Raw genomic sequence first — 72,089 nt, forward strand, 5'->3', positions numbered from 1 at the left:
CCGAGCACTCCGGCGGGAGGCCACCACCGGGGAGGAGGCCGACCGACTACGACGGGAGTAGGCGGCAGACCGGGGAGGGGGGGCTGGGCCGCTAGAGGCGTGATGATCCGGGCCGCCCCCGCCCCAGGAGACGACGGAGGGGAGGGCAGCAGTCCCGACCCAGCACAGCCGAGGAAGATCTGGGCCGGGGGTGATGGTGCGGCCAGAGGGGGAGGAGGCGCACTGGGGGCCGGAGAGCAGGCCTCCGAGGGAGCCCGTGGAGACGACGGGGCCGGAGGAGCGTCAGGCTGCGGGGAGGAGACGGCGACGGGGGGAGGCGAAGCCGGAGTTGGGGGGACAACCACAGGAGGCGTCCCCCCACCCGCGGGCGCCGCCGAAGAGTCGGAGAGCAGGTCGCCGAGCAGGCCGACCGGGGCCAGCACAGGTGGCGGGGACGAGGTGGGGGAGCGCGGGGAGGAGGCCGGGCAGACCACCAGGCCCACACTGGAGATGTTGCTCCCCTCGGATGGCGACACGTCAGAGATCGGCGGGCCATCCACCGGGGGGCGAGAGGCGGCCTGGCGGCCTTGCCCCCCGCAGACGGAGGGGGGGCGAGGGGGATGGGGAGCGGGAGTCCTCGGACGCCCCCTCCTCATCCGAGCGGTGAGAACGAGAGCAGTGGTGGCTGTGGTAGTCTCCGCCGCCCCCCGGGTTGTCACAGGGGGGCCGACGTCGAGGGAGCGGGGACGCCCAACGTGGTTGGGAGGCTCGGGGGCGATCCTGAGGTCGAAGCCCTGGTCGTTGAAGAAGACTCGAACCAAAGTGCGCAGCTTGGAGGAGTCGAGGCACTTGACCTTGACCCGCACCTCCTCCTCCTTGCGCAATGAGAGCTCGTCGACCACCACCACCTTGCCCAAGAGGCGAGACATCTGGCGGATGACGAGCTCGGACCGCGCAATATCGAGGAGACCGGAGATGAGGATCCAGGCGGTGTCGAGGACAGCCACGGCCTGAGCGTCGAGTACTGGCTTGGATATCTCGACAACCAGCTGGTTGAGCGCGAGAGTGATTCACAGCGCATTACAGGTAATGAAGCTTCTGGGAGGTTGGCAGGGCTCGAAACCAGTTAGGCTAGTCAAGCTAAGCTGCCGGGCAGCACACTGAGATATATACAAGATGGATCGACGTCATGCGATCGGATGACGTCTGCTGCTCGCTCTGCATGTCCTTCAAAGCCCAGATTAGTATGCACCGTTAACAATTAAGCGGGCGGCGAACTTGCAAGACCGGGCTATAATTAAGATGCGTGAAGGAGCAACACAGGAAGAGCTGGAAACTTTGAGAGAACAAGTGACGAAACTGTAGTAGGAAGGGAACCTGGCCCGGCTAGGGAATGAGAGCAACGTAGTAGTAACAGTCAGAAATTCAGTGTGTTCGATCTGGATCGTATACATCCAATGCCTCAACAGTCGGCCGGGCAACGCACCAGTTGAGCCCCTTGCAAGTTGTAGACTGCACAGTTGAGTTTCCACCTGAAAAGGTCCCTTTCGATGTACTCCCTCCGTTCCAAAATAGATGACCCAACTTTATATTAAAGTTAGTACAAAGTTGAGTCATTTATTTTGGAACGGAGGGAGTAGTTGCCACTTGTTTGCTGTGTAGTGTAGGTCTTCATCACTAAAAGTAAAAGGTCAGCTCCTTTGCCAGGCATGGGTATTATTTTTCCATGGAGACGTACGTAGCTGGTTTTCTGCTGTATAGCATAGGAGCAGTACAACGAAAAACACGTGCGTGCGTGAGGGTGAGGCCTTGAGCGATGGTGGAAAGAAAGTGGTTGTATAAATTCGGCAACACGGTTTGGCTTGGCTTTGCTTCGTCCTCATTGTTGACCTGTGCCATCCATGGATGCATGGGTCGGTTGCGTCGCCAGCCCAGCACAACGTCCCGAGAGAACTTCATCGCTACAGTGCACAACAGCGCTAAACAGTGACATTTTATCTACTCCCTCCGTACTGAAATACTTGTCGGAGAAATGCATAAAAATGGATGTATCTAAAACTAAAATACGTCTAGATACATCCATTCCTCCGACAAATATTTTCCGCCGGAGGGAGTACAAGTCAACAAAGAAACTTGTTGCCACGCCCCGGGCCACGCGCTGAACCTGTGGCGGCGGGCAAACTAGCCAATGAAGTGGTAGCCAGCCACCGTTGTTTCCAAAATGCTGTCTTCGGCACATGGGCACTTTCTCTGGAAGATCCAACAACAAGATGAGCACTTGACACCGTGGACTTCAGCCAGGCAGGCAAGATCTAGTTACAGCAACAAAAGATCGTTCAACATAGTGCCACCATTTCATTTGATGAAACCAGCTCCAAAACATATGCCCAGCATCCTGTGATGCCTCTGATAAGTCATCACCCTGAGTCGCTATTGTCTTCAGATGCTAAGCTTTCTAACAAGTCACTTCCTTTGTAGTGGCTGTTAATTTGCAACAGACGAGCATGCTGATGCTGTTTTGCTATGCCCAGCATCCTCCCATATAACAAAATCAGTGTTTTCAAGGAGACCTTGAGAGGCAATCCTTGCTCAGAAAATGGTGCATTAGACACTTCTCCTTTGAAAACTCAATGCAAGCCTCCTTTGCTGATTCAAGACAAAAACCATTTCTCGTTCTTCGCGTTGTTCTCTTTCTTGATAGCCGTTGTTGCGCCGCCAAACAAACCTTTCCACCAGGGGGGGCCCAGCACTTTCGTGTTGTGGTGATTGAACACCCAGACCGTGCACCTGCAGCCTGCAAAATGATGAACCAATCAGCTGTTCACTCCATTTGCAGGAAAAGATCCATTGTTCACATTTAGAGTACGGTATGCGATTTAGGAATAATGATGAACGCAAGCCAAATGGGCTGAGTCACTGAGACCACTGGAGGTCTTTAGGAAGCAAAGCTGTAGGGCGTTGGCAATGGGCCAGCAATAACAAACTGCTTGCAAAACGGTCTTACATTATGGAACGGAGAGAGTACTAGCTAGCAATGTGTCACAATGGGATGCCTCTGTCCCCAATTTGCCTCCCTCCAAACATGTTCCCTCCTATATCGAGGCATCGCGCAGACCGCAGAAAAACAGTAAATTAGCTCTAGCCTTCAGGCCATGATTAATTAACTAATGTACATTGATCAGAGGACCTGCTGGTTTACCCACTCTTTGGAACCTTGTACTAATGCTGAAGTGCTCTCTGGTAAAGATTTACTACTAGTACTATATCTTTGTTTAAGTCCAAAAGTCCAACAACACTAGAACTTAACTAGTTGATCCATGCATGTGTAGGAGATGGCAATTGGGACCTTAGCTGGGAAGATCTGCTCCATCCTCCTCTTGTCTCCAACCAATCAACACGCCAATTAAAGAAAGATGACTCTGTTTTACCACTACTGGAGTTTGAAGGCTGATCTTAGGAAGATTTGCCTTAAGATATCAGTCTACGTCTTTCTTACCTTTTCTCATACTACTATTAATTGGTAGCAGTAAGTACTGCCAAATGGCCCTTGTTATGTCTGAACAAGTTGATTACTATTACATGAGAATGGCCACCGCACTTCAGACATACAAGCCAGCTAAGAAACATCTGTTTTACTGGAGTTTTTTTACTACTACTGGAGTCCATCATGTCGCGTTATGTCTTGGCATCAGGGACTTCGTCAATAGCCCTTCCATTTTGTAAAACTACTGGCCCAAACATATGTATTTCATAAATACACAGAACTGCATGCCATTATGTCTGCAAATTCTTCAGTTTGCATCAACTGATGGATGCAAATTGAAGATAGTCTCCAAGCAGCTAGCCACATTTGTCCGTCAGTTAAAGCTTACTGCACACACATAAAGTGCAGACTACATAATACTTGTCTTTGCCTAATAGATACATGACCAAACTTAAGAAAACATTCAACTTCAATTCCAGTTGCAGCACCAAGTTAGTCTGTTGCTCCATTCCAGGGCTTCTCTGGATTCATGCATTCTAAAGCTCCAACCAGCAGGACCGATGTCAACTTCCCTTTCACCTGGCCAAACCAAGGTTTTAATCTATATCAGATGTACGGCCAATCACCAGGGTTTAATATATCAAGAATTTTATTTCCGCGCATAGTATAGCAGCTATAAGTTTATTTTTATCTGAATCATAATGCTATTAAACAAACTACACAAGAGTTTCAGCTACTAGATGATAGTGTTCTGCTTAACACGTTGCCAGTAGTTTGATATTGCTGGAACTGAGGGAGGGAATACCAAGACTCTAAGCACAGCGCGTGCCTAGAATGAAGCAGGAAAATGTACCAAGCAGTAGTACCTAAAATCAAGTAGGAAAATGTACCTAACATTGCCTCTCTTCCTCTGCTGCCGTTGTCTCTGCTTCTTGTTCCTTGTTTTCATCCCCTAAGCCTGTTGCAGCCACTTCATCGTCCTCCTCTACATCCACCAAGCCGACTAAAAAAACATATAAAGGATGGAAACAGCAGGAGGAAATGATTATGAAATATTAGTGGACCTGGCAACCAAATGAACAAATTAAGATGTAGGAGAAGTTGTGTTAGTTCACCTCCTGATTTGGATGACATGGTGGTCGAGAAGTATTGCGCCAGCATATCCCTTGCTCTGCCGGCATCCTCATTTGCTAACTGGCGCACTTCCCCACTGTAATCCGGCTTCTTAACACTCGGCATGGCTGCATCATCTTCCATATCAATGATTATATTATGCAAGTAGCAGCAGGCATGGATTGTGGCAACTATAGTTTTCTGATTGACAGGGCACGACGTCTCTCCCTGCAGGTACGTCCATGTGTCTCTGAACCTTGCCAGCGCCTTCTGAGCGCAGGTTGTGGCTGCGTTGTGTCTACTATTGAACTCTGCTTTGGAATATGAGAGGTCTTCTTCCTGGTAAGGTGTGAGTAGCCATGGGAGAAGCGGGTATCCTGCATCACCAATTATGTATTCCCCGACTTCTGGTCCATCTAATCCAACCTTCAACTTGCTGCCATTCAGCCGAGCACCCTTCTCACACTCCTTGAAAAAATAAGATTCATGCAAAATGCTTGACTGGTCCATGCTGCTTATCCGTCCCCACCAAATGGTCCTGAACCTCATCGCTGGATCAATGACGAGTTGTACTAGGATGGTTTCATTCTTCTCACGGTCCCAGCATTGTCCAAATGGGATGTGAGTTGTACATATAACACCGCAGCAGTTATGCATATTGTGGATCTTTTCAAACATGGATTTGACCTTATCCATTTCGCTGGAGTCTGGCCAGCGCGAATGGTGCCCTGCTCTCTTGTCCACAGCCACAATGAAGCTCTCGGTTACCAACAAGAGAGTTGACTCGCTCACACCAAGGGAGGACCCTATGGACTCCGGTAGCTCACTAGATTGCAACCTTCTCAGAGCAACGGCCACTCGATCTTCTAAAGAAAGTACCCTCCCGTCAACAAATGTGTAGTTGTTCATATCTTCCATTGACGGCTTCATAACCAAGCTGCAGATGTAGCTAAATGTTTTTCTTGTCATTTTGAAGACATACCCAAATTGTTGTGTGTCCTCAAAGGAGGTTAAGGTTCCTGCATGAGAAAAAAATGATAAAAGTGGATGACGGACTAAAGCTTGCAAGTCAAGAACTCAACTGTGACAAGAGTTAAAACAGTGAGATGAAATAACATATGAGCAGTAAGGAACAAGTGAGAACAATAGTAACTAAGCAAATGACGGACTCGCCAAATCAGAAAATAGCATTGGTCAACAAATAGCCATTACAAAATGATAAAAAGCCAGTCATCTATTTCTAAAGAGAAAAGGCATTACTAGCATGTTATTGTTGTCCTACTTTAGAATAGTTGGCAACATATTCAAACTCCAACATACTGACAAAATGTACAAAACAAACAGAATAGTTCAAATAACCAGAATAAATAGACAAACTAAGATGAGCGAGCAATGTGAAATTACCTCTGGACATGAAAGAACGGCTGACATTTGTCTCCAAATTGTAGGGATCAGCTGCGTACAAGACATACCATTTCCTTGAATTACCTCCTTCGCGTGCATATGCCTTGACATGCTCAACATGGCTGAACTTGTCCCACTCAGGGCTAGATTGTCCCGCAGCTACGGAAACGAGCAGTGCTAGGCTGCAGTATAGCTCCAAATGCCTTGGGTTTATACCTCCCATGTATTTTGGGATTGTTTCCATGTCGTTATACGCAAGAACGAGCCTATGGAGTGCAGGAACGCCCTCCAACACCTTCAGCTTTGGGCAGTTTTCAATGGTAAGCTTCTGCAGTCTTGGAAGATTAGTGATCATCTCCAGGTCAAGGTTTTCATCTAGTTCCAGGTCAACCAGAGATGGAAAGTTCTCTAGAGAGATGAGACTGTGGACACGGTATATGGATAATTTATTCAAAGCCCTTGCCTGGGAGGCAAGTACAGGAGGAAGACACTTCAATTTGCAGCGCTGTAGCATAAGTTTCTGCAAGACAGGAAAGGCTTGCATTTGCTCCTCCCACTCCCACTCCTCCCATTCCACCATTCCTATAAAATACAACTCATGCAATTTCGGAAATGCAGCCACCATCTGGAAAGGACGGGGACTGTGGTGATTGTAGGATTGTATGAATTCAGTTCCAACACGCTTGATGGCTGGAGCACGATTGATCTGAATGAACTCCAAATAAGGGAGCTGACAAAGGCCATCAGGAAGTTGTGTGCAGCAAGCCAGGTCAGTAATGAACATAATCCTCAAGCTCTTGAGGGGCATAACTGATGATGACATCATCCACCTTGGGAGCCATCGGCCAAAATATCCTTTGATCTCAAGATCTTCTAACCTGGGTGGAGGGCAGAGCTCATCGAACACCTTCTCGATCTGTTGTTGCTCTTTATCGGAGACACCATCTTCCTCTTTAATCAGCCCATCATCTCCCAATATACTACCACAATTTAAGTATAGAATAGTAAGATGCACCTTGTCGGCAAGCTTTGCCTTTGCTGCAGATGAGGAAGCAGTTATATTATCCAATCTGTCCAATTCAAGATGATTGAGCTGAGAAAGAGAACCCAACTCTTCCAAACTACACCAATCACCATCCACATGGGCTGGAAACCCAACTAATACCCTCAAGTTCGTTAGAGCATGAAACCCCCTAGGTATGCCTTCTATGCTTGTTGCAATGAAGTTAAGGTACCTTAGCGGCCCTAACTTTACAAAGCTATGCGGAAGTTTCACAAATTGTTTGCATTCTTGAAGGCTAATGTACTGCAAGAATTTCATCTTTCCAATGCTATCAGGCAGACTAGATATATTAGTGTTCTTTAAGGACAAGTACCTCAGGTGCTTGAGTTCATGCAAAGATTCAAGCAAAGCTACAACATTTGCAGAATCGATATGTAAAGTTCGTAGACATGGAAAATGAACCAACGAATCACCAGGCTTGATATCTATATACCCAACTGACATTAGTACCCTCAATGCCTTTTGTGCTTGCAGGGAACTCCAGTTTAACCTATCTGATTCCAATGCTTTGCTTTCTAGAGATAACCGAAGAAAATCATGTGCACTAAGTTTACCAACAATACTAGTTTCTCCACTGTGAGCTGCTAGTGCCTCATCTCTAGCAACAAATTGAGCAAATGAGCGAACAACATCATGCATGTTGCAAACAACTTGATCAACATAATTTGTATTTGGCTCTATAAGATTCCTCAGTATCAGCTCCTTATAGTACTTGCTTCCTAGTTCTTCCAAGTCATCGGAAGTTCCGTGAAGAAATCCTTCACTAAGCCACATGCCAGTGATTTCATTGCAACGGAACACTGTGGTTTTAGGGAGAAGGGAGTAGTGTAGAAAGCATTGTTTGGCACAAGAAGGTAAATCTTCATAGCTTAAATATACTGCATGGTTCAGCTCTTCGGGCAGTCCAGATATTGACCATATAGAATCATTCAGAACCATCTCCCACTCACGGTGTTTTCTGTCCTTCTGACACAAGACTCCTCCCATTACTTTGACAGCAAGAGGCAAACCATCACATTTTGCTACAATTTGCACTCCAATATCCTTGAGCATATCAATGTCACGGTCATCAATCTCACTTGATAATATCTGGAAGCAGTTGAACTGATAGAGTCAATAAGGAGTGATTTCCTTGAGAAAAAAAATAGCCGCTTATTAACTGGTAGTGTCAATTAAATATTAGTCAATAATAGGCTAGTGGAGAAAAGAGAGCCACGAAATATCAGTTAATGTACACTATCAAGTGAATGAACTGCTAAGCAGGGATGTTGCTGCCAACTGGGTGCCTAGCATGTGAGTGACTATAACCATAACATGCTCAACCAGACAAGATGTTAAGTTTCTCACTCTTGTAGCACAAGATGCTTAGTTCAATCTCTCGTCTCAGAAACTACACAGATTCATTCTCCGGAAAACAGAGTCATTAAGTGTCGCACCTTAGTTCAAAGTTGCGACGCTTATTATGAATCGGAGGGAGTATATTATTGTATGTATGCAATTTTATATTCTGGACATCCATATAGGTAGAAGAATGTCAAGTACCAGCTCTTATTTGCATTCGTGTTGGCAGATCATGGGACGGGTTGGCTAAACCTATTCATGGGCAGGGCACGCTTTAGTGTCATTCTACCGAATACAACTTTTTCATATTGTGGATTTGTGGTATAGTACTGTACCACGTATGCCAAACACGACCGAGTTTTAACCCAAGGATGGACTGTGTATTTGTGAATATGATGGAAATGGAAGAATAATACCACAGTTTTTCACCTTTTATAAATCAAAGAACATTTATACGATCATAATTATTGATTTTGTTTGGACTTACGTTTTAGGTGGCAGTTACCTATATTCCAAAATTTTAGCTTTCTAAGGGGGGAAACAGAGGCAACATAGCAAAAAATTCTTTGAGTCACAGTTGCAAAAAAAGAAAAGAATTAATTACTCCTAATTACAACTATAATCAGAAAACGATACATGAGGCCTAGTGTTGTTGTGGGAGCATGGCTGTCCAATTTTCATCAACCTAAATTTGATACAGGGTCAAAATATTGTGCCTTCTGTACAGACAGTACACATGCGGCAGGTGCATGTGCTGTGGCATAAGTATATGTAGTGTCCGTGTTGTATGAGTCCATGTTTTAATCTCAAAGAAAAATACTACATAAAAGAGTGTACCCAATTATTATTATCTCTATCCCAAATTAAGAATGGAGCTAGTAATACTAAAAATACATGGAGTTTAGTTACACACCTGTTTCTTCAGCAATAACCAGCCATCCTCCTCCTCTAATTTGTCCACGTGGTGGTAGGGAAGCACAGCTTTCATCCTTCGAGCTACTGTTTCATCTCTAGTAGTGACGAGGACTCGGCTACCACGAGCCACAACATTAGCCAATGATGTTTTAAGCACATCATCCCATGCTCTATGGTTCCAAACATCATCTAGCACCAGGAATAGCTTCTTCCCTTTCAAGGTAGTGGCAAGGATTGGCTGAAGCACAGCCAACGCCTTTTCACCCCCATGTACTACTCCCCCGGCTTGCGTGATGATTGTCCTAAGCAACTCAACCTTGTCAAAGTCCTTGTTGATGCTCAACCATATCGGCTTCTCGAACTCAGCATTCAAGGCTTCATCATTGAAGACCTTTTGCGCAAGAGTGGTCTTGCCAATTCCGCCGACACCAACAATGGCGACCACCATGATGTTGGTGTTGCCCTCCTTTTCAGTTAGCATGGTCTCAACCAGCTTTTTTGTATCTTGTTCGATCTTCTCTCCGACTACACCCGACTGATCAAACTCCCCTGACGTCTCACGCCTGGTATCACCGGAATGAGAGCCATGGATCTTGCTGCTATGATCTTCAGAGGAACCAAGTGGTATGAAGCTCAAAGCAGAGCTTCGCTCCTTGATGGCATCAAGATTCTGGTTGAGCGCCTTGATGCGGGTGCCGATGTCATGGGCATGGGAGGGATTCCGCATGCAGAAGAGCAAGGGATTGAAGCACCCCACATCTGCAGGGGATGGACCGCGCTCCATGGCCTTGAGCTGACAGAGGTCAAGGATATCTGTTGCTTCATACATGGCACGCTTGAGCTGGGCCACCCACTCTTGCACACTCTCGTCGGTGATGTTTCTCCGGTCAGCGTCGGCGAGGAAGTTCTTGAGGTCCTTAAGCTTGACGTCCATCTTCTTGATCTCATTTGTGACTCCAAGCAGCATGTGCACCTCTTCACTCACCATCTCCGTGAGCATGTTTTGCAAGTAGGATGCGAAGGCATCCAGGACCATCGTCATTTCCGCTTCCTTTTGCTGTAACAAAGATGAACCAACACATCATCTCCATTACTCGTTGTAGCTAATTAAGATTATCAGCAAAAAGGAAAGGGAAGGGGCGTACCAGAATGCTAACATGAGTACATGATGAACGAGTTATAAGCATGAGAAACAACAGAAATAGGCAAACTTAAGGCACCTAGATTGATAGATGCAAGCAAAGGCAGCTAAACAGAGGAAATATGATATTACCTTCAAGATTGATGGATGTTGGGTCCTGCTGCTCGTACCAGTACAAGTAAAGGTCTAAAACGTACAGAGCACTGTGTGTATACAAACGAAAGGTAAATCACCTCTCCAAAGGCAAAAATGTAGGCAGATAATCCATAGCCTGGTAAGAGATTTACCTGGATCTGGGAGCATGAACTCAGAGTAGATCGAGAAGCCCTTGCTTGCGGTGATTGCTCTAAACAAAAGCGCACCACTCACCGCATGCAACATGTGACCATGGCGCAATAGCTGCTCCTTATGGAAGTCCGCTTGAGCAAGCGCGACCCTCTCTCACCCTAGACCAGAACGATGGGCAGAAAAATATCAAATGACAATTTCCCGACAGATGATGCAGAATATGGCTTGTTAGTAGAGCTGGGCATGTGTTCCCTTCATAAGAAGAGATGGACCTGTATTAGTATTAGGAGGGGGTGTGTAGTATGCAGAGTTCATTGAGAGGAATAAGATGGCTTTACAACTTTTACCTTTGTTTAATTTCAGTTGGGTGCATCATCATACAGATTGGCGCTAAAGCCGACAACAACAGGTCATGATTTGATATTTAACATGCTTGGATAGTTGATTAACTTTAGACTTTGTGCATGTGGTGGTTGTTCTTTTTGCTAATGAACTTTAAAGTAAATCATCTAGACCCACGCCTGCAGCAACCTGGAATCCTTGCTCGGCCCATGCGTGCAATGCAAGATTAATGGAGTAGGTAGGGGACTTGTTAGAATCGATTTCACACACGTCGATGCGATCCAACAATAAATAAATAAAGAAACAAATAAAAAACAACGCCGGAGCGGAAAATGCGGGTCAGTGCTCACCAGCTCACCTTGCTGCCGTCGAGGCAGCCCGTTGCTTCTCCCGGCGGCGGCTGCATCCTCCTTCTGCTGCGCGTGAGATCCGCCCCCAGGAACCGGTCGGCCGTCCGGAGGAGGCGACGGAAGAGGAGGAAGCGGCGAGCGGAAGGAAGGAATTGGGCTGTGAGAGAGGAGGTGGTCGGTGGGTAGAAGCCATTGGAGGAGGAGTGCGCCGGCGACGGCACGGCAGATGGGGATGCGGCGGCGATTTCGTTTCGTTTCCGTCGAAAAGAGAAGAAGGTTTCCCCCACCCATAAAAAAAAGGAAAACCAAAGGAGCAGGGCGTTTCGGTGGCCCGGCTCATCTGCATCCGGTTGGAAAAAAAATTCATAAAAAATACAAAACAAATTTAAAAAATTTTGTGTGGTAGAAATTTTGATGCGTGAGACCTGCTTCAAATTTCAAGTCATTTGGACATCTGAGCAGATCTCGGAAAAAAGACAAATCGAATCAAAACAGTACATGAACACTAAACATTTTTAAAGACCCCAATTTGTCTTTTTTGCTGAGAGTTGCTCATATATCCAAATGACTTGAAATTTGGAGCGGGTCTCACGCAACAAATTATCTACCCCACAAAAAAGTTAGAATTTTTAAATTTTTCTAGTATTTGTTTTGATTTTTTTTTGTCAGCGCGGTGCAGATGAACTCAGATGCAGAGATGGATTTTCGAAAACAAAGTTGATAAATAGTACTCCCTCCTCCTCCTCATATTAGTTGTCATTAAAATGGATGCACCTAGACATATTTTAGTGTTATATACATATATCTATTTGAGCGAGGACTAATACTATGAGACAAAGGGCAATACTATTTCCATCACAAAAAAAATGTCGTTGATTTTATACAACTTTATACTAAAGTTATATTAAATCAGCGCCACTTATTTTAAGACGAAGGGGGTGCGTATTTCTATTTCGTGCCTCAACTTTCATTTTTGTCCTTATAAATTATAGAACGAATTGAATTAGGGCATCTTCAAAGCAAACTCTCAAACTGTCTGCAACCGTCCGGACGCACTTTGCAATCCAACATTGTTCTGCATCTGTTCATGTGCCAGTTTGGTTGGCCGTTTTCCTGCAAACTGAAAGCAAACTAGGGGGGCTTTACGGGGGTTCCACACCTTCACCACGTAGTATTTCGACACCCTTGTCCCAAACAGAACCACACTCGAACGCCGTGTCGCTATCCCTTTCCCCTTGCTCTATATCTGCTTCCTCCCTCACACCATCGTTGTATCACCCGGGCTAACCGACAAGCCCTTGACGGGCCTCTGCCATTCCATCCAGCCGCCATGCGCATTGCCTACGTCGTCATTCCACACTTCTCGACCATCCACCGGAAGGTACAATCCACCTATGGTTTTCCTTCCTTCTTCGGAGCAATGGATTCAGACATGGAGTACATCTATGAGCACTACATTGAGTCCTCCTTCGACTTGTCCAACAAGGAGGATTATGCAGATGAAATGATGATGATGCAGGCGGTCCTTGCCGATCTATTGACCCAATCAATAGTATAAAGATTGCTAAAAATAGGGGAAAATACACTGAAATCCTTAGGGCCAACCCTCTTCTTCCTCTTGAACAGGTTGATGGCATGCCACCTCAAGCTGCTCCAACACCAGAGTCAGCCCCACATTGTTGATCACGGACAGGAAGTCATTAACGTCACAAAGCTTGACAGATCAGCTATTTTTTTTTAAATAATACATTTTTTTTATTAATTTTCATAAATATTATGCCAGATAAAAAAATTCAAAAATAATACACCGTCGGCCCGCTGCAGGCCGACTGGGCCTAGTCGGCCCACAGCAGGCCGATTAGATTCCAGTCGGCCTACAGCTGGCCGACTGGCCCTTGTCGGCCCACTGTGGGCTGATTGCGTGAGCTAATTGGCATAAAAAATATATGTTTAAAAAAATGTTAACCATGTCATTAAAAAATGTTAAACGTGTATAAAAAAGTGTTCCTGATGTATACAAAAAATATAAAATATATATGCAAAAATGTTGACATAAAAAATATGTTTTGAAAAGTGTTAAGCGTGTGTTTAAAAATTGTTAAATGTGTGTATAAAAAATGTTCCTTATTTATAAAAAAAATATAGAATGTGTATGAAAAAGAGTTGATACCAAAAAATTATGTTTGAAAAGTTGACATTTTTTCAAATACATGATTAAAAATTGTTAAATGTGTGTATAAAAAATGTTCCTTATCTATAAAAAAAATATAGAATGTGTATGAAAAAAAGTTGACACCAAAAAAATATGTTTGAAAAAAATGTTCCAGTTCCATACAAAAAGAGCAACCAATCATATTTTTTTCACAACCTTGATTTATTTTTTGTCACCAACTCACCAACATAATTTGTTGGTGTCAACATTTTTTCATACACATTCTATATTTTTTGTATAAATAGGAACATTTTTTATACACATATTTAACAATTTTTAAATACATGATTAACACTTTTTAAAACATAATTTTTTATGTCAATATTTTTGCATATATATTGTACGTTTTTTGTATATATCAGGAACATTTTTTACACACGTTTAACATATTTTAATTACATGATTAACATTTTTTTAAACATATATTTTTATGCCTATTTTTTGCAAAAACAATTAGCCCACAGCGGGCCAATTAGCTCCAGTCAGCCCACAGTGGGCCAACAGGACCCAATCAGCCCACAGTGGGCCGATAGGGGAGGCCGACTGGAATCCAATCGGCCTGCTGTGGGCCGACTAGGCCTAGTCGGCCTGCAGTGGGCCGATGGTGTATTATTTTTGAAAAAAATATACCCAGTGTAATATTTATGAAAATTAATAAAACAATGTATTATTTAAAAAAAATTAGCGCCAGATCAACTCCAACGCTGGAGCCGGCCTCACATTGTTGACCACGGGCAGGAAGTCATCAAGGTCATAAAGCTTGCCAGATCAACTCCAACACCAGAGCCAGCCTCCAATTTTTTATACACATTAAAAAAATGTAAATCTTGTATTTGAAAAATGTAAATCAAGCAAATGAAAAATGTTTTAAATGTGTGTATAGAAAAAAGGTTGACCATCTTTAAAAAAAATATTAATCTTGTATTTGCAAATCTTAATCAAGCATTTTAAAAATGTTGAAGTGTGTATATAGAAAATGTTGACCATGTATTAAAAAATGTTAAATGTATATAGTAGAAATGTTGACCATGTATTCAAAAAATTTAATAAAGCATTTCAAAATATTAATATTTTATGTGTGTAGTCGAAATGTTGACCATGTGTTAGAGAAGTGTTCATATTTTATTGAAAAATGTTAATCGAGCATTTGAAAAATGTTGAAAAGTGTGTATAGAAAAAATGTTCATGATCTATTAAAAAAATTTAGTCTGTATTTGAAAAATGTTCATCAAGCATTTGGCTAATATTAAAAAGGTGTATAGTAAAATGCTGACCGTGTATTCGAAAAATATTAAACTTTTATTTAAAAGAAATAAACATTTATATAAAAAATTGTCCTGATACAAAAATATAGAATGAAACTAAAGAAAGAAAAACTAGTGAAAACCAAAAAATAAACCAAAGAAAAAAATGTAGAAAGAAAACCAAAAAAATGGAAAACTGTGAAAAAAGATTTAAAAAAACAAAAAATATAATATTGGAAACTAAGAAATAAACAAAAAAACTAAAGACAAAAATAAGGAAAAATGAGAAAGAAAAGAAAAACGGATAAAACCCATGAAAGAAACAAATAGAAACCAAAATAAAAACGAAAGTATAATGGCAAGAAGAAACACAAAGAAAACAAAACAAAGAACAAAAGAAATGAAAAAAAGAGAACTAAAAAAATCTAGGGTCTACCCTCAAGTAAGTTGCGCCTCCTGTATTAACATGACCTCTAGCGTGTCTTGATTGCTAGCAACGCTGGGCGACCAGGGATCGAATCTTGTGAGCCCGCTTTTTCTTCCATTTCCCCTATTTTAGTAGTGCTAATAGGCTGTCTTGTTACTGTATCTACTTCACGTGAAAGATCCATCTCACGTAAAGTGAGACATAGTCGTCGCGAAGCTCAATAGCATGCAAAACACCTGAAGGACAATCTTATGGGCCAGCCCATTTACCTCCATTGAAAACTAATTCGTTTCCTAAACTTTTGGCGCAATCCTTCACTCCAGGAAACCTTCAACCGATGTTTGCACAAAATGATTCGAAAACATAGTTCCTAGCTTCGAGAAAATTCCTGTTTGCGGCAGATTTATAAAAACGCAAAATAAAAAGAATCCAACAAATATAAAAAATGTAGTTGAAAATGAAAAAAATCAAGGATTTAAAAAAAATCACATTTTTCAAAAACTTTATCGATTTCACAAAAATTTGAACTTGCCTTTTTTTACAAATTTGAAAAGGCGTCTATGAATAGAAAATATTTGTGAATTTTAATAAATTTTCCACAGCATGAAAAAATTATTCTTTAATTATAAAAGTTTCACAATTTTTCTAAAGTATTCTTAAATTTAAATGACAAATTGAAAAGGAGTAAAAATAAGAAAGGCAAAAAAATAGCAGGAAAAGAACAAAAGAAAATGAAAATTCAAAGTAAGAATTTATTACCAAAGAAAACACGACAAAAGGGAAAAGGCAAACAAAAAATTACCCAGAAAAAAGGTGCAATCACTCGCTCCAGTGAACAGTCAACTAATGTTCGCTGAAAATGGTAGCTCCCCGCTTAGGGTAAACTACGTTTTTCCACAGATTTTAAAAGTTAAAAGAATATCCACGAATTATGAAAAAGATATTTTTTCCTAAAATATTCACCAACTTTATTTCATTTAATGATTTCCAAAAACTATTTAAATTTTTTAACATATTCAATAATTTATAAAAATGTAAATTTTAAAATAGTTGCCAAATATGAAAAAAGTTTTCACGAATTAAATAATTACTCGAGAATTTTATTGAATATTTTCACAAACATGAAAAGATGTTCTTGAATTTTCAAAGTTCATGACTTTTCAGTATTGTTCCTGAATTAAAATGGGAAAAATAAAAATTTTACAATTAGACGAAAAAAGGAGAAGAGAAAGAAACAAATCGTTAAAACGAACCAAGAAAACACAGCAAAAGGGATAACAGAAAAAACCTTCCAGAATCTTTCCAAAGCCGGGAAACCTATCCCGTACATGGGCCGGTACATTACAGCGAGGGGTGCGTGTTTTGCGCAGAAAGTACCCTATCCTATGCAACGGTGGGTAATATGATTTTTCCGTTAGTTGCATTATTTAATAAAAGGAAACTCGAGTTACTCATTTCTGAAAAATGTGTGAGCCGACCAAAAAACCATGAAGATATATAGCTTTGGGTGATCTGTATTTACAAAAAAAAAAAGAACGGTGTATATTCTGACCAGAAATAATATTTGCTGAGGCTATGTACGAAAACTGAAAAATACCAAAAGAAGAAGAAGAAAGTTAACCTATTGGGATTATTGGCTTAAGCCATGAGACATGGCTGCTGGCATTCTGGTAATCCTTTTTAACCCATGGAATTAGATTTTTAAAATAATTACCAGTTTGATAGAAAGTGGGACCGACTTACTTGCATATTTTCAAACCTTGTTGCATATTTAGTCTGGCAGTTTGTATATTTCTGCATCCTCTTAATTTAGGTTGAATGTTTTGATAGAGGTAAAGCTATCATTGGGCCGTTGTGAACTAATTTCTGTAAGCAAGGGATTTCATCTTCTACAGTAAAATGTAGAATTTGCATAGAAAAAGGTATCAGAGTGATGCATATATTCTGAAACGTACTTACCTAGCATAGTCTTGGTTTGAGCTCGATAAATTCCTGCTCATTGATCCTGAATAGGATGGTTCTTTTCTCCTGCTATAAGCTTACCGTGTGGAGTTTGTTAGTGTAACTACTTGGTGAATTTGGTGATTGTTTCAACAGATGGCTGAAGAAGCTGGCGAGGCTGCATCATGAATGTAGAACTTGCACAATCTTTAATTTCAGTTTGATAATTTTCAGCTCATTGATCCTGAGTCGGATGGCTTATTTTCTCCTGCTCTAAGCTTATATGATAATTACATGATGAACTTGGTTAATTTTTCAACAGAAAGCTGAAGAAGATGGCGGGGTTGTGTCACGCATGGATGGCTGAGAGTTGACAGTCTCTGATCGTTCTTACGGTGTCTGTGTGTGTGTGTTGTTTTGCAAAGATTAATGCTTCTTGGAGAGATTAATGGAGGTTATTGATGAATTCTCTTAACTGCAGCTCTTGGGTCGGATCTGATGAAGATCTTATAAGAAGAAAGGAATTGATTTCTCTGGGGTTTAAGGCTGACAAATTACCCTGACGACTTCTGAATCATGCACCGGTTCAGTTACTTGCTCAACAACCATGTACTTCGGCTGACTGACAGTACATTCCAAAGCCCATTGACTCAAGTGACTCCGTTTGATTAATGTCTGCAATGAAAACCGTTTTTTATGCATAGTTTCTGCCTGTTGTACTTGGAAAAATGTAAACAAGAATTTTGTCAATCATGGATGATACCAGGATTTCTCAAGAACAAGAATTTGACACTAGTGAAAGATAAATGTGATGGCACTGTCCTGTCATCTTCTTTCGACGCAACAGGTTTGCATCAGAATTCAGAAACGTGCTTAGATATATACTCGACAAAACAAAGGGTCTTAAAACGCTCGATTTCCTCCTAGAATTTGATTTCTCAAGTCAAAACAAACCAACAAGCCAGCCTTAGTTTCATGGCTATTGATGAAACAAAGATAGATGTCTCTGTGTTACTGCTACTAGAGTTTCATGGCTGATCCTAGGAAGAATTGACTTAAGATGCCAGTCTTAGTGCTGTTAAGATCATGGTAATTTCTTTACCACTTTTCGTACCAAATTTATTCTGTCGTAAAACTGTTAAATGGCCCTCGTTACGTCTGAAAACGGGCTACTGCTATTGCGTAGCCGCAAGCCCTACTTGATGCATGCATATGCAATACAGAGGGAAATACACAATAGTCTCAGCAGTTAATAGGTACTCCTACTAATGTTTTGCTTGGCACACTGCTAGCAGTTGTATCAGTTATCTGTCTTTCGGAGTTAAACCAGTCAAAGGTTGCTTGATACATTGAGCTGAGAAGAAGCGAATGGTTTCAGTTTGCTGAAATGAAGGGAATAACAAGAATTGCCATACTTTGTAGCATGAACATCAATCACCCTTGTGGCGCATTCCAGAGTTCTTGTCGCACATCACATTGTTATGATGTGGTGTGTCAAGAGCAAGCAAGCAATTTCTGTGCACCCGTATTTTGGAAATACAAAAGCGGAAAGCCTGGGAAACTCTGTTTCACTATGACTGGAGTTTCATATCAGGAATAATTGACTTAAAAGTACCAGTCTTAGTTCTTTACTACATTTTCTCATACCAGTTAACTGGTAGTAGCACCAAGTACTGTGAAATGGCCCTCGTTATGTCTGAACAAGTTGATTACTACTCCCTCCGTCCGGAAATACTTGTCCGAGAAATGTAAAAAAATGCATGTATCTAAAACTAAAATACATCTAGGTACATCCATTTCTCCGACAAGTATTTCCGGACGGAGGGAGTACTACACGGGAACAAGCCAGATAAGAAAGCAAGAAAAAGATGACTCTGTTTTACTACTAAGATGAAGGTGTTTCTCCTATATATGAGAATTGCGTGGGCTCTTACCATTTTTATTCGTTTTTCCTTACACACAAAAGCTTACTGCCCATCCACCAAGTACAGACTACATGACAACGCTTGTCTTCCCTGCTCTGCATTCGTGAATTTAAAAGCTCCAACCACGTCCCCCCTTTCACCTGATCAAACCAAGGTTTTAATTATATCACTTGTCAAATATAGGATCACGCATGCTATTACATGAAACATCGGCTAAAGCAATTGCCAGTACAGAGTCTGACTTAACACATTGCTGATAGTCTTGTTTGAGTTTGATAAATTTCTGGTCATTGATCCTGAGTAGGATGGTTCTTTTCTGCTGCTCTAAGCTTACTGTGTGGAGTTTGTTAGTGTAACAACTTGATGAATTTGGTGATTTTTTCAACAGATGGCTGAAGAAGCTGGCGAGGCTGCATCATGAATGTAGAACTTGCACAATCTTTAATTTCAGTTTGATAAATTTCCGCTCATCGATCCTGAGTCGGATGGCTTCTTTTCTCCTGCTCTAAGCTTATGTGATAATTACTTGATGAACTTGGTTAATTTTTCAACAGAAAGCTGAAGAAGATGGTGGGGTTGTGTCACGCATGGATGGCTGAGAGTTTACAGTCTCTGATCGTTCCGCTGTTGTGTTCCAGTGGCGCTGATCACGAACAGGTCGGTTTTCAACATTTGCTAAAAAAACACCCCCAACTAATGGTATTACAAAGCATTGACAGTCATATCCCCGAAGGGACTTAAAGAGTCCACATTAGATGATTCATCCTATTAGGGGATCTCCATTCTTATAGTGTCTGTGTGTGTTGTTCTGTATGGATTACCTAGAGCAATTAATTAAAATTCCGCCGCATTGTTTCTCGGAGAGATTATATGGAGGTTATTGATGAATTCTCTTAGTTGCAGCTCTTGGGTCGGATCTGATGACCTGCTACTTTGAAGATCTTAAGAAGAAAGGAATTGATTTCTCTGGGGTTCAAGCCTAACAAGTACACTAATGACTTCTAAATCATGCACCGGTTCGGTTAGTTGCTCAACAAGCCAGCCTTAGTTCCATGGCTATTGAAGAAACAAAGATGGATGTCTCTGTGTTATTGCTACTGGAGTTTCAGTTTCATGGCTGATCCTAGGAAGAATTGACTTAAGATGCCACTCTTAGTGCTGTTAAGATCATGGTAATTTCTTTACCACTTTTCGTATCAAATTGATTCTGTCGTAAAGCTGTTAAATGGCCCTCATTACGTCTGAAAACGTGGCTGCTTTTATTGCGTAGCCGCAAGCCCGCAACTAGTTGATGCATGCATATGCAATGCAGAGGGAAATACACAATAGTCTCAGCTAATAGACACTAATGTTTTGCTTGGCACACTGCTAGCAGCTGTATCAATTATCTGTCTTTCGGAGTTAAATCAGTTAAAAGTTGCTTGACACATTCAGCTGAGAAGAAGCGAATGGTTTCAGTTTGCTGAAATGAAGGGAATAACAAGACTTGCCATACTTTGTAGCATGAGCATCAATCACCCTTGCTATATTTTACACCGGGTCGATAACGAAATGTTGCGCATTACAGAGCTCTTGTTGCTTGTCAGTTGAGGAAGAGTGAAACAGAGACGCTCTTTCTGTTCTGCACATCACATTGTTCTGATGTGGTGTGTCAAGAGGATACTACATTCATACATTGTAAATAAAAAAAGCGGAAAGCATGGGAAACTCTGTTTCGAAACTATTACTGGAGCTTCATGGACGATCTAAGGAATAATAACTGACTTAAAACACCGGTCCTAGTTCTTTAACTTTTTCTCAAATCAGTTAATTGGTAGTAACACTAAGTACTGCAAAGTGTGAAATGTCCCTCGTTACGTCTGAACAAGTAGATTACTAGTATTACATGGGAGTCGCCATCACACCTCGAACCAACAAGCCAGCCAGCTAAGAAAGAAAGAAAAAGATGCTCTGTTTTACATGGGTGTTTCTCCTATGAGAATTGCGTGGACTCATGACACAAAAAAGATTACTGCCCATTTAATTCGTTTTTCCTTACACACAAAAGCTTACTGCCCATCCACCAAGTAGACTACATGACAACGCTTGTCTTCCCTGCTCTGCATTCGTGAATTTAAAAGCTCCAACCACGTCCCCCCTTTCACCTGATCAAACCAAGGTTTTAATCATATGACTTGTCAGATATAGGACCATGCACACATAGTATAGCTGCTAACTTTATTAACCAGATCACGCATGCTATTACATGAAACATCGGCTAAAGCAATTGCCAGTACAGAGTCTGACTTAATACATTGCTGATAGCTGTTTCAGTTACCATTATTTCGGAGTCATGTACCACAGTATAGATAGTAACTAAGGTAGTTAAGCAGTTAAAGAATCTCACTAGCATTACTGCCATATCAAGACAACAAGCTGAGAAGAAGAAAACTCTCGTATTTCTCGATGGAGGGAATAACACAACTTGAAGCACAGCGTGCTAGCAGTAGTACCTTAGCTAGTTAATATTGATATCTCTTCATCTGTTGTTCTTGTCTGCGCTTCTTGTTTCTTCTTTTCAGCCCCTGAGCCTGATGAAGCTGCTTCATCACCCTCCTCTGCATCCAAATATTAGTGAAAAGAGCAACCAACGATCAAATTAATATGTAGCAGAAGTTATGCTAATTTCACCTCCCACTTCGGATGACCTGCTGGCCAAGAAGTGCTGCGACAGCAGATCCCTCGCCCTGACAGCGTCCTCCTTTGCTATCTCGCGCACTTCCTTGGAGTAATTCCTCCGCTTGGTGCTCAGCATGGCTGCATCATCCTCCATTTCTATGACTATGTTATGCAACCAGCAGCAGGCATATATTATTTTACTTTGAGATTCCAGATTGGCTGGCCACCACGACTCTCCCTGCAGCCACTTCCATGCATCTTTGAGCCTTGCGAGCGCCTTCAGAGCATGGGTTATGGCAGTGGAGTGTCTCCTGTTGAACTCTGCCTTGAAATCTGAGAGATCTTCTTCCTGGTAAGGTGTGAGTAACCATGGGAGAAGAGGATATCCTGCATCACCAATTATGTACTCCCCGACTTCTGATCCATCTAATCCCACCTTCAGCTTGCTGCCATTCAGCAAACTGCCCTTCTCGCACTCCTTGAAGAGTGCAGAATCTTGCAAAAGGCTCGACTGGTTCATACCTGCTGATCCGAGCCAAATGTTTCTAAACCTCATCACTGGATCAATGAGAACTTGCATCAGTGTGCTACCATTCTTCTCATGGTCCCAGTTTGGTCCAAATGGGATGCGAGTTGTACATATAACACCACAACAGTTATGCATATTGTAGGATTTGATTTGATCCTTTTCACTCGAGTCTGTCCAGTTCGAGTGGTGCCGCGCCGGCTCCCACATAGCTTCAACGAACCTCTCAGTTACCAACAAGATTATCGACTCGTTCACACCAACAGAGGATGCTATGCTCTCTGTTGGCTCATTAGACTGCAACCTTCTAATAGAAACGGCTACCCGATCTTCTAAAGACATCACCCTCTCGTCAACAAAGGTGTATCTGTTCATATCTTCCATTGATGGACCCATCACCAAGCTACAGATGTAGCTAAATGTTTTTCTCGTCATTTTGAAGAGAGACTCAAATCCCTGTGCGTCCTCAAAAGAAGTCAAGGTTCCTGCATTATAAGAAAACATAAAAGATATTACACAACTCATAACTTGCAAGGCAAGATCTATAATAATTATTATTAAAGATATTACTCTTCATTTTTAATCTAGACGTAACCTAGGCGAACAAATGAGAACAACAAATATTTAGCAACATATGGAAGCAGAGTCAGATCAGACAGTGGCATTCGTCAACAAATAGCCATTACAAAACAATAAGAAGTTAGTCTTCTAAGGTGATACAGTACATTATTACCATGTTTTTGTCGTCCTAAAAGAATGAGAATGTAGATATTATATTTAAACTCCAACATACTGATGAAATGTAGAAAACAGAGAAAATAGTTCAGATAACCAGAATAAATAGACAAATTAAGATGAACGAGCAATGCTAAATTACCTCTGGACATGAAAGAATGGCTGACATTTGTCTCCAAGTTGTAGGGATCAACTGTGTAGAAGACGTACCATTTCTTTGTATTATCTCCTTCAGGTGCATATGCTTTGACATGATTAAAATGGCTGAACTTGTCCCACTCAGGGCCAGACTGTGCAGCGGCAACGGAAGTTAGCAGCGCAATGCTACAGTATAACTCCAAATGCCTTGCGTTTATACGTCCCATGTATTCTGGGAGTGTATCCATGTCTTCATCCGTGAGTATGAGCCTCTGGAGTGCAGGAACACCTTCCAACGTCTTCAACTTTGGGCAGTCTTCGATGGTAAGCTTCTGCAGTCTGGGAAGATTAGTGATCCTCTCCAGGTCAAGGTTTTCATCCAGTTCTAGCTCGACCAGAGATGGAAAGTTGTTGGAATCGCTGGACAATCGCCCTAGCTACAGTAACTCGCGAGAAGCATGGACTGAAGATTTCTCTGGAAGTCCCTTCTTTCCTCTCTCTGTACAGATATTTTACAGCAGCACACTCTTACAAGTAACACCCTCTTGTCACTCCAATATCTAAACTATACCCTCCATTAAAGGCCTAACAGCACTCCCCCTCAAGATGGGGCAAATATGTCTATTAGCCCCATCTTGCTACATAGTTTCTCAAATAATACAACATTAACTCCTTTGGTTAAGACATCAGCAAGTTGATCTACTGATTTCACAAAGCCAATATGAAGTGCTCCCTGCTCTAACTTCTCTCGAATGAAATGTCTATCTATCTCAATGTGCTTCGTTCTATCATGATGGACTGGGTTATTCACTAGATTAATTGTAGCCTGATTGCCACAATACAGTTGAAGAGGAGCACTATCATACAACCCAAGTTCACTCAACAAGATTCTCAGCCACATTGTCTCACACAAGCCTGACGCCATTGACCTAAACTCTGCTTCTGCAGTCGATCGTGCAACCACACTCTGCCTCTTACTCCTCCAACTCACAAGATTACCTCCAACAAACATGCAGTAACCTGATGTTGATCTTCTATCGTCTAAGCAGCCAGCCCAATCAGCATCGGTATAGCCCTCAATTCTCAGATGTCCATGATTTGAGAATAGAATTCCTTTCCCAGGACAGCTTTTAAGGTACCGCAGAATTCTGTGTACAGCATTCAAGTGTTGGGACCGGGGATCATGCATATATCTACTCACAATGCTCACTGCATATGCAATGTCTGGCCTTGTATGAGAAAGGTAAATTAATCGCCCTACTAATCTCTGATATTGGCCTTTATCTATGGGATCCCCAGAGTCAGCTTTAATATGATGATTTGGTTCAATTGGTGTACTAGCTGGTCTACAGTCAAGCATCCCGGTTTCAGCAAGCAAATCAAGAACATATTTCCTCTGTGAGAGATAAATACCTTGAGCACCGTAGACAACCTCGATTCCCAGGAAGTAGTGGAGAAACCCCAGATCTTTCACTTCAAATGATCTAGATAACATTTTCTTCAATTTAGATATTCCTTCATCATCATTACCTGTTATTACGATGACATCAACATAGACAATAAGGATAACAATCTTGCCATTGTAACACCTAAAAAAGAGTGTAGATCAGCATTACTTTGTTGGTACCCCAGTAAACACAATTCCTTTCTAAATCTCCCAAACCATGCCCTTGGTGATTGCTTAAGTCCATAAAGGGATTTCTTTAGCCTACAAACTTTTCCTTCAGTTTCCTGACTACTAAAACCTGGAGGAATCTCCATATAGACTTCTTCAAGCAAGTCCCCATGGAGAAATGCATTCTTAACGTCCATTTGAAATAGTTTCCACTTATGATTGGCTGCAATGGAGATAAGAGTTCTAACAGTATTCATTTTTGCCACCGGTGCAAAAGTTTCATCATAATCTATCCCATAGGTTTGACTGTACCCTTTCGCCACTAATCTGGCTTTATATCTCTCTACTTTACCTTCTGAATTCTCCTTAACAGTGAACACCCATTTACAGCCAACAGCTCTCTTATTTGCAGGAAGAGTTGTAAGTATCCAAGTATTGTTTTTATCAAGGGCAGCCATTTCCTCAAGCATTGCTTGTCTCCACCTTGGATCTCGTTTAGCTTCCTGCCAATTACATGGTATACGTGCAGCAGATTCCAAGGATACTAAAAAAGACTTGTACTGGGGGCCAACAGATATATATGACACATAATTAGAGATATCATAGGAGGATAATTTCGAAGGCAACATTCTGGCAGTAGTGCGAGGCTGCTTTCTGAATGCTATAGGAATATCTAAGTCATCGTGTGGAGAGGAGAGTGTACCATCACTTTCAGAAGGTCTCGAATTTAAATCATGTGCGTCTGACTGACCTTGAACTTCAAGATTCTGTCCCAATGGATTGTTCTCCTCCCCCTGCACTTGATCCCTCTCGGTTTGGTGTCTTCCTCTATACACCCGAACTTCTTGTTCTTCATTTGGCTTTGGCCACCGATCCCTCTCGGTTTGGTGTCTTCTTCTATACACCCGAACTTCTTGTTCTTCATTTGGCTTTGGCCACCGTGTTGCTTCATCTAATGTATCTTGTTCTGCTTCTATAGAACCCACATCCCTATCTTCATGACTTTCTTCATGTGGTATTACTCCAACCACCATTTCTTTCGATGTAGTAGGATAACTTTCCATTCCTTCCTCTCCCCCTGTCTTGCTGTCCACATCTGGAACATCATTAATATATAAATCTGGGAAAACATCAGTCAAATCTACAGGTTCTCCATAGAATGAGTCATGTTCCCTGAACACTACATCCATGCTTACAAACATTCGTTTTTCCGACGGGCACCAACATTTATAACCTTTTTGTTTTCCAGAGTATCCCACGAATATACACTTCACTGCTCTAGGATCTAGCTTCCCAACCGATGGTCTATGATCCCTCACAAAGCATACACATCCAAATACCTTTGGTGGCACAACATATGTAGTTTCACCAGTTAGACACTCAATCAGTGTCTTGTTATTGAGCACCCGGGATGGCATTCTATTCATCAAATAAGCCGCTGTCATCACAGCTTCAGCCCACAAATATTTAGGAACATTCATAGCTAACATGATACACCGGGTGATTTCTAAGAGATGTCTGTTCTTCCTTTCAGCCAACCCATTCTGCTGGGAAGTTCCTCGGCAACTAATTTGATGGATAATTCCAAAACTTGACAGATACTCATCAAATTGGTTATTTACATATTTTGTACCATTGTCAGTTCGAAATATTTTCACCCGTGCATCATATTGATTTTTGATTAAGTTGTGGAGATCCTTAAAGCATTCAAACACGTCACTTTTATTTCTCAGTACATAAACCCAAGTAGTCCTAGTGCAACAGTCAATAAATGTAACAAAAGATTTGTACCCATAAAGTGACCACACTCCACTAGGACCCCACACATCTGAGTGGATAGTTTGAAATGGCACCGTACTTCTGTGATCAGATGATGTATATATACTACGAGTTAACTTCCCATACTAACAGGCATCACATACTAGGCTTTCTTTACAAATTTTATTATAGAGGTTAGGATACAACTGACCCAGGCTGTTAAAGGACATGTGTCCCAGCCTGCGATGATGAAGAAGAAATTCTTCCAATGGTGATCGAGACAGCACGGCAGCAGCCATAGGTTCCATATCATCATCCAAGTAGTATAGACCATCTCGCATAATTCCTGTCCCAAGGACTTTCCAAGTCCCAAGTTGCAGAAACAAACACCAAGTTGGGAAGAAAACTGCAGCACAATTAAGTTCCTTTGTAATACAGCTGATAGATAATAGATTAATTGGGAATGAGGGAACATGTAAAACAGATGACAGAGACATATTAGGTCCACATATGACAGTCCCTGATCCCATAATAGCTTGGGTAGAGCCATCTGCCAACTTCACATCCTGCCCCATCACATTAGGTGCATATTTTAAGAAGTCCTCATAGGATCCCACCATATGCCTTGATGCACCAGAATCAATTAACCATGGTCGATCACAACTTACAGCTTAAGAAGCATTAGTCCAAGGACCAGCAGGAACAGCAGAAATAGATGCCTCCTTTGAAGAGTTTTCACTCGAACTCATCTTCTTAAACCACTGCCACTTCACCATATCTTCTGCAGTCATCCTCACACTCACAAGCTGTGTGGTTCCACTATCACCAGCTGGTCGTGTAACTCCACAAAGATTACAGATTCTGCGAAAAGCAAAATTTACATTTCTACAGTTTGCATTTGGACAAAGGCAATCCCCATCTCGTCGCCAAGACTTCTTAGTACCAACAACACGTCTTCTGCTATACCAATTCGGCCATTGCCCAGGTTGATTGTATCCAAAGCAACTCTTATTTCTTAAGTTCATTCCAAACCTTGGATTCTCCCCCTGTTTGCAATTTGCACCAAATAACATATTGTTCCTCTTCACTTTAGGTCTCCACAGCAGCTTCGACTCACTGCCCAACTGCCTCACCAAGTACCTCTTCTACAGCACTTTGTTCTCTTGCCTCAGCACAGCCTCTTCTTCCACTTCCTTCTCTCCAATCAGCAGAGCAGCAGCAGCCCTGAACCACAACAGCAAACTCAGCTTCAGGCAGCTACAGTCTTCTCTTCTCCCCTTCTCCTCTGCCACAGCACCACAGAGCCCCAGCAGCTTGCAAACAACAGCAGCAATAGCAGTCCTTCTCTCTCCCTCAACCAGCAGCAGCAGCAACACTCAAGTGCAAGCACTAGCAGCAGCCAACACAGCCCCCAGCAGTAGCAGCAGCAAACAACAGCAACCCAGCAATGCACACCACCACCAGCAGCAGCAGTTCCACACACACACTCCTCACTGCACCTCCTCAGCAGCGCCTCTTTGCACCGCCAAGCCCTGACGTCGTCGGCCGCCGCCACCAGCCACGAGACCCCCGCGCTTGCTCCTCCCGCGCGTCACACGCCTGCGTCAGGCGTGCACGCACAGCTCGTGCACAGCCGCCCACGCAGCTCCCCGCTAGACGCCGCCCAGGAGAAAGAGGAAAGAGACTCCGCCGCCCCGATTCAGCTCTCCACCGCCGCTAATTAGGCCCGGAAGCCAACCTGCTCTGATGCCATGTTGGAATCGCTGGACAATCGCCCTAGCTACAGTAACTCGCGAGAAGCATGGACTGAAGATTTCTCTGGAAGTCCCTTCTTTCCTCTCTCTGTACAGATATTTTACAGCAGCACACTCTTACAAGTAACACCCTCTTGTCACTCCAATATCTAAACTATACCCTCCATTAAAGGCCTAACAACAAAAGTTCTCTACATAGATGAGACTGTGGACATAGTATATGGTTAATTTATTCAAAGTACTTGCCTAGGAGGCAAGGCCAGGAGGAAGACACTTCAATTTGCACCGTTGTAGACTAAGTTCCTGCAAGACAGGAAAGGCTTGCACTTGCTCCTCCCACTCCCACTCCTCCCATTCCACCATTTCTATTAAATTCATCTCATGCAACCTTGGAAATGTAGCCACCATCCGGGAAGGACAAGGAGTGTGCTGATGGTAGGAGTGCATGAATTCAAGTCCAACACGCTTGATGGCTGGAGCACGGTCGATTTGAATGAACTCCAAATAGGGGAGTTGACACAAGCCATCAGGAAGTTGTATGCAGGAAGCCAGGTCTTCAAAGAACAGAATCCTCAAGCTATCGAGGGACACAACTGATGATGCCATCATCCACCTTGGGAGGCGTCGACCAAAGTACCCCTTGATTTTAAGATATTCTAACTTGGATGGAGGGCAGAGCTCATTAAACACCTTCTCGATTTGTTTTTGCTCTTCCTCGGAGACACTATCTTCCTCTGCAATCTGCCCATCATCTCCCAATATACTGCCACATTGTAGGGATAGCTCAGTAAGATGCATCTTGTCACCAAGCTTTGCCTTCGCTGCACATGAGGAAGCAGTTATATTCTCCAATCCATCCACTATAAGCTCCTTGAGCTGAGAAAGAGGACCCAACTCTTCCAAACTGCACCAATCACAATCCTCGTGTGCTGGAAACCCATGTAATATCCTCAAGTTTGTTAGAGCACAGAACCCCCTAGGTATGCCTTTTATACTTGTTTCACTTAAGTTAAGGTACCTTAGCTGCCTTAACTTTATAATGCTATGTGGAAGTTCCACAAACTGTTCACATCCATGAAGGCTAATGTACTGCAAGAATTTCAGCTTTGCAATGCTATCAGGTAGTCTAGATATATCAGTGCTTTCCAATGACAAGTACCTTAGGTGCTTGAGTTCATGCAAAGATTCAAGCAATGCTACAACATGTGCAGAATCTATATATAAAATTCGTAGGCATGGAAAATGAACCAAGGAGTCACCAGGCTTGGTATTTATATAGCCAACTGATATTAGCGCCCTTAATGTCTTTTGTGCTTGCAAAGAACTCCAGTCTAACCCATCTGATTCTGATGCTTTGCTTTCTAGAGATAACCGAAGAAACTCATGTGCACTAAGTTTACTAACAATATTGGTTCCTCCACTGTGAGCTGCTAGTGCCTCATCTCTAGCCACAAATTGAGCAAATGAGCGTACAACATCATGCATGTCGCACAAACATTGGTCAACATACATTGAATCTGGCTCTAGAAGATTCCTTAGTATCAGTTCCTTATAGTACTTGCTTGCTATTTCTTCTAAGTCGTCTGAGGTCTCGTCCGAGGTTCCATGAAGAAACCCTTCACTTATCCACATGCCAATGATTTCATTGCAATAAAACACCGCAGTTTTAGGGAGAAGGGAGAAATGCAGAAAGCATTGTTTGGCACAAGAAGTTAAATCTTCATAGCTTAAATATACTGCATGGTTTAGCTCTTCGGGCATTCCAGATATCGACCATATAGAATCAGCCAGAACCATCTCCCACTCACGGTGGTTTTTGTCCTTCTGGCACAATAGACCTCCCATTACTTTGACTGCAAGAGGCAAACCATCACATTTCGCTACAATTTGCAACCCAATGTCCTTGAGCATATCAATGTCACGTCCATCAATCTCACTTGAGATTATCTGCAAGTTGAACTGATGGAGTCAATAAGGAGTGGTTTTTTCTTAACAGAAAAAATAGACGTTTGTTAACTGCTAGTGTTGAATCAATATTAGGTTAGTGTAGAGAAGAGACCCACGAAAGATTGGTTAATGTACTACCTAAATTGAACTTTCAAGTTGAACTGGTAAGCAGGAATGTTGCCGTCAACTGGGATGCCTAGCACACGAGAGGGCCTGGGCACGCTTTAGTATCATTAACCGATTACAGCTTTTTCATACCGCAGTAATGCTTACAACTTAATTTGGATCTATTGACACCTCCAACCAAACACGGCTGAGTCTTAGAGCAGTGGACATGATGAAAACCTTTTGTGAGTTTTATCCTAAGGATTGACTCTGTATTTGTGAACATGATGGAAATGGAAGAACAATGTGCCAATGTTTTTCAGCTTTTATAAATCGAAGAACATTTGTACAATCCTAATTATCAATTTTTACTAGCATTTTAGGTGGCGACTACATATATCTCAAAATTTAAGCTTTCTAAAAGGGAAGAGCAATGCAAAGAATGGGGAAAAAATCTTTTCGGGAAACACTAGCAAAAAATTATGAATTAATTACCCCCAGATAGAACTATATTCAGCAAACCATACACGAGGTCTAATGTTGTTATTGGAGTATGGTTGTCCAACTTTCATCAACCTAAATTTGATAACTAAGTCGAACTAGTGTGCCTTCTGTAAACATGGTACACAAGTATATGTGGTGTCCATGTTGTATGGACTTAGGTTACGCACCTATTTCTTGAGCAATGAATAATACATAAAAGAATGTGCCCAATTATTATATCTGTACCCCAAATTAAGCATGGAGTTTAGTTACGCACCTGTTTCTTGAGTAATGACCAGGCATCCTCCTCATCTAACTTGTCCACATGGTGATAGGGAAGCACGGCTTTCATCCTTCGAGCTACCGTTTCATCTCTGGTAGTGACGAGGACTCGGCTACCTGGAGCCACAACACTAGCCAAGGGTGTTTTAAGCACATCATCCCACACCCCATGGTTCCACACATCATCCAGCACCAGGAATAGCTTCTTCCCTTTCAAGGTAGTGACAAGGATTGGCTGAAGCACAGCCAACGCCTTATTACCACCATGTACTCCCCCTGCTTGCGTGATGATTGTCCTAAGCAACTCAACCTCGTCGAAGTCCTTGTTGATGCTCAACCATATCGTCTTCTCAAACACGTTGTTCAAGGCTTCGTCATTGAAGACCTTGTGGGCAAGAGTGGTCTTGCCGATTCCGCCGACACCAACAACGGCGACCACCATGATGTTGGTGCTGCCCTCCTTTTCACTCAGCATGATGTCAACCAGCTTTCTTGTGTCTTGTTCTATCTTCTCTCCGACTACAGCCGACAAGTCAAACATCCCTGATGTCTCACGTCTCTTATTGCCAAAACGAGAGGCTTGCACCTTGCTGCCACGATCCTCATAGGAACCAAGATTGATGAAGCTGAAAGCAGAGCTTTGCTCCTTGATGGTGTCGAGCCTCTTGTTGAGCGCCCTGATGCGGGTGCCAATGTCGTGGGCATGGGAGGGATTCCGCATGCAGAAGAGCAAGGGGTTGAAGCACCCCACATCTTTAGTGGACGAACCACGCTCCATGGCCTTGAGCTGACAGAGGTCGAGGATGTCAGTGGCTTCATACATGGCACGCTTGAGCTGCCCCACCCACTCTTGCACGCTCTTGTCGGTGATGTTTCTCCTATCAGCATCAGCGAGAAAGTTCTTGAGGTCCCTAAGCTTGGCATCCATCTTGTCGATCTCGTCTCCGACTCCAAGAAGCATGTGCACCTCTTCACTCACCATCTCCGTGAGCATGTTTTGCACGTAGGATGCAAAAGCATCCGGGACCATCGCCATGTTTGCTGCTTTTTGCTGTAACAAAGACGAACCAAAACATCACCTCCAGCACTCGTTGTAGCAAATTAAGATTATCAGCAAAAAGGAAAGGGAAGGGGTGCACTAGGATGCTAACATGAGTACATGATGAACGAGATATAAGCATGAGAAGCAACAGAAATAGGCAAACTTAAGGCACCTAGATTGGTAGATGCAAGCAAAGGCAGCTAAACAGTGGAAATCTGATATTACCTTTAGGATGGATGGGTGTTGTGTCCCTGCTGCTTGTACCAGTACAGGTAAAGGTCTAAAACGGACAAAGCACTGTGTATATAAGCCAAAGATAAGTGTCTCCAAAGGCAAAATTATAGGCAGATAATTCAGAGCCTGTAGGTAAGAGATTTACCTGGATCTGGGAGCATGAGCTCAGAGTAGATCAAGAAGCCCTTGCTTGTGGTGATTGCACTAAACAAAAGCACACCACTCACGGCACGCAGCATGTCACCATGTCGCAATGGCTGCTCCTCGTGTAAGTCCGCTTGAGCAAACGCGTCCCTCTCTCACCCTAGACCAGAACGATGGGCAGAAAAATATTTATGGATGATTTCCCTAGAGTACAAATGCAGAACGGCTTGTCAGTGGAGATGGGCATGTATTCCCTTCAAAAGAAGAGATGGAGTTGTACTCGTATTAGGAGGGGGTGGGTATAGTATGCAGAGTTGTCACCATCTTCTACCTGGCTCCCACTTGGAGTAGGAGAAAGTAATACCTGCTGCCTCCCACTTGGAGTAGGAGAAGGTCGCGCACAGATTGCAAATAAAAAATATATTTCTGATCAGAGAGATTAAGCCGTGAGAATACTAGATACAAATGAGAGCTAGAGAGCAAGAATTGGGAGAAATGATCACTGAAACAGAAAAAAAATAGCTAGCGCCTAGAGTGAAATGATCATGCTATTTGTGCCAATAATGCTTCGGTAATAAGAGAGAAACAAGTTGGCCGCTATGAAGTAAAAGGCTTCCTGTAAATTGGAAAACTGAGGTAACTTTTTGCTACATATAAGCACAGGGAACTTGCCAATTTCCTTGGACTTCTTAAAAGGTAATCCTGGCACTCCTGAAATTCTTTGACTGTGCTTGAAACTGTTTCACCATGTGCATAACCTAGGTTCAAACTTCAAAGTGCCCTGTTTTCTGCCATATCCGACTGGCAACCGATGTGACCTGTGGTAGATGAGGCACTAATATCAGGGCTGCAGTAATTCAAGACTGAGACCTCTGAGTCAATTCATGTAAGATCCTCATTAGGCACAGCCATCATTGGGAATCAAATACGTTTTTGCTAGACTATATGGTTGCTGTACTTACTTCTAAATATGTTTGACAGCCCGTAAAACAAAGATGGAAAAATGTATGCAAAAACAGCTGAATTAGACGGATGCTGTCAGTGATGATTAGGGAGTGACAAACCAATTAGCAAAATCAAAGGGTGAATAGAGCCTGAGTGCGGATGCGGTGTTACCCGGCGGCGCAGATGAACAGACGACGGTGGCAGGTGGCTGACGGTGCAGATGGCAGCGGCGTTGCAAGGCCTGCCCCGCCCGTCCCCGAGCATCGGCAGCCCCCCAATGCCAGGACCCTTCGGAGCGGCGTCTGTCGGTGACATAGGACGTACGCTGACTGGGGCGGCGCCGGTCGACGACGGAGGAACAGGCTGCGCTGTCCCCCGCCCTATTCGCCGCCGGAATGAGCCACCGCGCGCCCCTCCTTTGGCTGCGGCATGGCGCCATGGCGGCGCCCGCGCGCAAGCATCCAATCCATCCGGCCCGACCAGAGTCGCGGTGACGGCGCCGCCGTCATAGGGCCGGCAAGGGCAAATCCAAGCCGCGGCCGCCACCCGATCCAGGCCCACGTCGTGCTCCAAGAAAGAGGCGGCAGCCCAGCACCAGCTCCAGCCCCAGCCCGACAGCCCGCTGGTCTGTGCACGTGGGATAGGGCTCACAAAGTAGCCCTAGTCAGCCCGCAAACTAGCAAATGCATTCGAAGAAAGTAAAACAAATAAATAAATAAAGTAAAACAAAATAGCTGATCTAGTGGCTCACATGTTGTGTTCATTGATATTAAAATCGCATGAATGTGTGTTCCTTTTTTGTATGTTTACTTCCTAAATGTGTAGTCATGCGTGATTTTTCCACTAATCCCGCACTTTCCAATGGTGGTTCTGATCCGAAGCATACCCTATTACGACCTCCATATACCCAATTGGACAAATAAGCATGGAAAAATATGTATACCCAATTGCTCTTCTCATGATAAGATAGTTGCACATTCTTAAAAACTGGAACTACGATATGATGAAAGTGTTGGTTTTACCCCGGTTTTCCGTTAATTAACTGGACAATTCTCTTCTTCTTAATCAATGAAAATGGCAAGTCTTTTGCCTCGTTTCAAAAAAAAAACATATGATGAAAGTGCAACTGAGAACATGAAAGGACTCGCATGTAGGATGTTGGTTGAGGCAGCTCCTTAGCGCAGAACAGAATGCAAAACACCCGAAGCGCAATCGTATGGGCCGGCCTATTTACCTCCATACAAGACTCCTTCGCTTTCCCAAAAAAATCGGCGTGGTCCTTCACTCCAAGAAACCTTCATCTCATGCTCGCGCAAAATGACTAAAAATAGGTAGCTCCTAGCTTCCGGAAGACAATCTGATTTTTGGCAGATTTAGACAAATGTTGGTATAATAAAAAAGAAATCAAGGATTTTTTAATGTGGCACAAACTAATATTTTTTTCAAATATGTCCAACAAATGTTCGCAACTTTGGAAGAAGTTTCAAATCAAATTCAAATTTCAAATTTTTTTATGAACATCAAAATGTGTTAATGAATTTGAAATTGTTTGCAAATTTTTATGATTTTATTTCACAAGCATGAAAAAATGTTCTTTGATCTTAATACTTCACAAATTTTCTAAAATATTCATGAATTGAAATGCAAAAGGTAAAAATATAAGAACAAACAAAAAGGAAAAGGACAAAAGAAAATAAAAATTAAGAAAAACCCGTTACAACCAAATAGAACGCAACAAAAGGGAAAACGTAAAAAACTATATACCCGATAAAACGGAGCAGTCCTTCACACCAGGAAACTGTCAGCTGATGTTTTCTCTTCACATGGGCTAAACTCCGGTTTTTGACAGATTTAAAACAATGTTTGTAAAATAAAAATCCACGAATTTTATAAAAGTGTTCACGATTTCTTCAAGATGTCACCAATATTGAAAACGTATTTAATTATTTTTATATTTAGTTATACAAAATTTAAAACTATTTATCAATTTGGGAAAAATTGTGAATTTTAAAATTCTTCGCAAATATGGAAAAGTGTTCATGAATTATAAAAATGCTTTAGAATTTGATTTGGTTTTTCAAAATTATTAGAAAATGTTCTTGAATTTTAAAAGTTCATTAATTTTCTTTATAATTCCTGAATTAAAGTTGGCAAATGAAAAATGAAGAAGAAAAGATAAACAGGAAAATTAAAAAATTAAAAGAGAAGAAAATCCTTAAAATCAACAAAGAAACGTAGCAAAAAGGATAAAATAAAAATAGTGAAAAACTAATGACGATTCAAAAAGTTCACCAATAAGAAAACATATTTATTTATTTATATTTTTTAAAATATAAATATTCGTCGATTTGAAAAAAATCTGAATTTTAAAATTGTTCGCAAATATGAAAAGGTGTTCATGAATTTTTAAAATGCTCTCAAGTTATATTTAGTTTTTCAAAATATTAGATATTGCTCTTGAATTTTAAAAGTTCATTAGTTTTCTGTATTCTTGCTGAATTAAAATGAGAAAATAAAAAATGGAATAGAAAAATAACAGGAAAATAACGAAAGTAGGATGAATTAAAATCGTTAAAACCAACAAAGGAAACGTAGCAAAAAGGATAAAATAAAAGAAAGTAAAGACACTTATTTTAGGACAGAGAGAGTAGCTGTCAATTTTGTCAATCATGGATAATAGCATGATCTCTCGAGAACACGGATTAGTCACTTCTGAAATAGAAATGTGTTGGCACTGTCCTTTGATAACAATGATGAATTAATCTCCAGTAAGCATCTTTGTCTTGCATTGGACATATCAACATTTGTATCCGAATTCCAACGAAACCCCCGGTAAAAAAAAAAGAATTCCAACAAAACAAAATTTAGAACTCTAGTTAATATACTTACATTTACAGCAAATCAATCAGATGCAGACAGTCACCACATCATCCTGTTACTACATGCCCTGTGCCGGTGTCATCCATCTGTAGGTATGTATCTCTTACCAAAAGTCTCCAACTCCTCTAGATTTTCCTCCTAGATTTTGATTTCTTAAGTGAGAGCAAACCAACAAGGCAGTAAAAGATGGATGACCGACTCTGTATGCTACAGCCACTGGAATTCCATGGCTGATCTTAGGAAGGATTGAGTTAAGATGTCAGTCTTAGTTCTGTTAAGATCATGGTAATTTCCTTACCGTCATCTTTCTTATCAAATTGATGTTGTAGTAAACACTGTTAAATGGACGGCCCTCGTTACTTCTGAAAATGTCTTTACCAATTCGAACAGGAGCAGCTTTCTGTTTGCTTTTGCACCGAGCAAGATTACTGGCCCAAACAGGACTTGATGTTTGCAAATTCTTCAGTTTGCGTCAACTGACCAATGCAAATTATTACAGCTATGCTTAATTTGCGAACTCTTGAGTTTGCTGTGTTTGATCCTACAGCTGAGCCTGGTCATGCAGTTGGGATCCTTCTGCGGTCTGATAATTGATGAAGGTGGTATCTCTGCTTAGGATCTTAACCGGAGCGCCAATTAACGCAACTGAACCCATGGAAAAGGAAACACAATGAATGAAATTCACTGCTACAGTTGTCCTTGAGTAGACCTGATTCAGATTGGGATTTCCATTTTCGTAACTGGTAATCAACAACTTGTGTTCCGTGCGCAAATCAGACCGGGAGGGATCGGTTCTTCCATTCTAGTACATGACAACACTTGTCTTCGCCAAATAGATACAAGACCTAAAAAAAATACATTGAACTTCAGTTCATGCTGTAGCATCTAAGTAGTCTTTGGCTCCATTGCCAAGGCTTATCTGCGTTCATGCATTCAAAACCACCAACCAGCTGGATCCATCTCGGCTGCCCTTTCACCTGATCAAACCAAAGTCTTATAATTGTATAAAGAACTTTCCAGTTGCATGCACAGGATAGCTGCTAACTTTTTATTCTTCTGAATAACCAATGCTATTAAATAAACCATCAATTAAAATAATTAGCAATACAGCAGAAAATACACAATACTCTCAGCTAAAAGATAGCACTCCCTCTGTAAACTAATATAAGAGTGTTTAGATTACTAAAGTAGTGATCTAAACGCTATTATATTAGTTTATGGAGGGAGTACTAATGTTTTGCTTAGCACACTTCTAGCGGTTGTATCAGTTATCTGTCTTTCGGAGTTAAACTACTTAAAGATTCCTTGATACATTGAGCAGAGAAGAAGCGAATGGTTTCAGTTTGCTGAAATGAAGGGAATAACAAGACTTTCCATACTTTGTAGCATGAACATCAATCACCCTTGCTATATTTTACACAGGATCGATAATGAAATGTTCCAAAGTTGTTGTCCCTTGTCAGTCGAGGAAGAGCAAAACTGCACATAACATTGTTGTGATTCTGATGTGGTGTGTCAAGAGGAAGCAAGCAAGCAATTTCTGTGCACCCGTATTTGAGGATGCAACGTCTTACCATTGGAAACACAAAAACGGAGGGCATGGGAACTCTGTTTCGAGACTATTACTGGAGTTTCATGGACGATCTCAGGAATAATAATTGACTTAAAATACCAGTCTTACTTCTTTACTGCATTTTCTCATAAGTACCAGTTAACTGGTAGTAGCACTAAGTACTGTGAAATTGCCCTCGTTACGTCTGAACAAGTTGGTTACTATTACATGGGAATTGCCATCACACCTCCAACCAACAAACCAGATATAAGAAAGCAAGAAAAAGATGACTCTGTTTTACTACTACTACTGAAGTTCTGCTGAGATGAAGGTGTTTCCACCAAGTACAGACTACATGACAACACTTGTCTTTGACAAATACAGTAGCACAACTTAAAAAGAATGTTGAGTTTCAGTTCGAGCTGCAGCGTCAAAGTAGGCTGGCTTCCCTTTCACCACGTCTGCTCTGCATTCATGCATTCAAAAGCTCTAAACACATCCAGCAGGGATGTAGCTCCCCTTTCACCTGATCAAACCAAGGTTTTGATTATATCAGATATATACGACCACGCACCGGGGTTCAGCATATCAAGAATTTTCAATTCCATGCATAGCAGGATGCTAACTTTATTAACAGGATCACACATGCTATTGAATGAACCATCAGTAAAAGAAATTGCCAATACGGAGTCTCAGCTAACACATTGCTAATAGTTGTATCGATTACCATTCTTTCTATTATGTAATTACTATATACTAGCAACCAAGGGAGTTAAGCAGTTAAAAATTCTCACTAGCATTAGTGCCAATCAAGAGAACAAACCAAGAAGAGAACTCTGGTATTTACAGATGGCCGGGTAAGATTAGAATTATGACTTTAACTGGTGGGAACAGGACTAGGATTCCCACTAGCAGTTTCAATAACAGGACTTGAAGCACAGTGTGGTAGCAGTAGCACCTAGTTAATGATCTCTTCATCTTCTGTTCTTGCATGCGCTTCTTGTCTCTTGGTTTTACCCCCTGAGCCTGATGAAGCTGCTTCATCATCCTGCTCTGCATCCAGCAGGAGGAAATAAATATGAAAAATTAGTGAACAGAGCAACCAAACGATCAAATTAAGATGTAGGAGAAGTTATGGTAATTCACCTCCCCATTCATATGACCTGCTGGCCAAGAAGTATTGCGATAGCATATCCCTCGCCCTCACAGCATCCTCCTTTGCTATCTGGCGCACTTCCTTGGAGTAATTCCTCCGCTTGGTGCTCAGCATGGCTGCATCATCCTCCATTTCTATGACTATGTTATGCAACCTGCAGCAGGCATATATCATTCTACTTCGAGTTTTCACATTGGCAGGCCACCACGCCTCTCCCTGCAGGCACTTCCATGTGTCTTTGAGCCTTGCGAGTGCCTTCAGAGCACAAGTTGTGGCTGCAGAGTGTCTCCTATTGAACTCTGCCTTGGAATCTGAGAGGTCTTCTTCCTGATAAGGTGTGAGTAACCATGGGAGAAGAGGATATCCTGCATCACCAATTATGTATTCCCCGACTTCTGGTCCATCTAATGCTACCTTCAGGTTGCTACCATTCAGCCAAGCACCCTTCTCGCACTCCTGGAAGATTTCAGAGTCCTGCAAAAGGCTCGACTGGTTCATGCTACTTGCCGGTCCCAACCAAATGTTCTTGAACCTCATGTCTGGATCAATGACAAGCTGCATCCGAATGCTATCATTCTTCTCATGGCTGCAGTTTGGTCCAAATGGGATGTGCGTTGTACATATAACCCCGCAACAGTTATGCATATTGTGGATCTTGTCAAACTTTGATTTGATTTCATCCTTTTCACTACAATCTGGCCAGCTTGAGTGGTGGTTTGCCCGCTCCCGCATAGTATCAACAAACCTCTCAATTACCAACAAGATGATTGAATCTTTGACACCAAGAGAGGATGCTATGCTCTCTGTTGGCTCACTGGACTGCAACCTTCTAAGTGCAACGGCTACCCGATCTTCTAAAGACAACACCCTCCCGTCAACAAAGGTGTAGCTCTTCATATCTTCCATTGATGGCCCCATCACCAAGCTGCAGATGTAGCTAAAGGTTTTTCTCGTCATTTTGAAGAGAGACTCAAATCTTTGTGCGTCCTCAAAACAAGTAAAGGTTCCTGCATGAGAAGAAAGAATAGAAGTGGATACAAATCCATGACTTACAAGGCAAGAGCCCAAATGTGACCATGTTAAAACAGTGAGATCCATAAATCATACATGAGCTTTAATAATTTGTAAAGATACTACTCTTCATTTAAAATTTAGATGTAACCTAGGGGAAAAACTGAGTATAGAAGATATTTAGGTCATGAGGGAGTGCAGTCAAATCAGAAAGAAGCATTGGTAAACATATAGCCATCACAAAGCAATAAAAAGCCATTCAATTATTTTTTTTAGAGAAGAAGGTAGTCACACAAGGAAGGATCGAGTCCGGAATGATGATATACGAGATAGAGTTGGGGTAGCACCAATTGAAGAGAAGCTTGTCCAACATCGTCTGAGATGGTTTGGGCATATCCAGCGCAGGCCTCCAGAAGCTCCAGTGCATAGCGGATGGCTAAAGCGTGCGGAGAATGTCAAGAGAGGGCGGGGTAGACCGAATTTGACATGGGAGGAGTCCGTTAAGAGAGACCTGAAGGATTGGGGTATCACCGAAGAGCTAGCTATGGACAGGGGTGCATGGAAGCTTGCTATCCATGTGCCAGAGCCATGAGTTGGTTGCGAGATCTTATGGGTTTCACCTCTAGCCTACCCCAACTTGCTTGGGACTAAAGGCTTTGTTGTTGTTGTTGTTGTTGTAGAAGAAGGTAGTCATGTCAATGTTGTCATTACTACCATGTATTTGATGTCCAAGTGTACTACTGTCGAAGGGGGTATTCAAAGGGAATGCGAATGTAGCAAATATATTCAAAACTCTAGCTTGTGGATGAAAGGAGGAAACAACCATAAGAGAACAAACTAAATAAATAGTGTAAACAGACAAATTAAGATGAAGAAGTAATGCTAAATTACCTCTGGACATGAAAGAGTGGCTGACATTTGTCTCCAAGCTGTATGGTTTAGCTGTGTAGAAGACATACCATTTCCTTGAATTACCTCCTTCGCGTGCATATGCCTTGACATGCTCAACATGGCTGAACTTGTCCCACTCAGGGCCAGATTGTCCTGCGGCTATGGAAGCGAGCAGTGCTAGGCTGCAGTATAGCTCCAAATGCCATGGGTTTATACTTCCCATGTATTCTGGGAGAGTGTCCATATCTTTGTCCGTGAGTATGAGCCTCTGGAGTGCAGGAACACCTTCCAACGCCTTAAGCTTTGGGCAGCCTTCGATGGTAAGCTTCTGCAGTCTTGGAAGATTAGTGATCCTCTCCAGGTCAAGGATTTCATACAGATCCAGCTCAACCAGAGATGGAAAGTTCTCTAGAGAGATGAGACCGCGGACACAGTATATGCATAATTCATTCAAAGCCCTTGCCTAGGAAGCAAGGCCGGGAGGAAGACACTTCAATTTGCACCGCTCCAGCCTAAGTTCCTGCAAGACAGGAAAGGCTTGCAGTTGCTCCTCCCACTCCCACTCCTCCCATTCCACCATTCCTATTAGTTGCATCCTATCCAATCTCGGAAATGCAGCCACCATCTGGGAAGGACGAGGACTGTGGTGATGGTAGGATTGCAGAAAATCTGGTCCAACACGCTTGATGGCTGGAGCACGATCGATCTGAATGTACTCCAAACAGGGGAGCTGACACAAGCCATCCGGAAGCTGTGTGCAGCAAGCTAGGTCAACAATGAACAGAATCCTTAAGCTCTTGAGGGGCACATCTAATGATGACATCATCCACCTTGGGAGCCGTTGGCCAAAATATCCTCTGATATCAAGATTTTCTAACCTGAGCGGAGGGCGGAGCTCATCAAAAACCTTCTCCATTCGTTGTTGCTCTTCCTCAGACACACTATCTTCCTCTTTAATCAGTCCATCGTCTCCCAGTCTACTACTACAAGCTAATAATAGCCTGGTAAGATTCACCTTCTCACCTACAAGCTAATAATAAGGAAGCAGTTACGTTCTCCAATCCATCTATTCCAAGATCTTTGAGCCGAGAAAGAGGACCCAATTCTTCCAAACTGCAGCAATCACCATCCTCACAAGCTGGAAAACCACGTACTATCCTCAAGTTTGTTAAAACACTGAACCCCCCAGGTATGTCACTTATATTTGTTTCCCTGAGGTCAAGATACCTTAGCTGCTCTAACATTACAATGCTATGTGGAACTTGCACAATTTCTTTGCATCCTTTAAGGCTAATGTACTGCAAGAATTTCATCTTTCCAATGCAATCTGGTAGACTGGAAATATCCGTTTCTTCCAAGGACAGATACCTCAGATGCCTGAGTTTATGCAAAGATTCAAGCAATGCTACAACATGTGCAGATTTTATATCTAAAGTACGTAGGCATGGAAAATTAACCAAAGAATCACCAGGCTTCATATTTATGTGGCCAACTGATATTAGTGTTCTCAATGTTTGTTGTGTTTGTAAGGAACTCCAGTCTAACCCATCTGATTCCGATGCTTGGCTTTCTAGAGATAACCGAATAAACTTTTGCACTTTAAGCTTGCTAACAAAACTAATTTCTCCACTGTGGGCTGCTAGTGCCTCATCTCTAGCCACAAATTGACCAAACAAGCGAACAACATCATGTATGTTGCACAAAGATCGACTCATGTACTGTGTATTTGGCTCTATCAGGTTCCTCAATATCAACTCCTTATAGTACTCCCTTCCTAATTCCTCCAAGTCTTCTGAGCCATGAAGAAATCCTTCACTGATCCACATGCCAATGATGTTGTTCCAAAAGAACAATGCAGTTTTAGGGAGAAGGGAGTAGTACAAAAAGCATTGTTTGATACAAGGCGGCAAATCTTCATAGCTTAAATATACTGCATGGTTTAACTCTTCGGGCATTTCAGATACCGACCATATGGAGTCATGCAGAACCATCTCCCACGCATGATAATTTTTGCCTTTCTGACACAACAGTCCTCCCATTACTTTCACAGCAAGAGGCAAACCATCACATTTTGCTATAATTTGCAACCCAATGTCCTTGAGAATATCAATTTCACGTGCATCTGCCTCACTTGAGACTACCTGTAAATAAGTTTAAGCCAATGAAGACCATAAGAAGCAGTTTGCCTTACAAGAATAATAGTTTGTTAGCAGCTATTGTTCTATTTAGTCAACAATGAGCTTGTGAAAGAAAAGGACCAGTTAGTGTACTACCTAAACTGAATTGTCAAGTGAAGGAACTGATAATCGAGACGTTGATGTGAGTTGAAATACCTAGCACGTAAGCATTCTAACATCAAACATGCACCATAACATGATGATGAGTTTTTACTTTCTTTTTAACCGGAATTCTTTATATGTTTATCATCTATAGGGCAGCCCGGTGCATGTAGCTCCCGCTTGCGCAGGGTCCAGGGAAGGGTCCGACCACTTTGGGTCTATAGTACGCAGCCTTTCCCTACATTTCTGTAAGAGGCTGTTTCCAGGACTTGAACCCGTGACCTCATGGTCACAAGGCAGCAGCTTTACCACTGCGCCAAGGCTCGCCTTCATGTTTATCATCTATAGCACTAACTAAATTACATCGTTAATTGTGTGGAGGAATATTACATGGCACTGAAGGGTTTCATCTATTTTTGAATTTAATTTTATATTACAATCTAGATTTTCAAATAAGCATGATTTTTCTAAGGAAACCCGTAATGTAATTTACAATATCATCAATACGAACCAAAATTTGTATCCATGAAGGCACCTGGGTGTTGGATTGGACACACATTCTCCCAACAAATTGTTGTTCATATTGATTTTTGTTCAGCTCATTAATTTTTTTCTAACTAACAGTGAATTATGTTATGTTCTGAGCAATATATTATTTGAACATTTCTTTTCAAGATTAAGACTTCTGTTCTAGCTGATTATTGATTTTCAGTAAATTTGTTTACAATAGATTAGCGGGTCTTTTGTTGGGATACCGTCGTTGAGAGGGGATTTAGACGGGATGGTTCAGTGCAGTGGTAGAGGTAGGGCGGGGCAATATCATCGCCGACCACGGGTGGGGGGGGAGGGGGTGTTAAGACAACTAGTGGGCTGGTACTGGACGGCGGCAGCGAGTAGCCCCTATGGTTAGGATCTGCGGAGGACGAGATAGGGGAGGGTGAGACCACCACGATTTGATGGCACGACAACGCCGCTAGTACATTTGTGGTGGATGACAAGGTGGGGATGGTGAAAGATGGGAATAGTACCCAGGCAGGAGATGGCTTGGTGGGTGACCTCCTTCCTCCGCGTGTGCGATTTGGATGTCGGGATCATGGAAGCGACCAGCAATAGGGTTGGGCTCCAGTATTAATAACATATCAATTATTGTTTGTTTATTGACTCCTCCAGCTGAACACAACTGAATCTTGGCCAAAGGCCGAGAATGGAAACAATACCACCTTGCTAGTTTCTTGCATTTCTACTTTATATCCATAATTAACAATTTTGCTTGGAATTGCATTTCAGGTGGCGACTATATAAATTTCAAAATTAACATTCCAAAAGGAAAAATAATCTCTTAAAGAGAGATAGTATACCAGATTTTGAAAGGATACAAGGTAACTTAATGCTCTTGTTAGAGTTTGTGTGGATCAGAGGATGAGGGAGAGTTTAGGGACAAGACTAATCTTTGTTAGTAGCTTGAGATTAACATACAAGCTATAGCTCCTGCTATAGTGGGGATTCCAAACTCAAAGCAGGGATAACTCTAATCCTAGTGTGATACGACCTACCAATCTTGTATAAAGCCATACTAGATAGTACAATTCAAGGATCGACCCACCAGGGCCTTCCTGTCCCGACCCCAACTGCTGACAAGCTACAGGCTATCCTACTGACAGCTTGGCCTAGTGTCTGCTAGTGTGTTCCCAAGGTGACAGCTCTTGTGAGTAAAAGGTAAAGAACAATATGGGAATTTTACTCGCACACTTAATTCTTGTGCTCAACTCTAAAGGTACATCTCTTTCAGAACAGAGGTCATGCAACTGTTTTCAATGTACCACGAAAAATGATACATGTGGGAGTATATGAGCATGAGGTCTAGTGTTGTGGTAGTGAGGTTGTCCAGTTTTATCAACACATAACGAATTTGATGGCTAGGCTTAAAGTATTGTGCCTTTTTTACTCAGAGCACACCCATGTGGTTTTGCATGTGTGTGTGGTGGCATAATTATAGTGTCCATGTCTTGTATGTACCATTTTGTAACCTCAAAAATAAAGAGGGCGCCAAATTATCAGGCCACCAATCCATCTATTCCAAGGAAAGGCGCACATGTTCTTAACATCGTAATGTAGGAAAAACACCAATGCGGCATCCTAGTTATCACAAGGCCTTGGAAAAAATCTAAGGTGACACCATACAAAAGCTAGAATGACGTTACAACTTATTAAATGGAAGTGGCTAAGATACAAATCTCTGGAAGCTATGCCTTGGGAAAGTTTAATATAGACACCCATCATGCAATAAGAGACAACCCACTAGAGTAGCCTTACTATCTCTACTAGAAATTAAGCATGGAGCCAGTAATTAATGAAGATACATGGAGTTCAGTTACAAACCTGTTTCTTGAGCAATAACCAGGCATCCTCCTCCTCCAACTTGTTGACATGGTGGTACGGAAGCGCAGCTTTCATCCCTCGAACTACCCTTTCATCTCTAGTAGTGACGAGGACTCGGCTACCTCGAGCCACAACATTAGCCAAGGGTGCTTTAAGCATATCATCCCATGCTCCATGGTTCCAAACATCATCTAGCACCAGGAATACCTTCTTCCCTTTCAAGGTAGTGGCAAGGATTGGCTGAAGCACAGCCAACGCCTTTTCACCACCATGTACTCCCCCGGTTTGTGTGATGATTGTCCTGAGCAACTCAACCTCATCGAAGTCCTTGTTGATGCTCAACCATATTGTCTTCACAAACTCGTTGTTCAAGGTTTCGTCATTGAAGACCTTCTGGGCAAGAGTGGTCTTGCCGATTCCACCGACATCAACAATGGCGAACACCATGATGCTGGGATTGCATTCCTTTTCACTCAGCATGATCTCAACCAGCTTTCTTGTGTCTTGTTCGATCTTCTCTCCAACTACACCCGACCGGTCAAACACCCCTGATGTCTCGCGTCTCTTATTTCCAGAATGAGAGGCTTGCACCTTGCTGCTACGATCCTCATAGGAACCAAGAGGGATGAAGCTAAAGGCAGCGCTTCTCTCCTTGATGACACTGAGCCTCTTGTTGAGCGCCTTGATGCGGGTGCCGATGGCGTGGGCATGGGAGGGATTCCGCATGCAGAAGAGCAAGGGGTTGAAGCACCCCGCATCTTTAGTTGACAGACCCCGCTCCATGGCCTTGAGCTGGCAGAGGTCGAGGATGTCGGCAGCTTCATACATGGCACGCTTGAGCTGGGCCACTCACTCTTGCACGCTGTTGTCAGTGATATTTCTCCTATCAGCGTCGGCTAGGAAGTTCTTGAGATCCTTAAGCTTAACGTCCATCTTCTCGATCTCGTCTGTGACTCCTAGCAGCATGTGCACCTCCTCGCTCACCATCTCGGTGAGCATATTTTGCACGTAGGATGCAAAAGCATCCAGGACCATCGCCATTTTTGCTGTTTTTTGCTGTAACAAAGATGAACCAACATATCATCTCCACCATTCGTTGTAGCTAATCAAGATTTCCAGAAAAAAAGACAGGGAAGGGCTGCACTAGAATGCTAACATGATTACACAGTGAACAATTTATAAGCATGAGAAACAACAGAAATAGGCAAACTTGAGGCACCTATATCGATTGATGTAAGCAAAGCCAGCTAAACAGAGGGGATCCGATATTACCTTGAAGATGGATGGATGTTGGGTCCTGCTGCTCGTACTGGTGAAGGTCTAAAATGGACTGAGCACTGCATATATAAGCCAAAGGGAAATTAGCTCTCCAAAGGTCAAAAATGTAGGCAGATAAAGATAACCTTGAGCTTGGTAAGAGATTTACCTGCAATAGGGAGCATGAGCTTGGTAAGAGTAGATCGAGAAGCCTTTGCTTGCGGTGATTACTCTAAACTAAAGCGCGCCACTCACGGCATGCAGCAACCGACCAGGGAGCCATGGCTGCTTCTCGTGGAAGTCGCTTGAGCAAACACGTCCCTCTTGCACCCTAGAGATGGGTAGAGAAATATTTATGGTTAATTTTTCCTAAAGATGCAGAACTGGCTCGCTGGTAGAGATGGACCTGTTCTGTTCAAAAGAAGAGATGGACCTGTATTGGGAGGCAGTAGTATGCAGACTTCACTGGGAGGAAGATGCCTTTGCATTTTACCATTTTTACTAAGTAGCAGTTGGGTGGATTGTTATCTAGATCCACGCCTAACGCCGACATGGACAGGTCATAGCTCTATATTTAACATTCATCGAGAGTTGATTAACCTTAATTCACCTCTAGATCCAAGCTAAAGCCGACATTGACAGCTCATAGCTCGATATTTTAACAGTCATCGGACGTTAATTAACCTTAATTCACCTCTAGATCCAAGCTAAAGCCGACATCGACCGGCCATAGCTCGAGATTCAACAGTCATCAAGAGTTAATTAACTTCAACCCACCTCTAGATCCACAATGCCTAATGTTAACGAGTTACTGTTCTTTTTGCTAATGAATGAACTTAGAAGTAATCATCTAGATCCACGCCTGCAGCGGCTAGGAAGGAATCTTTGCTCGCCCCATCACATGTGTGCAAGCCACTCCAGACAACATCGTAGCACGCACTTTGAATGGATTATTGATTTATGATTAACGGAGGAGCAGGTAGAGGACTCAGAATCGATTTCACGGGTCTGGGGTGGGTGTCGATGCGAACCAACAATAAATAAATAAATAAATACAATGCAGAAGCTCAGATGCGAGTTGGTGCTGCTCGGTGCTCACCTTTCCCTTGCCGCCGTAGCCGCAGCCCGTTGCCTCTCCCGGCGGCGGCTGCATCCTCCAACCGCCCCAGAACCGGGTCGGCCGTCCGGACTCCGGAGGCGACGGAAGAGAAGAGGATGAAGCGGCGAGCGGAAGGAGGGAAGGGATTGGGGCTTGGGAAGAGAGTTGAGGTGCGGAGGAGCCATCGGAGGTGGAGCGCCGGCGACGGCAGAGCAGATGGGGATGGGGATGGGGATGTGGCGGCGATTTCACTTCGTTTCAGTCGAAAAAAGAGAAGAAGGTTATCCGATAAAAAAAGAGCAGGTCGATAAAGTACATATTTTTATTTCCTGGCTCAACTTTTCTTGAATTGTTTGAATTTCGTATTTTTTTCAGAAAGTATGCTTGCATTCAAATCACGAAATAATACAAAGTTCTTGACCCCTACAAACACACCCTAACACACGCACGAAGAACCGGAAAAATGAAGAGCGCCCCGAAATCGAGAAATAAGGATTCGGAGGATCCTCCCGGCTCCTCAGCCGTTTGGATTCCTGGCCGTCGGATCGGGCCGCTTGATGCGATCTGGTCCGTAGGATCGACCACGTGGAAGAGCTCGGCCGTTGGATCAATCCCGCGACACTGTCGCAATGAATAGTTACTGCTCGCCGTAAAAATCTCATGCCACCGCGTGTAATTCTCGTGCCCCGCCGAGGGCATTTTCGTCATTTCACTTATAGGTATATATTGCAGCGGCTCAGTAGAGACCTAGCCGCCGTCGCCTCCTTCTCCCGCGACCGCGCCTCCCTCTCCTCCTTCCACGCCGCCGCCCTCTCCTCCTTCCTCCCGCCTCACCTCTCTCTCGAGCCCGCCTCCCTGCCGTGCCACCCCGCCGCCTCCTCCCTCGCTCGCTTCCTCTCCTCCCGCAGCCGCCTCCCTCCCTCCCTCACTCGCTCCTAATCTGGCGACGGCGGCGGCGACTGTCGCGCCCACGCCCGTCTGCTCCCCGCCGCCATCACCTCCTTCATCCGGCCGGCGACCCATGTCGCGCCCGTCTGCTCCGCCCGCACTCGTGCCACCCCCTCTCCTCTTCCTCCCGCCTCACCTCTCTCTCCCCCTCCTAACGCCCAAACCCTACCCCCCCCCCCGCCCCGGCCTCGGCTCCCGCCGGAGGGAAGGAGGAACGGCGAGGCGAGGCAAAGGTGGCGGCGTAGGGGACGCAGCATTCCCTCCAAGAGCCTCGGTATGGATCCTTCCTCACCTTTTCTTCCTTTGTTTTTCTTCTTCTTTTTTGATGCGTGAGTGCCTGCTGTTATGTGAAGGAAGGCAAATGGGGAAGCTGCTGCGGGTTCTTCGACCTCCCCTGCCTCATCCCGTCTCTGTAGGTGCAGCATGTAGATCGGCCAGAGGAGGTGGATGTGGAGGAGCAGGCCAACACCCCTCCCTCTTGACCTCCCACCCAGCACTGGTGAGCCCCCCATCTACCTTAGTTCTAAATATTACCTGCCATGATTGAGACTGGTACAAGCAACTAGATTACACTTTTTCAGTTGATGAATTGTTCATCCCCTCAGACTGATAGCATGACATTTGTTAGCCAAACTGGTGAGACAAGCAAATTAACTGAATAACAAACCACACCAAAAATAGTATTTGACAGTGCCTTAGTGGAATAGTTGGGCATAAGTTTGGATAGTACTCCAAGTCTTTGCAGAGCCATGTCCAAAACTGCAGGCTGGTGTGTGTATTTTGGGTCCATAAATAATGCAGGCCGGTGTGTGTATTTCAAGTCGATGTATATTTCTAGGTCGTGTGTGTATTCCAAGAACATGTACACTGCATATGGAGTGTACTTTAGGTCTGTATATACTGTGAGTCCATATATGTGCAGAGGGGATATGTATTTCATTCATGTACACTGCATATGTACACTGCATATGGCTGAATTAGCATGTCCGGTTTATTCTTAATTCAATTTGCCTTCCTGCCACAAATTTTCTCAGTAGCAGTGGTTGTATTGGAAACATCTCCTTCCAAAAAGTACATGTTTCACACCAAATATTTAATGTTTCTTCAGATAAGCGATGCAATGAGTATGACTGTAGTCTTTCATGGAATTTATACTGAAGACACTTTGTGAACTCAAAATGTTTTTATTTATCTCCATGATTGAAGCCCTCACTAAAAGGTAAATGCTTATTCCTCTTTGTGCAGGATACTATTGTGAGATGGTCTGATACATGAAAGACAGGCTCAAGTCCCTCTAGGGAAGCATCCAGTATCCCTGTTCTACTGATTTCGCCGGAACGTCGAACTATGCTCCACCTGAGGTATGCGGTTCTAAAATCCACACAGCCAAGCCATGAGTAGCCTTCAAGTAGCAAGCTGTTATGTTTCAAAATTTCTTTGAAAGAGCATGTGTTTTGGGATTTATACTTCAATATGATCTTTTACTGTGTATCTACAACCATAGCGTCTATCGTCATTACCTTGCCATATACAGATAGTCTGTGGAGTTTTGCAAAAAAAAGTGAAACCTATAACAATCAGTGATGATTATGATATGATTACTGTATCAGTAATTCAGAGCAGGTAAAGACAGCAAGTTCAGAAATCGTTGCTCTGTAATGATAATATTCTTAGATTATTTCAGTCTTATTTATACTTCTGCTTGTGGGTCCATGTACGAACCAGACATGGTATGTTTCCTTGCTCAAGAGATGTGTACACGCTAATTTCTTTTATGTATTTCCTCATGAAAAATGCTATAGTAAGTCCTCGAGCAAACTCGCTTCACACTCCCCGCCACACCCCCTCTTCTTGACTATTTATGGCTTTATGTTTTCATATCATGCTAATAAACCATGTACTGATACTTTCCTGCTGGTATGGCATTGGCACTAGAGTGGTGATATGCCTGGGCATGATGTTGTTATTTGTCGGATGTATGAACATGCCTATAACTGTTATGCTTGCTACTATTTTTTTTGTGAAAAGAGTAGTAATAATAAGATTACTACTTGATGTACAGAGTTCCGGTTATCACACCGTATGAGTTCGACATGATCTTTTATATGATGTCAACTTTTGTTGTTCCCGGTCAACATACGTTTTGCCAAATCACTATTAATGCGGCTTTGTTTCTCCTAGAGCACTGGAAGCAATCACATCATGAGAGGGTCAACGGACAACAATCCGACATGTGTCACCGACAGTGAAGGTAAAATTACATTGTACTCTCCTGCAGCGCGATCATGTCACATGTCGGCCCACTAAGTGCACATTCTATGTCAGATGTAATTATTCTCTGTGCTAAAAGCGTTGATCCTGCACCGTAGATATAAACTTGCAGTTATTTAAACCATTCTGCATGCTCTTGTAACAATGATGAGAGCTGTAATGCCTATCTAACATCTTGCATTTAACTTTTTAGGAAGCTGCCATTCTACAAAAGAACAATCATTCGAGCTACCATGATGTGAGAGCGACAAGCAACCGTGAACCATTGCACATTAGCAACAAAAGAGGTATATCAGTTTACCATCCCCGCTGCCTTGACACTATCACAACACAATGCAAGTTCATATACTATCCGATCTTTACTGATGCTCGTTTTCTACTTTTCGGTTATCAAATATTAAGAGAAACACCACTATGCTAACAAGCGAAAGGTTCAGGCCGACAGGACTTTGACACGGGGTAACATGTCCATCTCCGTTTCTCATGGTTAACGATGTTTTTCCCTAACCATGGGCTAAAAATCATATGCTACCGTGCAGGACCACATCCCATTGGTTATGACAATTAGACCCATTAGTCAGAATCTTTCAGATATCATCATCTATAAAGATATTATGTACTGGTGATTTGATCCATTGTGCCACTCATACTTCACCTATTTGGATCATTTAGCTCGAGCAATTTGCACAATCTTATTCTTACAGTAAGTGTAGAGTATTCATATATACATATAAAGTTAGTCATGATCCGCTTCCTGTATGTTATGTAGGTCCGACATATTCTAAACTTAAAATATTAATGGGCAGTACGAATGACCTTAAGTGAACCATTTCCTGCAAATTAAACTAAATCTTGCCATCTTCAGTAATCATGCATATACATGTGCATTAGTTTTTATCAAATATTGTAGCATGGTGTTAATTTGGTTGGACTGGTCAACTGTTCTAGCAATTCTTGCTGCAATATTCATTCTATAGTATGTACTAGATCTTAGACAAGATAATTTCCTATCTATTAATAAATTTTTATGGACAAGATTATTATATCTGTTTCTTCCTAGACAGAAAATACATTTTCTGACTTTTATACTTTTCCATATGCTTTTCTGGAATTTGCACACACACACACACACACACACACACACACACACACACACACACACACATGCAATTAATATGGTTTTTAATCATCCAAATTTACCATGAATCTCAGCAATCAGCCTTTTAAAGAGGTGTTCATGAGTGATGTATAGTTGCACACAAGGAGGATTTGTGCCATGTGGCACTATCCGTTCAAAGAAATGCTTTTATCCCGCTGCAAGTTGTTTTCAATGTTTTTCTAAGAACAAAATGCTTTCTTTGTCTTTGTTAATTTGAACTTTCAATATAATCATTCTTCAACTTTAGTTTTTCATTGCCTTAGTTATCCCCATTAATTTAGTCTTTTAGTATATTTATTTTGTGTTGTTGTGCTGCTCTAGGTTTGTATCCTGGTCAGAATGTGTATAATTGTAGCTGACACAGAGATTATACAGAGGTGGCAAGAAGAACACTCTGCACTGTACTGTAATCTGTGTGTGTGCCTGTCAAACTGTTTATTGAATACTTTTGGCAACTGAAAAAAATGCTTCCAATGTTGCTAATGTTGAGAACCATTGCTGATGGTCTTAGAAAGGGAGGGGTTTCGGAATTATTTTGGGGTGTTAAAATTTCACTAAAAAATATTGTTGACCAAAACGTTGGGACCGGCACCCTCGCGCCAAGGCAAACAACTAAACTGTAATGTAGCTTTGAACAAGGGGAGGAATTTATAAAGATTATTGCATCTCTTTTTGTTTCCAACAATGACATTTTTGCTTCTCACTTTGTAATGATTATACTACTGATCAGTTTGTGTTGTGCTTCTTAGTATCTTGCCAATTCTATTTTGCCTGGTCAAGCATGTGCTTTTTTTGCTGCCATGTCAAGAACACAAAGAATGCCAATGTGTTTTAATTTATTTCCACTACAATTTTTTCCTGTTGCCAAAAGTGGCTTCTCTGGAAAAAGGAAATGCATGGTGTCTTTTGTGCAGGTTGGTTTGCACAAGGTGCTGTAGTTTTCAAGATATATCATGTGCTCAAATGTTTGAATCAAAGGCTTATGTTGTGTACCGAAAGAATCCTGAGAAATTTTAGAAGGTGAGTTCTGTTGGAAATATGTTGATCCTTACTATTATTATATTATCTTTTGCATGAACATTTGATGCTCAAGTTTAAAAAAAATCATAGAAATCTTGGTGTTTTCTGCTCTTATTGTTCCTAATTTTATAGGAGACCTGGATGACTACCTAGGATTTAGATGTGTTAGCCCAGACCCCGAGATATATCATGCGCTCAATGTTACATATATATTCACATTTAGTGGAAATGAGCATGCAGTAATTAACTGGACTATAGTAGATGGACTGAGAACATAACAGAAAAAGTCGGGAATAGAAGGTCCTGAAGGAGATATTTTCGTAATTGTGGCTTGGCAGCTCAAATTGAGCATCATTGTGGCTGTAGTTTAGTGGTGAGAATTCCACGTTGTGGCCATGGAGACCTGGGCTTGAATCCCAGCAGCCACACAATTTTTTTCTCTCGCATTCTTTCTTTTTGACAGTACATTTCTTGCAATCTAGCAGTACTGATTGCATGTTATTACTCCTGCAAGATGATTAGATTATTCTTTTCGTGCAAAAAATCACCTCACGCGTTATTAATCTGAAATGGATTTTAACCTGTTTGAGCAACTTTCTATGATGATAAGAAGTTATAACAAGTGAATTTTTCAAAAAAATAACATGAGTGAAATGAAGGTCAATTTCCTATCAAGTACTCTGGAACTGTGAGCTTATTAGATATTTGGATCCTTTAAGATCATCGAAAATCTTCAGGCTAAAGAGGTATATTGCCAAGGAGCAATCATATATGGCCAGGCCATGCTAAGGCCGAGGACGGTGGCCGCCATCACACGGTGTCTGTCTTCTTATTCCACTATTTTTTCAAATTGAATTTGGAATTGAATGTGTGAACTCAGTGTTCTGGCAGATCGGAAACAAGTTTTGTGTGCAATGCAATCTTTATATGATACATACCTCATATCAAAAACTGATAGATGGCTGGTTAGAGTGCTAACTCCTAGCTTTTATTTCTGGATCTGCGATGACCATGTTCTAATCATCTCCTTCCGCCATGAGGCAGGGTTAGGTTAGACAAATTGGTTGCTAGATTAGGAAGAGTTCTGATCATCTAGCTGTAAAAAATTCTCCTCTTTACATAAATTTGACTTTTGATTTCAAATGCCCTACATCTTTAGTGGGAGAAGCACAAAAGGGTTGTAGTTGAGGCGAGGCTGGGAACACAGGATGCATGGATGGTGATGTAGAGGCTTCTCACTATGTCCATTGTGTTTTATTTTTCCTTGCCACAGTTCTATGTATGCGTATGTATGCGTTGGGCAGCTGATTCAACTGGCTAAATTTTAACCACGTCGATTCTTCCATGTTTTGTGACCATAGCCTTTTTGATTGGTTGACAAAAACATTCTTATCATTAACGTAAGTTTAATTCTGAAAGTTTAAGTTGTATATGTGAGCTTGATGATCTGCCATAAAATATATTTTTGTGAGAAGATGGCTGGAATCTTGGTAGAAGAATACCATGCTGAAACCTGAAGAATGCACATATATAATTTTCCCTAAAATAACAGGAACTATTCAAGATTTGAGATGTTTTTATGATGGTTCAGAAAATACGGTTATACTTTTGTTTTGTTGGCTATGAGACTAACAAAGGGGAGCTTATGTTGGCTATGAGATTAACAAAGGGGACCTTATGTTGGCAATGAGATTAACAAAGGGGACTTTATGTTGGCTGATCAAAGTTACTCTTAACTTTTGTTTTGTTTTGATTAACTTGGACTTTCAGTTAACAACTTCCTTTTTCCATTTGTAGGCTGAAGCTCAAGGCATCACTCAAAACAGAGTAAGAAAATAAGCTGGGAATGGTGCAGTGGTATGAAATTAAAAAGAAACTGAATATAAAGTTGAAGAGCTGGAGCCAAGCATGTTGGCATGCGGTCATGCTCTGGTTTATTTACAAGTATTGAGATAGTGGTTAAGTTTGTTTTTGTTTCTCTAGGTTTTAGCATTTTTGGTCTAAATGCCACCATCGTGTCACGAAATTCTCTCCCTTTAGTGTGACAGCAAGAGAAGAAAGTGTGTAAAGAATATAGTGTGGTCCATTTCTGCTTATGTCATAGTCAGTGTAACTTGATGCTAAACCTGGATTCCACTAACTTATTGCATTACCTGCTTGCCCAAAATGTTGGAACCGGCATCCTCTCTGGTCTTATGAAAGCACCGAATTTAATTCTTCCATTATGTTTTTCTTCTAACACAATTGGTTGCCTGCACAGTTATACCTGGGTTTCTACTGACAAATTGTTACACGCTTTGTCAAAACGTTGTGACCGGCACCCTCGCGCAAAGGCGCGAACCCGATCTAGTAACTAGTAAGGCACGAAGATCTCCGGAGTTATGTGTTATCATTCCTGAACCTTGTGAGGATACGCCTGCAATACAAAAATCTGCAACCAAACCTAAGCAGGTCATCATCTTCAACCATGGCATAATCACCGCCGTGCTGCTCCCTTTTTCTTCGCACGGCACCGAAAAGACAAGGACACACATGTGCATCCAGAACGCCTGCACCAGCCTTCACCATCTATGGCTTTGAGTAGCGCTATATGTGTCTCTTCCAGATAGAAGAGAACTAAGATCCGGTTCCAACGCCGCGACTGGACCAACCGCCCGGGCAAAGCAGGACATCCCTCCAGCAGCAACACAAAGTAAGAGGAGGAATAGCAACGGAAAATCATACCGACAAGGACAAAGAAGAATCTCCATCTCCACACAACCACCTCCCATCCGAGGACCCAAGTGGCCAGTGTCGGTTGACATCCAGACACCCATAGCTCGCGACCTCGACAAGATCCGAAGATCCTCCACCCCGCTGGCTCTTAGACGAAGACAAGAGATTCGTCTCACCGTGAACGGAGCCCGGGGAAACTTATTCAGACGTTGTCGGGGATATACCCCGCGGTATGACCCGGCCATAAGTATGACCCGGCCGGACTTGGCGTTTCATTGGTAACCCACCTGAGGATAGGTGACTCACGAGTCTGGCGGATCACTGGTCTGACGGCTTACGAGCCTGGCGACACACTAATGGTTCCGACGGAGGATCAGATAGAAGACTAGGCCCTAGGCCCAGAAGGCCGGCTTATGTTATGATGGGTCGGCTTACGAGGAAAGACATAAGGAAGATTCTTCTACAGAGGAAGCAAGACTAGGACTCTACTTGTAATAGAGTAGTCCTAATCCTACTAGGACTAGTCATGTAACCCGCCCCTTCAACATATATAAGGAGGGCCAGGGCTCCCCAAAGTGGGGGGCAAGAAAAGAATCATTAAGGTTAGGCACGACTAGAGGAGAGCCGGATTTACGGCATCTCCCTCATGAGCATAATGAGACCTAGCCACAAACAACATGTAGGGCTATTACCGGATGATGTTTCCCGGGGCCCGAAACTGTCTAAATCCTTGTCTTATGTGTTGCATCTCTCGTCCCGATCAACTCCTCTCAAGCTACCACATAGATGTGTTGGCCACACGACTAAGTCCTCACACTAGGACATCTGTCGTGACAAATCCACGACAGACGTGACGCCATCGCAACATCCTCGGCAACATCTCCCTCAACCCCAACCCTATTGCGAACTCACCCCACGCCCAGATCCGAGGTTCCCCCCTCCCACCCGCCGCTAGAGCGGCCGGCGGAGAAAGAGGGAAGCAACGGCAGCACCGGCGGCACACAAAGGGCAGCCCCGCTTGCCTCCTTTCCGACTGTGCAGGTGATCCGCTCTTTCCGGGACGAGCGGTTCTGTTGTGATTCGTGACCACATGGTTCTTCGTGGCTCAATTTTCATTTCATTTTATAGTCCTTAAACTACCGAACTCGCTAAATTAGCCCCGAACGTGTATATGTTTGGTTTCGGGGGCATTTCCTCTTGTCCTGAACAATAAGATTTCTAGGAGTACTAGCAAACACATTTAAAAAAATGAATCCTTTTCATATGTTCATGTTAATGTTCAAAGCGTGACACAATTTTCATGCAAACGAAACAATATTCAGCGGTCTAGAAATGCCAAAAGAATTTGCGTTCAACTTGCTTTTCTATTACTGGTCGAAATGCTTGGACTTCACCCAGAACGCTTGTAGATAACATCTGGGCACAGATATGTATACATCTCAATATTTTTGTTTGCCAAAACATTTTTTGCAGGCAGGAGCAGATATTCATGAGAGCTGAATTGGACTTATAAGCCAAATTTGGCTTGCTAAAGTACTCGTCCAATTTTTCTTCCTACAAAAGTTGGCCGAAAAGAAGAAAAAAGGGTGGTTTCTGCCGACATCGAACACATACTTTTCTTTACATGAAAAGGCACTCGGATCTATTGACCCAATCAGTAGTATAAACATTGCTAAAAAATAGGGGGAAAATAGCCTCTTCTTCCTCTTGAAGAGGCTGATGGCATGCCACCGCAAGCTGCTCCAACACCGGAGCCAGCCTCACATTGTTGATCACACAAAACCAGATCAACTCCAACACCAGAGCCAGCCTCACATTTTTTTATACACATTTATAAAAAATCTTAATCTTGTATTCGAAAAATGTTAATCAAGCATTTCAAAAATGTTTAAATGTGTGCACAGAAAAAATGTAGACCATCTTATAAAAATTCTTAATCTTGTATTTGAAAAATCTTAATCAAGCATTTAAAATGTTGAAGTGTGTATAGAAAAAAAGTTGACCATGTATTAAAAAATGTTAAATGTATATAGTAGAAATGTTGATAATGTATTCAAAAAGTTAATAATGCATTTGAAAATAAATATTAATAGAGCATTTCAAAATGTTAAATGTGTATAGAAATTTGTTGACTATGTGTTAGAAAAATGTTAATCTTTTATTTAAAAATGTTACTCGAACATTTTAAAAATATTAAAAAGTGTGCACAGAAAAAATGTGCATCATGTATTAAAAAATATTTAGTTATGTATTTGAAAAATGGTCATCAAGCATTTAACTAATGTTAAAAATGTGTATAGAAAAAATGCTGATCATGTATTGAAAAATATTAAACTTGTATTTAGAAAAGGTTAACATGTATTTAAAAAAATGTTCTTCACAATAAAAATATAGAATGAAAACCAAAAGAAATAAATAAAAACTAATGAAAACCGAAAAAAACAAAGAAAAAGTAAAACCGAAGAAAGAAATGGAAAAGAATGAAAAACTGTGAAAACTTATAAAAAGGAAAAAATCATAAATATTGCAAACTAAGAAATAAACAAAAAAAAACAACGACAAAAGAAGGGAAAATGAGTAAGAAAAGAAAAAGGGATAAAACCCAAGAAACAAAGAGAAACCAGAATAAAAATGAAAGTATAACAGCAAGAAAAAACACAAAGAACAAAAGAAACGAAAAAAAAGAACTAAAAGAAATCTAGGGTCTATTCCCTCAAGTAAGTTGCGCCTCCTGTATTAACATGAACTCTAGCGTGTCGCGATGGCTAGCAGCGCCGCCCACTAAGGGTCCACCGAGTCACGAAACTCTAAGGCGACAGGAGGCGATCGCGTGGCGAACGCGTTCCTATGCTAGGGTTAGGGTTTTTTGCATCTGGGTGGTAGGAATCCGGCGAGGTCAAGGCGGCGACGGCGCTCTCCTGGACCTAGGTCGGCGAGATTGCGTTCCTCTGCTTTGTAGTGGCGCTAATGGCGGGGGAGACAGGAGGAAAGGGTGCGGCCATGGCGGCAAAAACTCCATCTGTACCCCTTCGGCGGCGGCGGCGGCAACACCACCGACAAAGAAGGATAGGGGATCAGCTAGCGCGGGGTCTGGTAAGTCCCCGGTGGAGAGCAAGACGCCAGATCCCGCGGGAAGCCTTTTGGCAAGGTTGGGCGGCATGGTGCTGATGGACAAGGAAGTGGAGGGCTTTATCTTCGATGATCCAAATCCTAAGGTCCGGGAAGCTCATCGCTGGTCCGCGATAGGTAAAGTGTGCTCACCCCGGCCGATGAAGATGTCTGCTGTTGAAAAAACTATGCCAAGGGCTTGGGGTTTACACAAGGAGGCGAAGTTTGCAGAGATTGGTCCAAATATTTTTGAGGTCCACTTTGGCTCAGAGGGAGACTGGAGACATGTGCTGCATAATGGACCGTGGCAATTTGATTTCGGTGTTCTGGTGATGAAGGATTATGAGGGTGACAAGAGGCCTTCAGAGATGATCTTCGACAAAATTGATGTATGTGTGAGGGTGACGGATCTACCACCTGACAAAAGGACGGAGGCCTTTGGTAGAGCTCTTGGAAATTGGCTGGGTGAGATTGTTCGGGTTGATGTTGACAAAGAAGGATTAGCCAGAGGACAACACTTGAGGGTGAGAGCAAAAATCTCTGTTTATGAGCCTTTAGTTAGAGGCTTTTACTTGAGGACAAGGAGAGAAGATAAGGAGAAGACATGGTTTGATTTCCACTATGAAAAGGTTCCACATTTTTGTTTTGATTGTGGGAGATTGGTCCATGTTGAAGGGGTGTGTGATCCACCGGTGGACTCCTCTATGCAGTGGGGGGGTTGGCTGAGAGCCTCCCCTGGAAGGAATAATGCGGGCAAGGAAGGAGCAAGGAGTGGTGCAACTAGTAGCATGAACAGCAGGGGTAGTTCTCACACTGGTGAGAACCACAATGAGCATCCGAAAGTCAGGGACGTGCCAACAAGGAGGAATCTGAATTCTGAGTTTTCCAGTACTGGAGAAGGTCGCACTGGCGATCGATCCAGGCAACCCCAAGGCAAGGTTTCAAGCCCAAACAGAGACAGATATAGAGCTGGCAGGGCTCATGGGCATGATCTGCGAGAGAGTCTAGAAGCTAGGCGAGAGAAGGATCTCAGATCGAAGTTGATGGAAAACAGCCAAAACAACCAGAGGGTGAGACCAACGGAGAGAGGTTGGGACGAGAGAGGCAAAGATAATGTAGATTCTTTTTTTGATCCTTTTGGGGCTGTGAACAGAAACGGGCAGCATGCAAAGTCAGGTCAAAACCCACTGGGGGGATCCGATATGCATGGAACCCGGGGGAGAAGACGTGGCTACTACGTGAGAAAATATAGAAATGATGCAGAGGACAGCAGTCGTGTAGATCCCCATGCACGACGTGAGGATGTAAGTAGGAAACGAAGACCTCCACGTCAAGTCTGGGTAGCCAAGGGGGATGCTGATAAACATGGAAGTGAGGAGATGTTCGTGCGTGATACGAGGCAGAAAACGGCCTCGGTGTTCGAGCGGATTCAGAAAAGTGGTGATAAAGCGGCGAGCCCCGGATCCTGGGGCCGCCAAGACCAATGAACATCTTGGCCTGGAACTGTCGGGGCTTGGGGTTGGACTCGACAGTTGGCGAATTACGGGACCTGATACAGTCACACAACCCAGCGGTGGTATTTCTCAGTGAAACAAAAAAAAAATCAGCAAAAGCTATGGAGAGACTGAGGTGGAGTTTGGGGTTTAGGAGTGGTGTCGGGGTGGACTGTAAGGGGAGAAGTGGAGGTCTTGCACTGTGGTGGAGAGAGCACATCCAGGTTACTATCAGACCATGGTGTCAATATTTCCTCGATGCTGAATTGGTGTGTGATGGTAAAACCTTTAGAATTACTGGATTCTATGGTGAACCATGGACCGAGCTTCGGAAAAAATCTTGGGATGCTATTTGAAATCTTTGTGCTCAGGATGATTTACCTTGGATGTGTGTAGGGGATTTTAATGAGGCACTTTTTCAGACGGACCAGCTTGGCGGTAACCAAAGGGCATTCTCTCAAATGGAGGACTTCTGTGACTGCCTAGCTGAATGTGGGATGGCAGATTTGGGTTTCTCGGGGTACCCGTACACTTGGGATAACAAGAGAGACGGCTCGGAAAATGTATAGGTGAGGTTGGGCAGAGCAACGTGCAATGATAGTTTCTTAAGCATGTTCCCGGAGACGGCAGTGGAGCATATTTTATGCGAGGAGTCTGACCATCAAGCCCTGTTAGTGCGTGTACTAGAGACGGTTCCATGTCATGCGAGAACGGGGGAAAGGCTGTTTCGGTTTGAAGAAGCATGGACCAGACATGATCAGTATGAGACCATGATAAATGAGGCGTGGCATGCAGCTAGTTTAGGCGAGGAGGGACTGACGGCAGTCTGGCAAAAGTTGGGCAGCATGACGGGTTCTATGCAGAGATGGGCATGGGAGGTGTTGGGGTCTATCAGGCGGCAAATAAAGAAGCTAAAGGCGTAGCTGCTCGATGCAAAAGAGAGAGCTTTGCACTCTGGTTTTCAACTAGAGGTGCAAGATATTGAGGAACAGCTCCGAGAAATTTATGAGAGGGAAGAAATTATGTATCGTCAATGCTCAAGAGTTGATTGGCTAAAAGCAGATGATCAAAACACCCAGTATTTCCAAAATCGTGCCTCGCATAGAAAGCGGAAAAACACAGTCAAAGCGCTAAAAAGAGAAGATGGAACTAAATGCATTGTTGATGAAGAGACGAGGGAGATGGCAGCTACGTTTTACGAAAAGCTTTTCACTTCAGGGGGCACTACAGGAGCAGCGAGTTTACTCCAGAATATTGATATTTTGGTCACTCCAGAGATGAATGAAGCACTAATCGTTCCCTTCACGGACAAAGAAATAGAGACGGCTCTATTTCAGATGGGTCCGATCAAATCGCCTGGACCGGATGGGCTCCCTGCACTATTTTACCAACGACACTGGTCATTGCTTGGCGCTGATGTGTGCCGTGCTGTTCGCGATTTTTTGAGTGGGGTGGAAGATCCGGAAAATTTTCATGCAACTGTGCTTGTGATGATCTCGAAAGTCAACTCACCGAAGTTACTTTCTCAGTTTAGGCCAATCAGTCTGTGTAATGTACTTTATAAAATTACGACGAAGGTGTTGGCAAACAGACTAAAAATCATTCTGCCCATTCTCATATCAAAGGAGCAGAGCGCGTTTGTACCCGGGCGGCTCATCACGGACAATGTTCTTGTCGCTTATGAATGTGTTCACGCGATAAGGAACCGGAAGAGAAGGAGACCTTTATGTGCCGTGAAGTTGGATATGATGAAAGCCTATGACAGAGTTGAATGGGGTTTTCTACAACAAGTTATGGAAAGGTTTGGCTTTGCATCAGAATGGATTGAGATGATCATGAGGTGTGTACGTACGGCTAGTTTCTCAGTCAAAATGAATGGAGGCTTGTCTAGGAAGTTTGTGCCTTCTCAGGGCCTCCGGCAGGGGGACCCCCTCTCCCCTTACCTGTTCTTGTTTTGTGTGGAGGGTTTCTCTGCATTACTGAAAAGGGCTCAGAATGAGAAGAAAATCAAAGAGGTTTCGTTCGGGAGCAAAGCCCCCATGTCACACACCTTCTGTTCACCGATGACAACATTGTTTTTCTTGAGGGGTCAAAGGATAACATGGGCTCACTTAGAGATATTTTGGCCACATATGAACAAGCTTCGGGTCATAAGGTAAATTTGCAGAAGTCCTCTATCTTCTTTGGTAAGGGGTGCCAGGACAATACTAAGGATGAGCTCAAAATTGTTTTAGGTATTTCATCAGAAGCGCTAAGTGAAAGGTATCTTGGTCTACCAACACTGGTTGGGAGATCAAAGGATGGAACCTTCCAGTATACCACGGAGAGCTCTAAAGGAAAAGTGTGTGGCTGGAAGGGACATGGCCTTTCAAAAAAGGCAAGGGAAGTGTTGATCAAATCGGGGCTCCAAGCAGTACCTACGTTCACTATGAGCTGTTTTCTCCTCGCAAAGAAAACGTGCCGGAAACTGAACTCTATTTCGTCAAAATTCTGGTGGGGAGCGAAAGATGGCGAACAGTAAGTACATTGGATCTCGTGGCAGAAAATGTGTACTTCAAAAAGAGATGGTGGGATGGGTTTTAGGGATCCAGAGGCCTTTAATCAGGCTCTTCTCGCCAAACAGGCGTGGAGAATTCTGCAATACCCCCAATCGCTATGTGCTAGGGTTCTCAAGGCGAGGCATTTTAAGGAGAACTCCATCTTGTCAGCAACATGCCCTGCTGCAGCCTCGTACACCTTCAGAAGCATCCTACATGGACGGGACTTGTTGCGGGAGGGGCTGATTTGGCACATCGGAGATGGTTCAAAGATTAGCATCCACCATGCAAATTGGATACCGTGGGCGGGGTCTTTAAAGCCACTGGGCCAGGTGTTTACCCAAGGAGTGACGAAGGTGGCCGATCTGTTGACGCCTGACGGAAGCTCTTGTCAAAAGGAGAGAGTTCAGGAGATGTTTTCCCCCCAAGATGCGGCGGACATCCTGCAGATCGCTGTTGGGGGTGCCGGAAGAGAGGATTATCTCGCTTGGAACTACACCAAGAACGGTGATACGTCTCCAACGTATCTATAATTTTTGATTGCTCCATGCTACTTTATCTACTGTTTTGGACTATATTGGGATTTATTTTTCACTTTTATATTATTTTTGGGACTAACCTATTAACCGGAGGCCCAGCCCAGAATTGTTGTTTTTTGCCTTTTTCAGTGTTTCGAAGAAACAGAATATCAAACGGAGTCCAAACGGAATGAAACCTTCGGGAACGTGATTTTCTCATCAGATAAGATCCAGGAGACTTGGACCCTCCATCAAGAAAGCCACGACGCGGTCACGAGGGTGGAGGGCGCGCCCCCCTACCTCGTGGCCCCCTCGAAGCTCCACTGACGTACTCCTTCCTCCTGTATATACCTACGTACCCCTAAACGATCAGAACAGGAGCCAAAAACCTAATTCCACCGCCACAACCTTCTGTATCCACGAGATCCCATCTTGGGGCCTGTTCCGGAGCTCCGCCGAAGGGGGCATCCACCATGGAGGGCTTCTACATCATCACCATAGCCCCTCCGATGAAGTGTGAGTAGTTTACTTCAGACCTTCGGGTCCATAGCTAGTAGCTAGATGGCTTCTTCTCTCTTTTTGGATTTCAATACAATGTTCTCCCCCTCTCTCGTGGAGATCTATTCGATGTAATCTTCTTTTTGTGGTGTGTTTGTTGAGACTGATGAATTGTGGTTTATGATCCAGTATTATCTATGGAAAATATTTGATTCTTCTCTGAATTCTTTTATGTATGATTGAGTTATCTTTGCAAGTCTCTTCAAATTATCCGTTTGGTTTGGCCAACTAGATTGGTAGTTCTTGCAATGGGAGAAGTGCATGGCTTTGGGTTCAATCTTGCGGTGTCCTTACTCAGTGACAGAAAGAGTTGCAAGGCACGTATTGTATTGTTGCCATCGAGGATAACAAGATGGGGTATTTATCATATTGCATGAATTTATTCCTCTACATCATGTCATCTTGCTTAAGGCGTTACTCTGTTTTTAACTTAATACTCTAGATGCATGTTGGATAGCGGTCGATGAGTGGAGTAATAGTAGTAGATGCAGAATCATTTCGACCTACTTGTCACGGACGTGATGCCTATATACATGATCATTGCCTAGATATACTCATAACTATGCTCAATTCTGTCAATTGCTCAACAGTAATTTGTTCACCCACCGTAGAATACTTATGCTCTTGAGAGAAGCCACTAGTGAAACCTATGGCCCCCGGGTCTATTCTCATCATATCAATCTATATCACTTTATTTACTTGCTTTGTTTTTACTTTGCCTTTACGTTAGACTTTGCATCTATCTATCAAAAATACCAAAAATATTATCTCTATCAGATCTCACTCTCGTAAGTGACCGTGAAGGGATTGACAACCCCTAAGCGGTGGTTGCGAGTTGCTATCATGTTGTGCAGGTACGAGGGACTTGCGCGTGACCTCCTACTGGATTGATACCTTGGTTCTCAAAAACTGAGGGAAATACTTACGCTACTGTGCTGCATCATCCTCTCCTCTTCGGGGAAAACCAAAGCAAGCTCGAGACGTAGAAAGAAGAATTTTTGGCGCCGTTGCCGGGGATGCTTACGCAAAAGTCAACATACCAAGTACCCATCACAATCCCTATCTCTCGCATTACATTATTTGCCATTTGCCTCTCGTTTTCCTCTCCCCCACTTCACCCTTGCCATTTTATTTGCCCTCTCTTTCCCAATCTCCTCCTCTCTTTCCCGTTTGCCTTTTTTTCGTTGCCTTTCTGTTTGATAATTTTTGCTCTAGTGCTTCACTTAGATCTTTTAGAGCACGGTGGTGGATTTGTTTTAAAGAAACTTGATATCTCATGCTTCACTTAGATTATTTTGAGAGTCGTTAATAGCATGGTAATTTGCTTAATGTTAATATACTTGGTATTCAAGATATGTGAAACTTTCTTTTGAGTGCGTTGAATACTAAGATAAGTTTGATGCTTGATAATTGTTTTGAGATATGGAGGTGATAATATCATAGTCGTTCTAGTTGGGTGATTATGAATTTGAGAAATGCTTGTGTTGAAGTTAGCAAATCCCATAGCATGCACGCATGGTTAAAGTTGTGTAACAAATTTGAAACATGAAGTGTACCTGGCTTGTGCATCCTTATGAGTGGCGGTCGGGGACGAGCGATGGTCTTTTCCTACCAATCTATCCCCCTAGGAGCATGCGCGTAGTACTTGATTTTTGATGACTTCTAAATTTTTGCAATAAGTATATGAGTTCTTTTGACTAATGTTGAGTCCATGGATTATACGCACTCTCATCTTTACGCCTTTGCTAGCCTCTTCGGTACCGTGCATTGCCCTTTCTCACCATGAGAGTTGGTGCAAACTTCGCCGGTGCATCCAAACCCCGTGATACGATACGCTCTATCACACATAAACCTCCTTTTATCTTCCTCAAAACAACCACCATACCTACCTATCATGGCATTTCCATAGCCATTCCGAGATATATTGCCATGTAACTTCCACCATCATCATCGTGACATGCATTACTTTTGTCATATTGCCATTGCATGATCTTGTAGTTGACATCATATTTGTGGCAAAGCCACCATGCTTTATTTTCCATTCATGTCACTCTTGATTCATCGCACCATCCCGGTACACCGCCGGAGGCATTCATATAGAGTCATATCTTGTTCTAGTTTCGAGTTGTAATTCATATGTTGTAATGAAAGTGTGATGATCATCGTTATTAGAGCATTGCCCAAATAAAAAAAGGGAAAGGCCAAAAAAAAGGCCCCAAAAAAGGGCAATGCTACTATCTCTTTTTCCACACTTGTGCTTCAAAGTAGCACCTTGTTCTTCATGTAGTGAGTCTCATATACTGTGCTTCAAAGTAGCACCTTGTTCTTCATGTAGTGAGTCTCATAAGTTGTCTTTTTATACTGGTGGGAATTTTTCATTATAGAACTTGGCTTGTATATTCCTACGATGGGCTTCCTCAAATGCCCTAGGTCTTCGTGAGCAAGCAAGTTGGATGCACACCCACTAGTTTTCTTTTGTTGAGCATTCATAGCTCTAGTGCATCCGTTGCATGGCAATCCCTACTCGCTCACATCGACATCTACTGATGGGCATCTCCATAGCCCATTGATACGCCTAGTCGATGTGAGACCTTCTCCTTTTTTGTCTTCTCAACACAATCCCCATCATCATATTCTATTCCACCCATAGTGCTATATCCATGGCTCACGCTCATGTATTGCGTGAAGGTTGAAAAAGTTTGAGATTATTTAAGTATGAAACAATTGCTTGGCTTGTCATCAGGGGTATAGAAGTTGGGAACATCTTTGTGTGACGAAAATGACGCATAGCCTAACTATATGATTTTGTAGGGATGAACTTTCTTTTGCCATGTTATTTTGAGAAGACATGATTACTTTGATTAGTATGCTTGAAGTATTATTATTTCTTTGTCAATATGAACTTTTGTCTTGAATCTTTCGGATCTGAATATTCATATCACAATTAAGAAGTTTTACATTGAAATTATGCCAAAGTATCACTCCGCATAAAAAATTCTTTTATTATCATTTACCTACTCGAGGACGAGCAGGAATTAAGCTTGGGGATGCTTGATACGTCTCCAACGTATCTATAATTTTTGATTGCTCCATGCTACTTTATCTACTGTTTTGGACTATATTGGGCTTTATTTTTCACTTTTATATTTTTTTTAGGACTAACCTATTAACCGGAGGCCCAGCCCAGAATTGTTGTTTTTTGCCTTTTTCAGTGTTTCGAAGAAATAGAATATCAAACGGAGTCCAAACGGAATGAAACCTTCGGGAACGTGATTTTCTCATCAGATAAGATCCAGGAGACTTGGACCCTCCGTCAAGAAAGCCACGAGGCGGTCACGAGGGTGGAGGGCGCGCCCCCTACCTCGTGGGCCCCTCGAAGCTCCACCGACGTACTCCTTCCTCCTATATATACCTACGTACCCCAAACGATCAGAACAGGAGCCAAAAACCTAATTCCACCGCCGCAACCTTCTATATCCACGAGATCCCATCTTGGGGCCTGTTCCGGAGCTCCGCCGGAGGGGGCATCCACCACGGAGGGCTTCTACATCATCACCATAGCTCCTCCGATGAAGTGTGAGTAGTTTACTTCAGACCTTCGGGTCCATAGCTAGTAGCTAGCACTAGTGCAGAACCGGGCATTAGCACCGGTTCGTAAGGCCCTGTAGTGCCGGTTACACTAATTTGTGGTCACTAAAGGCCCCCCTTTAGTACCGGTTCAGCATGAACCGGTGCTAAAGGGCAACCATGTGGCACGAGCCAGCTCCGGGGGCCTGGAGCCCTTTAGTACCGGTTGGTAATACCAACCGGTACTATAAGGTTTGGTTTTTTTTAGTTTTATGATTTCTTTTTCATTTAATTTTGTGTTTGCATTTTAATTCTTTTTCGTTTGCTGGTATTTTACGATACTACACATTGTACACGTTATGCATATATATATATATATATATATATATAGAATTTCTAGTAGAACCAATCATGCATATATATATCATCAATGTCTCACAAACCACCATATTAATTAATTCACACATACACACATGTATAGCTATATACAATTTCTCCTACATATGAATGTTGCCTTCGGAGCCAGTGGCATTAGCCTAATTGGTGCCTTTGGTGCCTTCGGGCGGTAGCGGGTAATAGAATTCTCCCTTCGGATTTATGACCTGGTCTAGCAAAAATCCCGCTATGAGCTTCTCCTGCACCTCTTTGAACTGTTAAGAAGGAGATCAATATGCATGTGTATTAGTTGTGTGACTAGATATCGATAATGGTGTAAAAATTATGAATAGTGTTCTGACAAGCGTACCCATTCCTGTCTTTGAGATCTGCTCCTTTCGGACGCCATCATGCGAATGTTCTCGCAAACGCAGAATGCACACATATCAGTCCCCTGCGACTGCTTCAGGGCCTTTATGAGAATGGAATTTGATTAGATAAAAATTAATCAAGCATGATAATTAAAGAGATGGTAGCTAGCTAGCTAGAGCTATAGTACTACTTAATTGCTTACCTTGGGTCGAAACCATTTAAGCTTTTTTTTCCATTCGCCGGGCGTGACGGCGATGAACCTTGTCCAAGCCCTGCCCGCCGACAAAGAAAATGAATAAAGGGGTTATTGAATTCATATCATGAAATGACGAACGAAATAGGCCGAGATATATAGTTAATAATGATTGAAATTACCTGTTGACTATCCCATACAAGATGTTATAGTCAGTTTTTTCTGAGATTAGTGAGTCCAGTACTTCAATTGTTCTGGCGTCAACTTTAATGATACACAAGACCTAGTAAAATCTGCATGCACACACGTTTGCATGTCTTAATTAAGCGGGCATATGTAAGCAAAAACATGTAGCTAGCTAGTAGGCAAAAACAGAGAATTTGTAGTACAGGACTGTGTGACTCACTGGAAGTTGTAAGGAAGTAGTATATCTTCATTGTATTTGAGGCGCTTCAAGAACTCTAGCATGCTGTCCTCTACTTCCTTTGCATAATGTTGATTCATCTTCCATAAGTATTCGTTAACGGTGTTTGGGTCAATGAACCCAATGCCAAAGCGTCCACCTTTTCTCATTTCATATATCTTCATCCTGCATAATACCACAGAAAAGAATATAGTGAGGATAATTACAGGTAATGATTGATCAAAAGGATCACTACAGCTAGCTTGAGACTTAAATTATAGAAAGAAATCACTTACAGACAATAGCAACTGACGATAGATTTGTCGAGTGCGTCTTGATTGTATAACTGAAACAGTTCTGAATACTCAACGGACAAAGCTTTCTCATGGTAGTAATGGTCCTGCTTGACATTCACCATGAGGGACAATCGATCTGAAATCTTGGTAATGTTCATGTACCATTGATGCAATTCATACATTCTCGTTGGGAGGTTCTTGACCTTGTCTGGCGCGACCAAAGGTTGGCCCCGGACATATTTCCGTTTTACTTCATCCTCTCTAAGCAAAGGCATGGGCTCGATCTCGAGGAGTTGTCCAACAGTGATGTTGAGAACTTCAGCCTGCATTATATGCTCCTCCGTTATTACCACATTGCCCACCTCGGGAACATGCACTGTTTGCCCACAATAATATTGGGCGCGCGTACTGTCACCTGTTGTTGGCACAACAAGCGAGGGGATCGATTGCGCCGCCTGTTCTCCCAGCTGGGGAATGGTTTTCCCGCATTTTTTGGCAGCTGCTTCTTGTTTGCTCGATCCCGATGTAGACGTGCTCGCCTCCCTTTGTAGACGTGCTCGATTTAACTTCCTGATGTGGCGCTCATAGTCTGTGTCAACAGGCTTGGGAGCTGGTGGTTGAGCCATACGAATGAAGTGGTCAATCGTTTCCTCAGGCACTTTCTCCCTTGGCGGCGGTGGCGGTTTCGGTGCAAAATGGGCTTCCACCTCGGCCTTCGATATGGCTGTGATTTCCTCCTCGGACCTGTCATAAGACCTCTGCGGAAGAGGCTTGAGGCTTGGACCATATTTATATCGCTTGCCTCCGCCTGTACTTCCTGTACTACCTCGACTCGTACCGCTACGCACCATAGCTGCGGGGTGTCTCTTCTGCGATTGCTGAGGCGGCGGAGACGGCTGACGGGACTGAGTTGGACGAGGAGGAGTGGCCTGAGGTTGTGCCGGACTTGGAGGAGGAGTGGACGTCTGACGCTGTGGCGGACTTGGAGGAGGAGGATTGTCCTGACACTTTGCCGGACTTGGAGGAGGAGGAGTGGCCTGACACTTTGCCGGACTTGGTGGACTTGCAGGAGCGGGAGACTGCTGACTCGGTGGCGGACTTCGACGAGGAGTCGGCTGACGCGGTGTCGGTGGCCTTCGAAAGATGATGCAATCCTTTTTCCATATGATGATACGATGTTTGGCCTCTCCGAGAAAGCGCTCGCCGTCACCTCCAGCAATGTCAAGCTGTAGCCCCGAATATGGTGGGTCCACCACCTCATCAACCAAGACACGAGCATAGCCCGCTGGAATCGGGTTGCAATGGAAGGTTGCCTCGGGGGGATTTGTGAAAGCACAGCCGTCCGCCACCTTCATGGATATGTTCTTCATTTTGACGTGTAGCTCGCAGTTAGTGTTCTCCGTGATGTCATCCACGGGGTATCTACCTGCCAGCATTGCGTCGTCCGGGGCGGCCGAACCCACGCTGCTTCTCGGCATGGATGGGCCGGTGCTATCCAATGCTGGATCATCCGCTAGCTGCTGCAGCTGCTGAGACCCCCTTTGATGGGTAAGTGAGTCGATCTGCTCCTGCTGCCGCTGGAATTTGACTGCCAATTCCGCTTGACTTGCTTCTAGGCCTTGAAGGCGTTCATAGTCCCACTTCCTCTGCTCCTCCTCCATCTTCCTCTTCTTCTCCTCCGCAATCTTCTTTCTCGCACGGGTTCGTTAGTCGGTGTTCCAGTCTGAAAACCCCTCATACCACGGAATAGCGCCCATGCCTCGTGTTCTTCCCGGGTGTTCAGGATTTCCCAGGGCACGCGTAAGCTCGTCGTTCTCTCTGTTGGGCTGGAACACCCCCGTTCGTGCCTCTTCTATTGCAACAAGTATCGCATCGTCGGCTCCCTTCAGACTTGCCCTCGTCGAAACATTGCCTGTCTCCAGGTCCAACTCCCCCCCATGCGCATAGAACCAAGTCCTGACCCTGGGGGGCCAGCTCTTAGTAGCCGGAGTGACACCTGCATCCTCCATCTCTTTCTCAGACTTATCCCACTTAGGCATTGCCACCGCATAGCCACCTGGCCCCAGCTTATGGAACTTATCCTTTTTTTCGGCATTCTTCTTGTTTATTCTCGACCGTTCCTTAGCTAATTCCGAATCCTTGAATTTCACGAAATCGTCCCAATGATCACGTTGGTTCTCTAGTGTTCCCTTGAATACTGGAGTCTTCCTTCCTCCCTTGACGTACTTCTTCCATTCACGATTCTTGTGGTTCTTGAATGCAATCGCCATCATCCTAAGAGCAGCCTCCTTGACTTTCTGCACATCTGCTTCTGTGAAATGATCTGGTAGGGTGAAATGTTCCATGAGAGTATCCCAAAGCAGATCTTTTTGATTCTTGTCGACAAAAGTAACATCTGGACGTGGCTTTGCTGGCTCTCTCCATTCTTGAAGTTTGATCGGGAGTTGGTCCTTCACAAGAACTCCGCACTGACGAACGAACTTGTCCGCAATCTTCTTAGGCGCTAATGGTTTGCCA

At 43.0% G+C, this 72,089-nt stretch overlaps 1 protein-coding gene, 1 long non-coding RNA gene and 2 pseudogenes across 4 annotated transcripts; 1 reads left to right on the forward strand and 3 right to left on the reverse strand.

Moving 5' to 3' along the window:
• Positions 1-3,694: 3,694 nt before the first annotated feature.
• LOC123135708 (disease resistance protein RGA2) lies at positions 3,695-11,701 on the reverse strand. 3 transcript variants are annotated; one of them, XM_044554892.1, is made up of 8 exons: positions 11,429-11,701; positions 10,728-10,886; positions 10,573-10,643; positions 9,298-10,356; positions 5,981-8,132; positions 4,579-5,595; positions 4,354-4,466; positions 3,695-4,042 (listed from the first exon to the last, which is right to left on the reverse strand). In XM_044554892.1, exons 4-7 carry the CDS (start codon positions 10,339-10,341, stop codon positions 4,354-4,356), a joined length of 4,326 nt encoding a protein of 1,441 aa, XP_044410827.1. In that variant the 5' UTR covers positions 10,342-10,356; positions 10,573-10,643; positions 10,728-10,886; positions 11,429-11,701; the 3' UTR covers positions 3,695-4,042. The 3 variants fall into 3 exon arrangements, with proteins under 3 accessions (XP_044410827.1, XP_044410825.1, XP_044410826.1); XM_044554890.1 differs by having other exon boundaries at positions 11,421-11,701; XM_044554891.1 differs by lacking the exon at positions 11,429-11,701 and adding an exon at positions 11,076-11,378 and having other exon boundaries at positions 10,728-10,980.
• Positions 11,702-21,191: 9,490 nt separating this feature from the next.
• LOC123135709 (disease resistance protein RGA2-like) lies at positions 21,192-34,046 on the reverse strand (annotated as a pseudogene).
• A 4,027-nt stretch (positions 34,047-38,073) lies between these two features.
• LOC123135710 (putative disease resistance protein RGA4) lies at positions 38,074-48,320 on the reverse strand (annotated as a pseudogene).
• Positions 48,321-49,232: 912 nt separating this feature from the next.
• LOC123133422 (uncharacterized) lies at positions 49,233-52,415 on the forward strand. Its single transcript, XR_006465251.1, has 4 exons — positions 49,233-49,486; positions 50,233-50,348; positions 51,169-51,238; positions 51,452-52,415. It is a non-coding gene; the product is annotated as an uncharacterized lncRNA (long non-coding RNA).
• Positions 52,416-72,089: the final 19,674 nt, after the last annotated feature.

This window comes from Triticum aestivum, chromosome 6B, assembly GCF_018294505.1.
Source record: "Triticum aestivum cultivar Chinese Spring chromosome 6B, IWGSC CS RefSeq v2.1, whole genome shotgun sequence".
NCBI lineage: Eukaryota > Viridiplantae > Streptophyta > Magnoliopsida > Poales > Poaceae > Triticum > Triticum aestivum.

Bases quoted from the DNA above. Each gene is read 5' to 3' on its own strand.
- LOC123135708 (XM_044554892.1), bottom strand. From the start codon at position 10,341: ATGACGATGGTCCTGGATGCCTTCGCATCCTACTTGCAAAACATGCTC. The intron at 8,133-9,297 runs GTGTGTAACTAA...AACTGCTTCCAG, and splicing joins GGTTATTGCTGAAGAAACAG to ATATTATCAAGTGAGATTGA. The intron at 5,596-5,980 runs GTAATTTCACAT...TTTCTCATGCAG, and splicing joins CCGTTCTTTCATGTCCAGAG to GAACCTTAACCTCCTTTGAG.